Here is a 72,089-nt window from a genome sequence, read left to right as displayed (position 1 = left end):
TCATCTGCTAAGATTTTGGAACATATCCTGCTCGCCACATATCTATTTTCCTTGAAACAACTTTTTTTTTCTGTCGCGGCCAGCATAGGTTTTGGTGTGGGCGTTCTACAACTACCCAACCAATTGAAACGACGCATGACGTCGCTAAAGTTCTGGACCGACAGGTTATATTCATCAATTACCCAAAAGCGTCCGATCGCGATTTTCATCCCAAGCTATTGTTAAAACTTGCACGTCGAAACGTAACGTCTTGGCTTGAAGATTACTTAGCTGTTCCTCATTCCTTTGTTTCGCTTCTATTTCAGCTGACGTTTTGTCGAGTTTCCCCCAGGGCTCTTCCTTGGGACCGCAGTTATTTCTTTTAATTAGAATGCAATTAAATGCAAAGGTGCAAGCGAGCTGGCAGCTGATAAAACCCGTTTGCTCTACTGATGTCTAACCCCTGGTTAGCTCAATTGGTAGAGCGCTCCACCTGTAATGGAGAGGTCCCGGGTTCGATACCCGGACCAGGCGGATTTTTTCGGTCGCGCACCAGTCACCTAGCTGTGTCTGGAGATTTGTGTTTGTCCTTTGTCCCTCTTGTTCCCCTTCTCCAGGGTTTATTTTCATCATTCTTGTCCAGCTCGCTTGCACCTTTGCATTTAATTGCATTCTAATTATAACCTTAAATTGCAAGCTTCACCCTTGTTGGTGTTAGACTGGTGGCAGCTGATAAAACCCGTTTGCTCTACTGATGTCTAACCCCTGGTTAGCTCAATTGGTAGAGCGCTCCACCTGTAATGGAGAGGTCCCGGGTTCGATACCCGGACCAGGCGGATTTTTTCGGTCGCGCACCAGTCACCTAGCTGTGTTTGGAGATTTGTGTTTGTCCTTTGTCCCTCAAGTTCCCCTTCTCCAGGGTTTATTTTCATCTTCATCGTTATTTCTTGTTTATCAACGATGTTCAGAATTTTCTTGGCGTAGATATAGACGCTTTACAGCAGCTGTGCATGGGCGCCGCCATAAATGACCTTCAGTTTTTGTTCCCTCTTATTCCGTTCGCTTCACTTCATCATTGCTACAGCAGGAAAGGTTATTGCCATTTTAGATGCTACTGTGTACTTGTGCCCAGCATAGGCCCTTGTGAAGACCCGTCAACGCTTGCTTCAGTGGCTCGGCATCTCGGTAAGACAAGAGAAGGGCGGCTATGGCGGCTCAATCTGGCGCGTGTGTAAAGCGTCTATAAAATTTTATGCTGATTACTGTCTCTTATTCAGGGAGATGAAAAATATTAAGGATCAACGGTTACTTAACCTTTCTCTAGAAAGGTTGTGCAAGTGGTGTAAAATTTGGCCACTGCCCTTTAATATAGGGAAATGTGCGCAGATGACGTTTTCCAGGAAACGTTCCCCATTTAGTTTCCAGTACCATGTTAATAACAACCCTCTACAAATTGTTTCAACGTACAAATATCTTGGTATGTACTTTTCGCCTAATCAGATGTTGGCTGTGCGCGTTTATTTTGTTGTTTGGAAAGCTCACGGTAAACTTTGGTATCTGAAACGCAATCTTCAGCATGCTTCGTTTGACACAAATATCACTGCTTATAGGCCGTAAATATTGACAAGTTAGAAAGAGTACAGAGAAATGCATTGCGATTCATTTACAATACTCAAACAAACGAGTTTGAAACGCACGAGAAAGCCCAACTAGAGTTCGTTTCCTCAAGGCGCCGTACAGCGAGGCTAAAGTTATTATATACGCTACTGAATGGCGATTTTAACATTGGTGCTTCAGAGATATTTAACGCCACCACTGGTTCACTCTAGGCGAAGCTTGACCAATAGGGTGCTGGTTTCGTATCTTCGTCGTACTGACTTTTTAAAATTTACGTCTTTCCCTCGAGCAATCGGAGAGTGGAACAGTTTTTCCGAAGTACAGGAGAAACTCGTCATCCGTCAAAATGTATTTAAAAACATTAGAAGGCTGTCCCTGAAAAGATTACGGTCTTGTTTTGTTTTGCTGTTAATTCGTTATTAATATTGTGTATATAACTTCTTGTGCAGTAAAACGTACTGACCCCTGCTGCCACACCCTCCAGAGGGAGGTTAGGGGCATTTATAAATAAATAAATAATTAATAAAAGCACCCCCCCCCCCCCCGACAAAGTCTACGTGCTTTTTTTTGTATAAAGTATTAGCAGCATGAACGCGGCTCAAGGTTCTACTTACCAGGAGTCGAAGAAGACGCTACATTGAACCGAACCAATACAAGAATGGTAAATACGAGGGCAACTGCCATCATTTTCTTTGCAGTCGGAATCTCTCTGCACTTTTATATAGTTTCTGAGCACGGAATAAACGTTACGTTTTTTCGAGCTTGGCTGGGGGAGACCGGCAACGCAGTGATGAAAATAGTGCGCAACCTACTTGGGTTAAGTATGAAGTGCAGGTGGGAAATTCGTCATGTACGCCCACGGCGCACCCTATTGCAATATAGCCCGTTCCAGAGGACTTTTTTTCTTTTTTGATCGAGTGGTTTTGCTGGAGCCAACAGGTGTTGGCAGTTGTTGTCGCTGTTCTGGTAAACAACCCAGCAAGCGGAAACCAGTATCAGCCGGAGCCTGTTGACGACTCCAGCGAAGTATTCGCGTTCCCAGCTCGTTGCTCGCCCTCCAGCGGCGGAAACGGGAAGTGCTCTAGTGAGGATCTCCCGGTTCTCCTGCACAGGAGGCACGGCGGAACTGCTCGCGATCATGGCTCACGAACAGTTATTTCATAATTTAGGCAGCAGTCTTATTCACGGTCCCAATGTAGTGAGTGCTGCAGCCGGTATGGTATTGTACCGTATTAGAGAGTTTTAGTATTGCGTGTAAAAGCAAGCGCTGTGCGTTTGCGTTAGAGTGGTGTGCCCCCAACTGCGCCTGAGCGTCGACGTGATGTTCCAACCTAAGACTGCAATTTTGGGATCCGCGCACGCGCAGTGCGGTACACACAGCGTTAATGCAAAGACACTGAACTCTTCAAAAAAAATTTGAAGTGCCTGGATCTAAGACCTATGTCACAAACAGGTTTTTTTAGAACAACTGTCTTAGCGCAATAATTACGCTGTGGGTCACATCTTGAGTTTGAAACAATACGAAATTAAAACTTAAAACCGAGAAATTAAACCTAAAACAGAGTAACCGTAATAATTCCCGGAGGAGGTGAGCAAGGGGGACAGAGGAAAAACACAAATCTCCAAATACAGCTATGTGACTAGCGCGATACTGAAAACAATCCGCCTGGTCCTGGTGTCGAATTAGGGACCTCTTCATTTTCAGTGGAGCGCTCTACCAACTCCTAGTTAGCTTAGTTAGGAGAGCGCTCCACTCGAAACGGAGAGGTCCCTCGTTCGATACCAGAACCTGGCGGATTTTTTTCAGTCGCCTACCAGCCAGATAGCTGTGTTTAGAGATTTATGGCTGCCCTCTGTTCACCTCCTTCCCCTTCTTCGGGGATTATTTCCGCCATTTTTGTCCAGCTTGCCTACACCTTTGCAATATTTGCCTTATCACCAAAATAGTGCTTAGTTTCGGTTTCGTTTCAAAATTAGAACGTGCCTCCTGGTGTAACTATTATGCTTAAACACAGTTTTTGTTTTCAGGAAAAAAAAACTTTCTGATATAAGCAGGAATAATTTGTGTCGCTCACTGAAACTGGCACACTAGACAGGCTCAGCAACTCGTATACCGGCGCACCATATCCGACCCTCACTACATACATTTGCAAAAATCGCCTTCTGCGCGCTGTCATCTTCGTCTGCTGGGCAGTGGAAGGCGTTCTGAGCATGCGCTGCTGATCTGTTATGCGGAATATTAGACGCTGCGCGTGCGTTCACCGCCGAGTGACTCAGCATTTTTGGCCCGGGTGATAACTGATGCAAAGGTCTATAACAGCCATTTGGGAAAACGAGTGGCGCCACTTATAAAGATTGGGAGTCGTGAATAATGGTCGCACTAATCAGGCAACATAGCGAACTAAAAAAAAAAAAAAAATTGGCTTCATTGTTTAGTGGTGGTGGTGGCTCTGGTGGTGCCTCTCTGCGGTTTTACGCTTGCGGTTTTCAGCACGCCGTCGTTGCGTCGTTGCGGTTTTCAGCATGCAGAGCGCTATATATATATATATATATATATATATATATATATATATATATATATATATATATATATATATATATATATATATATATATATATATATATATATATATATATATATATATATATATATATGTATTGCGTTGCATTCTAGAGTCAGTGGTACATATGAAAGCACACTACTTTTCGAACGGACAGCAATGGGCAAAATAATTTAAAAAGTGTATCAAAATACAAATACAAAATCCTTTGACAAAAGTATACTTAATTACGAATACAATTCCACTTTTCTAAAAAAATATTTAAATGCACGATACAAACAAAACGAGAGTATTTGATCATCTTCAAATAATTTTTCCAAATACAATTTTTTTCAGTAGCTTGACATCTTAAATTCAAATGCCCCCCCCCCCCCCCCTTCCTCCGAAAAAAAAAGTCTGCCCAAATAAAAAAGTGAACTCTATACACACCAAGAATCAAGCGCTTAAAAGAAACTTTCAGCTCTAAAACAAAAATGCTTGTCAAAAGATAGGCGGTTATAACACCAGGAAACACATTGTATTGATCACGAGTTAAATTTGAAATACCCAGTTAAGGCAATAAAGCCTTTTTTTTTTCAAAAAACAAATTATTAATGTGGCGTCAAAAAAAAAAAAAAGAACAAAAACAAACAAAGTTAGCCCCAATGTCAAATGATTGTATCCACCCAGTTCAATCCTTGTCCCCTTTTACTTTTTTTTTTCTTTTACATTTGTTATGGGTAAAGCGCGGCAACTTTATTGCTCTCTGCATATGACTCCCATCGCGAAGAGTGCGAAATATCGCATTTATTTGCGAAAATCCTGTGCCCAAATATTTGGCCAGTATTTAAAATACAAATATATTGTCACGGGTGGTGACCAAAAAGAACAGGAAATAAACAGGAAGAAATAAACGTTTAATGTGGCGAACTTGTGCCAAAAATAAAAGAGTACAAGAGATAATAACAAAGCGTCGCGGGCGTCGAAGTCGGCGAAACCGCAAGATCGAGCGCTGGGGCGAGACTGACTCGACAAGGTCGCGAGCGGCGTCTTATCTAGAGTAGGTCACTATCTCGAAGATTCGGCGGAGAAGGTTCGAGCGTAGCGCGCTCGGGGCGAGAATGAACACGCACTTTCTAGAACAACATAAGCGGGGATAAACGATAGAAGTTATGTCCGGAGCAAGAATAAACGAGAAAGTTCTAGAAGTCCGTGACCCCTGCGCGCGGCATTACTCCCCCCTTTAAAAGTGCATCGCCCCGATGCAACACAAAACAAAACAAAGCACATAAAAAGAACGGCAAACTGAAGAGTCATTTGAAACACATAAGATCCACAGTCCTATCGAGCGTAGTACGGCTTCAGGCGCACGACGTGGACGACCTCAGGTCGTGGTGGGCGGCGTGACGATGTTCGTGTTCCGTCGGGCATCTCCTCGTAGTTCAGATCCCCGAGTCGACGAAGCACTTTGTAGGGTCCAAAGTAGCGCTTCAGGAGTTTTTCACTGAGACCACGGCGGCGGATCGGTGTCCACACCCACACCCTGTCTCCAGGCTGGAAGTGGACGTCCCGGCGACGAAGGTTGTAGCGGCCAGTGTCGATACGTTGTTGGGCTTGAATCCGGAGTCTGGCGAGCTGACGGACTTCTTCTGCCCGTTGGGCAACCACCTGGGCGTCGTCGCTTCCGTCGACAGCCGGTTCGTGGGGTAACATTGCGTCCAGCATTGTCGTCACTTTGCGACCATGAACCAGTTGAAAGGGTGTAACCCCGGTGGTTTCTTGCACGGCCGTATTGTAGGCAAAGGTGACGTACGGCAACACCTCGTCCCACGTCGACGTGCATGGAAATCATGTCGGCGATGGTCTTGTTGAGTCTTTCCGTCAGCCTGTTGGTCTGAGGGTGGTACGCCGTGGTGCGACGGTGGCTGGTGTGGCTGAGACGAAGGACTTCTTGTGTTAGCTGGGCCATGAACGAGGATCCACGGTCGGAGATCAGGATTTCGGGAGCGCCGTGCCGGAGGACGATGGATTCAATGAAAAACTTGGCAACTTCCACAGCAGTTCCGGAAGGAAGGGCTTTCGTTTCGGCGTACCGCGTGAGATAATCTGTGGCGACGATGATCCAGCGATTTCCCGACGTTGACGGCGGAAAAGGGCCAAGTAGATCCATTCCGATCTGCTGGAAAGGTGCCATTGGCGGAGGAATTGACTGCAAGAGTCCGGCCGGCCTCGTTGGAGGTTTCTTTCGTCGCTGGCATTCATGGCATGATCGTGTGTATAGGTGGACGGTTTTGGGGAGCTTGGGCCAGTAATACTTTTCACGAATACGGGCTAGTGTCCGGCTGTAACCAACGTGTCCGGACGTCGGGTCGTCGTGGCAGGCTTGGAAGATCTCCTCTCGAAGGTCGGTCGGGATTACCAGCAGCCACGTCGAGTTGTTGTTGCCGAAGTTCTCTTTGTAGAGAACTCCTTGTCTAATGGCGAAGGTCGGCAGGGCTCGTGAAAAAACACGTGGTATGGCACTCCCACGCCCTTCCAGGTGCTCTTTTAGTGCGCGCAGCTCAGGATCGTCTCGTTGACGTCGGGCCATGTCGTCGGTGTTCACTGCGCCCAGGAAACACTCGTCGTCATCGCCGTCGCTGCTGTCGGAAGGTGTTTCGATGGGAGCTCTGGACAGGCAGTCGGCGTCGCTGTGCTTGCGGCCTGACTTGTAGACTACGGTCATGTTGAACTCTTGTAGTCGGAGACTCCATCGCGCAAGGCGTCCTGACGGGTCCTTGATGTTCGCAAGCCAGCAGAGCGAATGGTGGTCCGTGACTACGCGGAACGGGCTTCCGTATAAGTACGGACGAAACTTCGTGATCGCCCAGACGACCGCAAGGCATTCTTTTTCAGTCGTGGAGTAATTTCGTTCCGCCTTGGACAATGTCCGACTTGCGTAGGCGATGACTCGCTCGGCGCCTTCTTGTACTTGAACCAGTACCGCGCCAAGTCCTGCGTTACTTGCGTCCGTGTGAATCTCGGTTTCCGCATCCTGGTCGAAATGTCCAAGAACAGGAGGCGCCTGCAGTCGTCGCTTCAGCTCGTCGAATGACCTCTGGTGTTCTTCTGTCCACTCGAACTTTACGGCGTCCTTCGTGAGGTGTGTTAGCGGTGCCGAAAGCTTGGCGAAGTCTCGAACAAAGCGCCTGTAGTAGCCACAGAGTCCGAGAAATCTTCTCACGGCTTTCTTGTCAGACGGCGGCGTAAATGCAGCTACGGCGCGGGTCTTCTCGGGGTCAGGTAGAACACCCTTGTTGTTCACGACGTGGCCAAGGAACTTCAGTTCGTCATAGGCAAACCGACACTTTGACGGCTTGAGGGTGAGTCCGGCGGTCCGTATGGCTTGGAGAACAGCTCGGAGTCGTCGCAAGTGCTCGTCGAAGTCGCCGGAAAACACTACGACGTCGTCGAGGTAGACGAGACAGCTCTGCCACTTCAGTCCTGCCAGTACGGTGTCCATGACACGCTGGAAAGTTGCTGGCGCCGTGCATAGTCCGAAGGGCATCACCTTAAACTCGTACAGTCCATCCGGTGTGACGAAGGCTGTCTTCTCTCGGTCCCGTTCGTCGACTTCGATCTGCCAGTAGCCGCTCTTCAGGTCCATCGATGAAAAATATCGAGAATGGCGCAACCGGTCTAGAGTGTCGTCGATGCGGGGAAGCGGGTAGACGTCTTTCTTCGTCACGACGTTCAGCTGCCGGTAGTCCACACAGAACCTAAGCGTTCCGTCCTTCTTCTTAACCAGCACGACTGGAGAGGCCCACGGACTATTTGAAGGTTGGATTATGTCGTCTCTCAGCATCTCTTGAACTTGCTCCTGGATTACCTCCCTTTCTTTAACGGAGACTCTGTACGGCGATCGATGCACAGGGCGCGCGTCGTCCTCGGTAACGATGCGGTGCTTCGCAACGGCGGTTTGGCGTACCTTCGACGATGTCGCAAAGCAGTCACGGTATTCGGCGAGGAGGTTAATCAACTGACGTCGTTTCGGGCCCGGAAGCTTAGGGTCAATGTCGAGCTGTGCTGGCGACGTACTGTCTTGCTGAGGTGGCGAGGATTCGTCAGCAATGGCAGCAATTTCCGCGGAGTTTCGGAGTTCCTCGACGTGGCCAACGGCTGCCCCTTTCGTGAGGTGTTGCGCTTCGTTTCGGAAGTTCGTCATGAGGACCACAGTGCGGCCACCCTGAAGTTCAGCTACCCCTCTTGCGACGCCTATTCCTTTTCCCAGAAGCAACTGGAGGCTCCCCTCGAGCAGAACTTCGCCGCATAAAGCTTCGGTGATCCCGACAGGTACGAAAACACTCGACCGCGGCGGTAAGTTTACGTGATTTGCGAGGACTCGGACCGCGGATGACGTCGCTTCGGGTTCCTCCGGTGGTAAAACAGGTTTTCGCAGAGTTAGCCGGTTCGCTCTGAGGTCGATGACGGCGCCATATTCGCAGAGGAAGTCCATTCCGAGGATAACGTCCCTCGAACAGTCTTGCAGAACGACGAACTTCACAGGGCACGTCTCACCGTGGATCTCGACGCGAGCAGTGCATCGCCCGACTGGTGTGATGAGGTGCCCACCGGCGGTTTGTATTTGAGGGCCTTCCCACGGCGTTGTCACTTTTCGCAGGCGACGAGAGAGCCTCCCACTCAAAACTGAGTAGTCTGCTCCGGTGTCCACAAGTGCCGATAAGTCGTGGCCGTCGATTATAACGTTTAGGTTGTTGGACACCGATGCAGGGACGTCGTTGTGATCCGTAGCGTCGAGAGAGTGGGAGCGCTCCGTCGTTCTTGGAGGCTCTTTACTACGGTCGTCTTCGGCAACGCCACCTCCAGGCGTTGCCGCACTTAGTTTTCCCGGCGACGCAAGGGCGACAGGCTCTCTCGGCGGGGTCGTGACGCTGGAGACGCTGAACGTCTGGGCGACGGTGAGCGGGACTCACGACGGAGCGGCGTTGCAGATGGCGAACGTCGGAGATACTCCTCGATGTCACGAGGACGTTCGTCGTACCTTGGGCGCGGGTCGTTCGGGTGGAACCCGCGCAGCCCCAGTTGTCGGTAGGGGCGTCGACGGTAAATGTGGCCGGCTTCACCGCAGTGGTAACACAGCGGGCGTCGATCGGCCGTCCTCCACACGTCGGTCTTTCGCGGCGCAGCTTGTTCTGGGCGGACGTACGCCCGATCTTCATGGCGTCGGGAATACTGCGGCGCTGGAGGTTCACGTCGAGGTGGCGCCGCATACGGGTGAGCAGGGGGTGGTCGTCGGGTAGCTGCGGCGTAGCTCAGCTTTGGTGGTTCAGGAGCGGCGCTGGCGAAAACTTCTGGCTGTAGCGCCTGCTGCAGTTCTTCCCGGACAATCTCGGCGACTGAGGGCGTAGCCGGGCTTGTGGCAGCAGGTAGCAGCTTCCTGATTTCCTCCCGCACGACGTCCCGGATTATCTCGCGGATGTCCGTGGGGTTGAAGCCGGAAGATGAGAAGTCAGCGACGCCGGGAACTCGGTGATAGGGGGCGGCGCGTGCTTGGAGGGCACGTTCGATGTTGGTGGCCTCTGTGATGAAACCTTCGACGGTGGTAGGCGGGCTCCGAACAAGGCCTCCGAAAATGTTTTCCTTGACGCCGCGCATCAAGACCCGGAGCTTTTTCTCTTCGGGAGCGTTTGGGTCGGCCCGATTCATGATGTGGAGAACGTCTTCGACGAAGCTCGTGACGCTTTCGGTCGGCCCTTGGGTCCTCGCTCGCAGGAGTTCTTCGGCACGCTGTCGTCGGTGCTGGTTGGCAAAGGTGCGTCGCAGCTCGGCCTGGAATTCTTCCCACGACGAAATCGACGCTTCGTGGTTCTCCAACCAGGTGCGTGCCGTGCCTTCCAGAGCGAAGTAGACGTTCTGAAGGCACTGCTCCGGAGTCCATGTGTTATGGCGAGCAACTCGTTTGTAATGTTGCAGCCAATCTTCAACGTGCTCGTGGACCTCCCCGTGGAATGGCGTCGGAGTCCGAGGTGCGACGGGAAGGTATACGACGGCGGCGGCGGACGGGTTCTGCGACGACTGGTTGTCCATCGTCGGCCTCGTTGGCTGCCTGGTCCGGGGTGGCAGAAGTCCGTATTCCGGGTGTAGACCTTGGGTGCGGCAACTGGTCCGAGTTTCAGGTTCCGCGTTGAGTGGTCTTCTCACCGGGCTTGGAATCGGGCTTGCACTGCGGACCCTGGGTGGGGAACGCTGCACGGGCATGCGCTACCCAGCACCTCCACCAAAATGTCACGGGTGGTGACCAAAAAGAACAGGAAATAAACAGGAAGAAATAAGCGTTTAATGTGGCGAACTTGTGCCAAAAATAAAAGAGTACAAGAGATAATAACAAAGCGTCGCGGGCGTCGAAGTCGGCGAAACCGCAAGATCGAGTGCTGGGCATACATGGGTAAATTACTTTCAATATGTAATTTAATTACAATTACAATTACTTAGCTCCCAAAGTAGTTTAACTACAATTACAATTACTACTACGCGAAAGTAGTTCATTGCAATTACAAATTACTTTTTAAGAGTAATGCAATTACTTTACAATTACTTATTTCTGAGAGTTACCCACTTTGGGCCATATAACTGTAAACGAGTTATATGGCCGCTGTATAAATGCCATGCATTGTACTTTCCTTTTATGAAATTTGTTAAATGGATTATAGAACTTAATAGTTTGGAGTAATGAACTCCTGCATTCTTATATTCTCAAAAACTAAAAATAAATGGCGACAAAATTCACAGGTGCGGTGTGAATCTCCTTAGAGCTTATGCAAACGATATCCAAGTCAAACCAACAAAAAATAAACTTAAAAATAATACAAGAAAACAAATATGCGGCAGTACGGTATCATAAAACTCACGTAAAAATAGCTAATAAGAGAAACTTGTAAACGAAGTCAAACATTTAAAGAATACGACAACTTACGAAAACATTTCAGCCACGATGATTCGCTGCCTCTCCCTGTCTTTGGACTTGTAACATGCCGGATGTGGGTAACCGTAGCACGCGAACTGTGGTCGCTTTCACAAAATTAGTGTCACAATAGCAGCAACTCTATTGCCAGGGATTCTGGGTTAATTCACTGCACGCTAACACCCAAAAAGCTCCTGATATAGATAATAAATTAGGATTGTCATACAGCTAATCAATAGGATAGCAATGATTGTATCGATGTCATGCGTCTCATAAAGAAGACCGATTTGAATTTAGCATAGCAAGAACAACCTCGAAAATTCATAATGCACTGTAAACGACTTTATTTGTGCGAATTTCGCGATTCGCCTACAATTCGCGAAAAATAAGTCCCGCGAGCAATTCCGGAAAATGTAAACACATTTGAATCTATAGTGCTACCCCACCGCGTCGCGAAAATTAGAATCCGCGAATTATTCCAGAACTGCGGCCTCTTGGACGCCTCAATTTCATGATATACTTGAGCGTGTCTCAGCTGGAAGATATAGACGAGCCATTATTATTACTTTTTTTATAACTAAGTATTATTGAAAGTGACAAAAAAGTTGCTAACCTGCAAATGTTTCCGCAAATTGGAGGTCGCCTTTCGGTTTGTTGAATTTGTTTTCAGAGACGGTGCGGAGAGTTTTGCACCTCACAATTATATTTTTTACACTGCTGCTAATCTGTTTAAAGAATTCTTCGTAACAAGGCCCCGGCAGCCTTTCCTTTCCCATTGTAGACAAGACTGTTGCAGGTTCTCAATGCAAAGCAGCACTGCGCGCCTCGGAACGGCTCCACAGGCCAGGACGAGAGGACAACGCGTGGAGGGTCATGATAGAGGTGTAAAAACAAAGTGCAAGTCAAGCCCTCTATAAAAAAAAAAAAGCCTTCAACGAACAACAAATGTAAAAACAAGCTCCCTACAGTCTAAAGCCGCAGTTTGTAAGTTTTGGAATCTCGTATAATCAGGCTGACGAACGGTTGAAAGGGTTAGGTAGAGCGAACACTAAATAATGAAGATTTATACAAAAAGGCAGACGAGGATTGGGAGAAGGAAGAGCAGTGTAGCAACAACAGTTGGAAGTAAGGCAGGGTGCGTCGTGTTAATGAGACCTGCTGCTTCTTTGCTTCTTCGCCTCGATGTTAGAGTAGCACAACTTACTGTTAGTGGTACCAGCATACGAGATAGAAGAGAAGGACGTAAAAAACTCATAAAGAAAAGAGAATAATTTCATGAACAAAAAAGTCCCCAAACTTGACTGAAATATGCAAGTGAATATGCTAGCGGCGAAGACGCGTAAGGAGAGCCTCGAACCTCCCCGCCTCGACCGGATGATGTGATCGGAGCCAACCAGCTCGACTTCGACCCCCGATGCCCCCGTGTGGGAATGAGAAATAAGAAAGACCATTAGAAACAGGAGCAACAGGAAGCGAACGAGACGAAGTGTCAGATTGAACTACGACAGGAACAAAAACGGACGCGAATGTCGCCCTCATTTATCAAATTATTTCTCAAATTCTTCATTAAATCGTTTTAAAGTCTACAAAATCCTTCATTCCGTTCTATCCCAGCCTCCCTTTCCCATCCCTCTTTTTTTCTTTTTTGAGCAGGTTGGGAGACACTCTATCCCCTGTCGCTTTGGCAGTGCTGTCGTCTCCGTGGCCAGGGGGGAAAAGCGCCGCCGCCGCAAAATCTTGCGAAAGTAATTGTAATTGTGCCTGAAATTTAGCAATTACTGACGCTAGAAAGTAACTAAATTACAATTACAATTCCTTTTAGCCAAAAGTAATTATAACAATTACAAATTACCAGGAAAAGTAATTAAATTACAGTAATTTAATTACTGTAATTGAATTACTACCCAAGTATGGCGCTGGGGCGAGACTGACTCGACAAGGTCGCGAGCGGCGTCTTATCTAGAGTAGGTCACTATCTCGAAGATTCGGCGGAGAAGGTTCGAGCGTAGCGCGCTCGGGGCGAGAATGAACACGCACTTTCTAGAACAACATAAGCGGGGATAAACGATAGAAGTTATGTCCGGAGCAAGAATAAACGAGAAAGTTCTAGAAGTCCGTGACCCCTGCGCGCGGCAATATGAAATGCCAATTCTTTAGTATTTAAATGCAGTTGACAAAATCATTCAACAGTATGTAATTAAATCTGACATGCAAAGTACTCGAGGCATTTTAAACACGTATCTCAAATACTTGTAAATTAAATACTTCCCATCTCTGGACGATAATAACTTTTCTCGAGTCAGTGCCTCAGAGTGACGCGGTGTAAGCATACCACCAATACGGAGTTTTAGAATAAGCTATACGCAATTTTATCTCACACTAGCCCTAAACTTAGCACTACCGTTAGCGCCCGTTACGCATTGAGTTTGAGAATAGCCTTCCTCAGCCCCGACGCAAAAACCCAAGCATCTCGCGTTTGCAATGCCGCCAAAATACAGAAACAATGTTTATTTCGCAAACGAAAAGCTGTAACTTCAGCACAAAAAAAAAAATATTTTTTTGGTTTAGGGTAATATTTTAGATTCGTTTTATTCTGAGGACACGACACGAGCGGTCTTCGACAGGTCGTATCCGCTTGCCTCGCCTCGGCAAGAGATGTCTCGTGCACTGACCTTTGCCGAGAAATGGTCACGCGTTGCAAGCAGCAAGTTGCCGGCGATCGTTGCGCACCTTGCTGGGGCCTTCCGTCTGTTATGTGCACCTCCCGTTAGTGTGCAATGTCTTCATGCGTTGAAAATCGCCGTTGCGTTATTTTAATGCATGGACGACATTGCACTTCTACTGAAAATCGCAGTCGCGTCCACGCTGAGCACTGGCGGTTCGGGAGTGCAAGTATGGGGAACTTTCAGCAAAACGTTACCTTGTTCCGCGTACCACACTTTCGGGGCCTCTGAAGCTTGCTATAGACCCTTTCCGAAATTCAGTCTGGCCACTTTCATCACTATCATCATCTATGGAACGGCATCTGTGCCATATACCAATGGCGGCCTTCTCGTGACTGATAAAGGAAGACGTTGAAGATGTTCCTAAGTGGATGATGCGAGGCCTGTACATTCGGGGGTCAGTACGTCGCGACGTAGGAATGGAACACAAGAGCTGCGTAAGCGTTTATTTCTAATAATTCAGATTCAGTCAATCTGTGGGCAGCACACAATCGGCTTTAAAGCACTTTGGCGTATAGAATTTTCTTGAAGCATCTGAGTGGGTTGGAGCTTTGTTCTGAATGCGGGTTCGTGGTCACCATCGAATAGACCGATCTCACCAGTCAGTTTGACTACGCCACCGCTGCCGCAATGCATCGAGGGAACTTTATTCTTTTTGCACGTGCGATAACCTCGCTGAGGGCACTGCGTGTGTAAAGCACGGGAAGGCACGAGCCCTCGCGTGCACGGCTGTTTGCCTCCTGAGAACTAAAGTTATGTCGGCGTCACGCATGCGCCGAACGTTTAGTGAAATCGGTCTATAAGGAGTATTCTTTGGGCGCCATATTTGTGGGTGCTGTCTAGAGCGCATGCTCGAAACGAGCCCACATTAATAAGCTCCTAAGACCGGCAATTTTGAGGGTGCGGAATGCCCGTTGCAAAAGAACTGTGGAAGCTCGCTATCAGCACGCGCTCAGCAGTCGCGCACACAGCTATGGCCGCCAGTGAATACTTCCTGTTGAAAGTGATCGAGGAAGAACTCACACCGAACAATTCCTCGCGTGCCGTTGACTTGCAAAAGTGACGGTGCCGATACAAGTTCATTTCCGCCACTGATATGGCAAAACCTTAACTGCTTTACGAACCACCAGATGGCACTGAATTTCGGAAAGTGTCTATTAAAGGTGCTGTGCAACTATATTCAATTAGAATGTTTTTCACTTTACACGAGCTTACTGGCACTAGTGGGACTCAAGGATACTCGCACGCAACGCCACTGGCCAAAAAACTCCTTTGTTGCGGTGTAATTTCAAGGACAAATGCGGTAATTTTTATTCAATCTCTCCTTTGCAAAATTTGATGACGTAACGTGGGGATCGCAGTACACCCAAGTGACGATATTTGAATGCGGTTCATAGATTGGACCCGAGCATTGCGTGGACACTCGATTTGGGTAGGTGATAATTACCAGCTCGAGAAGCATTCGGGTAGTGGCCCGTGTCCAATCGCTGCAACGACGACAATAGCCGAGCCATAACATTGTCTGGAACTCAGCGCGTATCCTGTACTTTGCCAACCCCAGCGCGTGGCTATGATCAGCATTGGCGGCATATAATCGGCTCCAGATCACGTGGCCACTTGTTCTGGCTGCGAGATGAAAGGGTGAACGCTGCTCGTTTTTCTTTTAATTTTTTAGAGCGCAGCTCTTAGGGGCCCGTTTCCGGCTTGAGCGGCGTCAGCGTCGCCGTCGCCGTCGGCGTCGGCGTCGGCGTAACCGCGCGGTGCATCATGGGAAATGTCCCATAATGCACCGCGCGAGCCCCCACCGGGGTCACGTGACCTCGTGGGGGGCACGTGACCCCCCCGAGGTCACGTGACCCCGGTGCATCATGGGAAATGTCCCATAATGCACCGCGCGAGCCCCCCACCGGGGTCACGTGACCTCGTGGGGGGCACGTGACCCCCCCGAGGTCACGTGACCCCCCGAAGTCACGTGACTCCCCTGAGGTCACGTGACCCCCGCCGATGTCGCGTGACCCCCAATGAGGTCATCGTCACTGATGACGTCACCGGCATCCACATCGTCATCGTCATCATCACTGATGACGTCATCATCACTAATGACGTCACCGGCATCCACATCGTCATCATCACTGATGACGTCACCGGCATCCACATCGTCATCGTCATCATCACTGATGTCACCGGCATCCACATCGTCATCGTCATCATCACTGATGACGTTACCGACATCCGCATCGTCATCGTCATCATCACTGATGACGTCATCAGTGACGTCACTGATGTCGTCACCGGCATCCACATCGTCATCGTCAACGTCACTGATGACGTCACCGGCATCCGCATCGTCATCGTCATCATCACTGATGACGTCACCGGCATCCGCATCGTCATCGTCATCATCACTGATGACGTTACCCACATCCGAATCGTCATCGTCATCATCACTGATGACGTCATCAGTGACGTCACTGATGACGTCACATACATTCGCATCGTCATCGTCATCATCACTGGTGAAGTCATCAGTGACGTCACTAATGACGTCATCGGTACCCGCATCGTCATCGTCACTGATGACGTCATCAGTGACGTCAGTGATGACGTCATCGGCATTGGGGGTCACGTGACCCTCAAGGTCACGTGACCCCCCCTGGTTAGTTTAACCCCCCCCAGTGCCCTTCCCTCCTCCTCCTCAACAGCTGCGCTCTAATTCGGCGTTACAGGGAGTTGTAAGCAGCTTTTTGTTCTGGCACTTTTATTGCGTGGGGTGAAAAACGAACGCGTGTTTCATAGGTCATTAACGTCAGGGATCCGTTCTAGACGGTATTTGCGCAAACTTACAAAAATGTTGCATCGCCCATTTAAGCTTGCGCCTGAGTGTATTGTGAACGGGGCGCCCGCTTAAAAGCATGCTTCATTTTGGTTTTCTCGCTATATTTAGCGGGTAAACTGAGTTACATTTGTTGTCACGTGCCGTCAACGCTTCCGCTAAATATAGCGGGGAAACTGAATTTGTTTGTAGGTCACACGACATAAAGTTTTTTTTTTTTTTTTAGGAAGAAAAAAGGAAGCCAGAGAAATTAGCCTGGAGATACTCTCCTGACTGGCTACTCTGGTGGGGATGGGGTAGGGGTATGACAGACATAGAAGAAGAAAAAAAGAGTAAGAACAATAAAACAAATCACACTTGCAAATTAAACATACATATAAAATAGACGCATGATAGAGTTCAGTGCCACATGTTAGAGTCTCTTGTCGAGGTCTGTTGCTCTAAGGAAGCCTAGGAGGGCGTTCGTTGTTGTCATGGCACAGGCTTCACTATCCCAGGGGCCCAGGAGAAGCTGAACTTTCTGAACTTTCCAAGAGAAACAGACTTTCCAAGGAATAAGGACACATTAAATCACAGGCTCCGGCTGAATATCGCATTTACGGAGAAAACATGATTGCGCTTTGAAGACAGGGACACAAGAAAAACAGACACCACAGAGCGCTTGCGCTCTGTGGTGTTTGTTCTTTTTATGTCCCTGTCTTCAAAGCGCAATCATGTTTTCTAACGTACCATACCAACTTGCCCAACAATCAGCACTTTTCAATATAATTACGGAGACGTTTCTTTTGAAGATACATCGAGCACCATCATCAGACTGCGCCTGCGGTCTCGCAGTCAAAGATGTCGAATATCTTACACTTGACTGTGGACGTTTATCAAGGAAGCGCTGTTTTCACAGTACCGTCTACTCTGTACCGATTGTAAAAAAAAAAACAAAAAAACATGTATGTAATTTTAGCGTAGAGCATGGAATGATAATGTACGGATATGCCACGCAGATAAGGCACTTAGACAAACCGATACACAATCATGGATATACGTACTCCTTTTCAATTATCTAAACAGTTCTTGTCGCCTAAAAATAGTTTTGTGCGATGTCAGTTTTGGTGAGAAAGTCTCGAACAGCATGCGCTGCAGCCGCTTTTCTGTATTGCCGGAGACGACCATGGTCCCAGCACCTTTGAAAGTGTGACCGGTCGATTTTGTGTTACTCGAAGCCGCTGCTGCAGGCGTATAGTCGCTCGCTTCCTTGATAAACGTCCACAGTCAAGTGTAAGATATTCGACATCTTTGACTGCGAGACCGCAGGCGCAGCCTGATGATGGTGCTCGACGTATCTTTAAAAGAAACTCCTCCGTAATTAGATTGACAAGTGCTGATTGTTGGGCAAGTTGGTAGGGTACGTTATAAAACATGATTGCGCTTTGAAGACAGGGACATAGGAAGAACAGACACCACAGAGCGTGCTTCAAAGCGCAATCATGTTTTCTCCGTAAATGCGACATTCAGCCGGAGCCTGTGATTTAATGGGCCCTTATTCCTTGGCAAGTCTGTTTCGCTTGGAAAGTTCGATGAGGACGTATGGCGTAAAAAAGAGACATTTGGGCATGCTCGTTGAGCCAGGCGACATTGCATAAGCGCCCGTGTAGGTCTTTGATTATAAAGCGCATATCACACCGTGAAATTGAAACCACTTGTAACTCCACGCTGTTATGTCCTAGCGTAACAAGTTTTTCAGCTGTTTCATTTCCGTGAATGCAGCAGTTCCCGGGAATCTATTGACATACGATGTTGTGTCCCTCCTCTGTCCAGGTGTGTTCACGACTTGTAAGTAGACAAGGGCAGCTTTGGAGTCTGTACAGACCACACATACTTGAGCACAATTCATTTGCCTAATAAAAAAAGCAGAAAGAATGCATGCATACCTAACGTAGTTGACAAAGTTTGGTGAGAGAGGCGGTATGACTCGCGTACGTTTAGGTCAGGCATGTAGAAGACAAACGCACAACCCTTTTCCGTAACGAATCCGTCTGTACGCATAAACGTGCCATTTTTTTACATTTCCTCTTTAGATGACCCAGAGTCATTTGCATTGCGTCTAAAGGTGGCACAGTTGATTTTTTCTTCGGGTTTTGAATATTCGTTTGGATTCGGGTTTTGTGATCGTTCAGGGTGCACAAGTATCATCGTACTTCCAAAAATAATATTGGGTACAGGTGTCTTGGTTGGACATATGTGTAGCACGCATTCGTGCAGCGGTTCTTTCCCTTAGATAGTTTACAAGCGGATGGTACTCCCAAGCATATCCTTAAGCCACGAGCTTAGTCGTGTTTGTAGAGTCCTGGAAATTTCATGTAAAATAGGTATTGGAAGTCCATGGAAAATAGGTATTAATGAGATGTATGGGAAAAGCGACGCAGAAGCTTGTGAGCGAGCGGCTACACTGGCGGCTTGAGGTCGGCAACATTCTTCCTCAAAATATTGCCGCCCGCAAAGGCGATCAAACAACGCTCGGTCACGCATTTTCAGAATATTCGTGCTTGTTCTTGCTTGAAGCGTAACTTTTATAATTTCGTCCTTGTTTCCTGCTCTCGAAAATGCATGTTCATTCTCGCCCCGAGCCCGCGACGCTCGAAGCTTCTTTTCCTAACATTCCAGATGCCGACACACTTCAGATAAGGAACGGCCCGCGACATTGTCGAGTCAGTCTCGCTCTCGCTTGCTGTTACGCCGCCAAATCGCCTCGCGCGTTTCTGCTGCTTCAACGCTGGCCTTTTATTTTGTTTAGCACAAGTTCGCCGATTAAACTTTTATTTTGAGTTCACTGTTCGTCCCCTCGTCACCTTCATTCGTGACAATGGGAGTTTTAGCAGGTCGTTTCCACACGAACGGTTCGCCTTCGAACGTATCCGCGACGCCACTGCGCATGCGCGCGCGAGTCGTTCGGGAAGTCGGGAGGCTCTTCTCGTTCGTTTCTCCGATTCTGGCCGCTGCAGTCGTCACCGCAACGCAGCCAGCACCGTTCACGACTCGGTTAAAAAAAGAGATGGCGGTCGGTTCGGCGACCACCTACGCCGACCCAGCCAAACGTTAGGCTTAGGACAGCGGGAGGCGATTTGCCGTCCTGTTTAAGTCTGCTTCATTTGAGAGGTTGAACCAAATCATTTCGAGGACTGCTCACAGTGGTAAGCGATCGTGAATGCTGAAAACTGCGCATGCTAGTAAATTTTTGCGATCTGCGGGCAGACTAGCTGCCGTGGCGACCGCGAGCAGACGAAATTATTTGGTTCGACGGCACACAACGTGAACGATCGTTCAAGTTGAAGATGACGGAGACACACCACATACCTTTACGGTTGTTCGGACACTTTTTACTCTATCTAGCTTCGCAGTTCTTGAAATTCCGACCTGCAAATGTTGCGTCGGCCGTCTTGTTTACATCAGTCGTACACCAGAAACACGAACCGCCACCACGGTGTCCGCCACCGTCGCCACTGATTTACACGTTGCAGAATGTTTCACATGTTTACTAGAAGATGGCGCCACCATTAAGCACGATCATCATCATCGTTTGCACGGTCGCGCCACTTTCACGATTCGCTAAAGTGTGTCAAATTTGACGTACGGTTTCACGGAACGGACCAGCTGTACCGTTCGTGATTTCGGAACCGTGTGCTTGAAAAACGACTCGCTAAAACTCCCTAACAGGACCGGATTTGGGCGTTTTCGGTGCACAAGGAATCGCATTCATGTGACGTCATTTTCCCCCGCTAAATTTTGTGGTGCAACTGAATTGGTGTTCAGGTCACCTGACTTTACTTTTCCCGCTAAATCTAGCGGGAAACTGAATTTGTGTAGGGGTCACGTGATATCAAGAAGCGGCATCGTTTTCTCCGCTAAATTTAGCGGGAAAAATAAACGGCCAGAAACATACCTCTAAGCGGCCTGAAGGTCCTAAGAAAGCTACATCGTTTGAAAGGGGCCGTGAAAGTATTTTGCAACTTGTGCTTCCTTAGCTTTTCCTCCTCAACTCAAAAGCGAAATGAGAAATCATGTGGTCAGGATGTGCTTGGGTACCCTTGCGATGACTCCTAGCTTCCGGTGTGCTCTTTAAGCCCGCCGTGGAACGTGTCATTCGCAAGCGATGGTAAGTTCCAAAACGTGTCCTGTCGGCACTTACGATCCCACGAACGCGAATCCAAATATTCGTCCATGGATTGGTTGTTGACGAGCGCATACGTCCGAGTGACGCGATGGTGCTCGTGTCCAATGCGTGAGCCGTAGTCGTCTGATGTGCTTTGGGTACCGCGGATATATTACAGTGAAAAGGCAGAGAGCCTTCGAAGGAAACAAGGCACGAAATAGTCCGCTATATTTTAAAATCTTCGTTCAGAAAAGCAGGTTTTTGACTTTGTAACCTCCCTGTTTTGGCCAACTAAACAATATGCGATTAGTAAAACCCCAATTAGATATCACCTATCCCATCGCAAAATGTATTTCATGTCACCTTTAAAATTCTAATACAAAGTACACCTTGACAGATGCCTGCCGTATTGGCTCACAAGGAAGCTTTTATAATGCATAAATCATCATTAACTTTCTCTGTCATTTTAAGACGTATCGTGATAATAACTATTCAGAAAAAAAAGTGTATGTTTCGCACTCCGCATCACGCGAACTTTAAACTTATATACATGTATAGCTCGCAAACTAAACCCCCTCCCTGCCCCCTCATAATTTATCGCAGTTTAAAATTCATTTCACGGTTCGTTTGATATTGCAAAGTGTCAAGGTAATTACATACTATCTATTCACGGTTGAGACTTCGATGATGAGGGTCCGGGGTCGCTTTCGCGGTAGTAAACATTCGTAGGGGTTTGCTGGAGGGAAAGCAGACCCCCCCCCCCCCCCCCCCCCCAAAGTTCGCTATTCAGGATCTCTGTGAGGCAGACATTAAAGTATTAGGGCATGGCGTTTTTTTTTTTCAGTTATTTAAACTTTACACATTTTCGAAATGTCCAGGTTTTACTCTTCCAGGCGCGATATTTACTACCTCTAAACTCAATACATGTACTGATAAACCGTAAAAAAAAGTTTGTCAAAAGTACGATTGAGTCGTTTTTTTTTCGCGCTTTCAAGTAGGTTTAGAAGACGGAACCTAAACGTTTACCCCCCCCCCCCCCCCCCCAAAACGTCCCGCCATTATTGGAAGGATTGATTGATGAATGGATGAGGTTGAACCCTTTGAATCGGGCGGTGGCTTGCGACACCTAGCCAGTGTGTGTCTGAGTGTTTTCACTGATGATGATGATGATACTGCGGTAGATTTACGCAGCGCCATCTAGTGTGCGTAGCATCACCAAAAGCGCGCCTTGCAGCGTCTCTCGGCGAGCGCGACGCTAGCGCACGCGCTGACACCGAGACAGAAGCGCCTGCCGCTTGGCGGCAACTCGCGTCGAGAGTCCAGAGAGTTTTTCGCGGCGTGTCGGGGACCCGTGAACAATGACGTCAGCGGATCTTATATCTTCTAGGCTCTACTGCCATCCGCGGTATATGCCGTGCTGCAAACACAAATAAAAAATAACAATAAAACGATATGTACACGGGTTTGACCTCCAAGTTGCTGTTTTTATTGACGAGAAGGAAAAAGGGCGCGAGCGCAGCTCATATCCGCGCATTCATGGAGTCTCTCCAGCGATGCTTTCGATCCAGTCCAGTTGCGTCGAAGTTCTGGCGAAGACGGACGGCTGATATTTAGCGGCGCATACGACGGTCCACGAGACGGTTCCGGCCAGCACGTAGAGGCCGTCGTCCCTCGGGCACATCAAGGGTCCTCCGGAATCGCCCTAGGAAGAAAAAAAAATCAAGATTCGCACGTTTATACTACGTTTCACATTAAGGCCGAACCGCGGCACAACGCCACTATCTGTCAGAGAACCGACCAGGTGGGCGCTAAGAGAGTTTCTGTCACCCGTTAAACCAATGGCGCACCAAGAAGGCATCGTGATCGTGCAGTTTTTTCTTTACAGCGGAGTTGTTAAGGGCTAGTTTCCCCTGGATCGTGTCCGGTACCAAACAAATGTCGGCACCCGTGGTCGACACAACACTGGTTGTGTCGACCACGTCCGGGGGGTCCGGCAGGCCGCAGGAGTGCTGAATGGATGCGAGTGCCGTGTCAGTGTTCGCGCGTGGGGCTCGTTTCCTGTCACACGCGAACGCTGACACGGCACTCGCATACAATTCGTGCCCGTGCGGGACCCCCAAACGTGACGTCATGTGACGTAACGCGCGCGCTTTAAAGCTGTCTAGGAGGTGTTGGCCTTGCGTGCCTTCGATTGATGTGCGGATACCCTGGGAAACAAAAATACCTTGGTGCAGCGCCGCGAAGTCATAGCGTGACGAAACGCTGCGGCCGCGACCTGTACTACAAAGTCCGCGCTGACACACTCTTCTGTGGGCAGGTCAGGGTTGCAGCAGGTCGTAGTGGTGCGCGCAGAAAGATTGCGGCTTCCACGATTGATACCGGCAGCGGCGGTGGGAGGAAACTGACTGGTGAGATGGGTCCGTTGGCGCAGTGCAATAAAGGTCGAAAACTAATTAGCGCAGTGGTAGAACGTCGAACTAAGAATCACACGGTCGTTAATTCGATTCCCAGTTAGGAGCACATTTGAAATTTCGTCTGTTATTGTAGATTCCCCACCCTTTCGTAGAGACTAGTCCTCTAAAGTATACGCGTTACACATTTCGTAACCGTTTCGGTGGCGTTCCGTCACCATTTCATTATTTGTTCCTAAACACAAAAATACAAAAATACTTGCATTGCACATGGATTTTCCTCCTTCCTCGTAACCGGCACAGATCATGGTTTCCTCGATCACCGGATTGGAGTTGGCGTAGTTCTGCTTGCAGATGTCGTGAGGCACAGTAGGCAAGTCTACCTTCTGAAGAATCGTAGAATCAGGACCGTTTTGAACTGCGTAGGGAGAGAGAGAGAAAGAAAAAAAATTGTTTAAACAAAGGCAGGAACACGTTTATCGTCTTGATCGGTGGTCATCTTGACGAAAGGTAAGCACACACATGCCGAGGGCTATCGTCGTCGCCCCGAGTAGCCGGAGGGAACTAGACATGCGCGTCAGGACCGCCGCCTCGAGGAAGAAAAGGAAACTAGGCACATAACCGCTTTGAACGACAACAAAGAGAGGGCGGTGCGAGCCCTCTCTGAGTTTTTGTTGACGCACACGAAAAGTTCATGAAACCCTAGCCATAAACAGCTTCGCTGTAAAAAAAAGGAAGAAAAACGGCCCTTTGTCATGTAACTGCGGTGACCACCGAGACGCTGGACATTACTGCACACAGCTACACTGCCGTGTTTAAATTAAACATACTTTAAGCTGAATTTAAGAGAAGGTGCTCATGGGGCACTACGGCGTCACAAGGCGTCATGACGTCACGTGACACTAAACTCCCGCTAGATTTGGCAAATCAATTTTTCTCTAAATTTACCGTAGTTATGTTCCCGCTATATTTAGCCAGAAAAGTGTTCCGCTGAATTTAGCGGGGACCGCGCCGTTTTTTGCGACGTAATATCACGTAACACTTCATGTCGCTTGACACCGTGACTTCCCCGCCAAACTTTGGGGGTATCCGAGTGGCACATGATATGACGTCACAGTTTGTTGTGAAGTCGTGCCACGTGACGTATATTTTGCGGGAAAAGTTTTTTTTGCTAAATTTAGCGGCAAATGTTTGCCACTGAATTTAGCGGGATAATTGCAATGTGACGTGACATCAGGTGACACTATGGCGTTATGTCGTGTGAGCCGCAATTTCTCGCTAAAGGCCGCAGGGAATCACAGTGTCACATGGGTGACGTGATGTATATTTCACGGAGAAATCTTCCTGCTGAACGACCTACACACATGCACACGCCCCTTAAGTTCTCTAAAAAAAACCTCGCCAAATAAAATAAAAATGATGGCCTGAAATCTCCACTGCCGCAACCCTGATTCTCGAATAAAGGGTTTAGTGTTTTTCGCAGCGGTTATATCTAACAAAGCTTCGTGAATATACAGCCTCTTTGCACTTTTCCGGGGAGTGAACATTCCCGAAACCCCTATTTTCCGTGGTGCAAGCAGATCAGTTCATTTAAAAAGAAGCTGAGGCGGTTCTGTATTTGAGCAAAAACACTTAAATAATATTCATTGGCCTCCAGAATCACGAATATCGAGGTTTTTTTTTTTTAATTTGGTGCCTTTAGGCAGCAGAAAATCATTTTCAAAGTGCAACTCAAGCCCTTTCTTCCCGGAGCGTTACGTCATGAAAAGAGTTTTCGGGAGCTCCGCTCTCGCGCATCCTCAGTGCCTATCAAGGCCGTGCACGCGCACTTTTGCTATTTTCATAAAGGTCGGAAAAAGACGTCACGAGTGGTATTTGCGGCTTGCGCGTTCGAAAGCGTCGCTGTGGTCGGCCCTCCGCGATGGGCCCAGTGCTGACTATGACGTCAGCAAAGGATTTCTCTCGACGAAAATAAGAGGAATGTAAGAACTTCAATGTTGGCGGTGTGGGCAACTTTGGTTTCAGAGCGCCATGAATACAAGCTTCCACCATGCTCATTACAACCACCATCGAACTTCTTGTTCGCGAGGTAATGACGTCACGAGAGGAAACCATAGGAGGGCGCCACCAAAACATCTCGCCGCTATACTTCGTTTCACTTTATGTTGTACCGCAAAGAAGACTAGAAGCACGAGCCCATATCGTTGGCGGTAGAGTCACTAAATGAGCTGCGCTTAGAGTATCGGCAATCCGTTCCCCGGCATTGTTGTGGGCGCCGCCATTTTGGCTCGTATGCAGAGCAGACGCAACTGCTGATCGTCATGATTCAAAAGTGCGACTTCCTCAGATTTAGATTCGTTGTTAAGAAGGTCACGCAATATTGCTTTGCTCTGTTACGAATTGTTTAAACATTTGTGGAGGGCGGAAAGGCGTTTCCTGTGGTTTCAGATAAAGCTTCAGATAACTGGCAACCATGCTTTTAAGACACAATATGGCCAAGTGTCGTTACTCTGAAGCGTAGCTTATTTAGTGGCACTAGTTGGCGGCTGCCCTTGGTGCACGAGAGCTTGTGCTGCCGAGATGGGCCCTAGAGCAAGGAGCTCGCAATTGTAGCTGTTCTTGAGGTAAACAATGTATAGGAAGTATTCACTGGACGCCATATTTGTGGGTGCTGTTTAGAGCGCATGCTCAGAACGAGCTCACATTAATAGCCTGCGAAACCGGCAACCTTGATGGTGCTAAATGCACGTTCCAAAAGGACTGCGGAAGCTTGCCGTCAGCACGCGCTCTGCAGCAGCGCACACGGATATGGCCGCCAGTGAATACTCTCTATAATACCGGACAAGTTTGCATTTGCACGCGCTTGGCGCGTCGCTTGCACACAAGCGACACGCGCTTGGCGACCAAAATATCCTTTTATGACGTAGTGACTGGTCAGAGGTTTATCGTATTTTATCGCAATTAGTTACATCTTCAGGAAAAACGAGCCTAACACTTAGATTCACGGGATAGAAATACTGTAAAGTTCACCTATAACTCGTTTTTTTTTTCATGAACTTCTTCAGCTTCCCTTTAACGTGTGAGTGAAGGACGTATACGCGCGATGCGCCTGAAACGACAGATGCATTTCGTTGGCCGTTTTCATCCACATCAAACGTGCGTTCAATCCTTCGGCGGATAGATCATGCACATGAGCGGCCTTTGCAACGTGAAGTACGCCACATGTGCCGACGTGGTAAGAGGACTGCGCGTCAAGAACGGCGTGGCAGGCGCGGCAGGTCGGAGAACGGAACCGCAGCCCATGTGCGTCCACAGGTCTCCAAAGCCGGCGACAGGGGCCTCCGAGGGCGTACAAAGCGCGCACCCGCAGAGCGCCCGCCATCTGTCGGCGCTTGCGGAATGTGTTTCCTACCCAGTTATCACAGCCAGTAAGGCTGTGGCGCCATCCCGTGACGACGTTGCAAACTTTGGTTGGTCCGAACCAGACTAAGTTCTGCGCATGTCCTAGGTTATTAATGCTAATGGCCTGTTCACATATGCGGCGGAGCGCTACAAGCATATGACTGACCTCGAGTTAAGCGCGTGCTGACGGGAGCGCTCACCAGCTTCGTATCGCACCGTCAAAACTGTAGCTCATGGCAGACGATAAGTAGCCGACGACACGTGAGCAGCGGTACATCAGCGCTTCGCTGGACATGAGAACCGGCCTTAACGCAAACGCATAAACACAATAGGCGCATCTCACCAAGCGTTCCGCGCATGGGTGACGCCGCCATAACTTTAGTTCACAGGAGGCAAACGGCAGTGCACGAGACGGCTCGTGCCGTCTCGTGCTCCACTCGCACAGTACTCCAGCACGGTTGTCGCACGTGCAGAAAGACTAAAGTTCCCTCGATGCATTGCGGCAGCAGTGGTGTAGTTAAACTGGCCGTGAATGTGATTGGACAGCGAACGTATGGTATCACGTGCAACAATTGATTGCCCACTGCACTATAGACCATATTTTTGGCAAACACCGCCAGGTGGAGCCCCAGTTTTTGACGTCCTAGAGGACTTCCGATTCATAAAAAATAACGAACAAAGATCACCCTAACACCGCTGCTTGAAATGTTGATGAAACGCTTAACCACCAATTCTCCAGGTTAACGCCACAAGAACGAAGGCGTGCGAGATCTGTTAAAATGCTTAGGGTATTTTTGAAAAACAACTTGACTCCTTCAAAATGTACTATTGTGCAGCCGAAGGCCCTCGTTAAATCTCCAACTTTGTTGTCCGTGTGGAACTCACGTTTTCTAGCACTGGTGACATAAGCAAGCTCAACAGGCTTGCAATGAGGGTGCGAACGGAATTCGATTGGGACGCGAGCGGCACTTCATGTTCGTAAACATCAAAACGATCTATACCAAATGATTGACGAAAGAAAAGTAAATGCACTGTAGTCAAACTTTTTTATATATGAAATACTTCGTACGGCTGCCGTTACCGCCGCAGCTTATGCAACCGCAATATTTACCGAGAAACGCATGCGGGGAGCGCTACGTGCTTATCATTTATCACGTGGTTTTAAGCCAAATTTGGGAGATTTTACGGACCAACCCAACGACCGGCATCTCGCACAACCCAGCAGAGGACTGAGGATTAATTTTGACTACCAGGGGATCTTTTGACGCGGAACCGAAAGCTCCGTTGCACGGCGCCTTCTCTGCATTAAGCCTCTGTCAGATTGTTGGCACCTTGGCCAGGACTCTAACCCGCGACCTGCGGGTCTGTAGGCCGGTGCTTTGGCTCGGAGCGCCCGAGACGGCTTATGACATGGTTTCGACACTTTTTTCGTTGTTTTCTTATTGAAATACGTGTCAAAACGATTTGATCAGAGATAAGGCGCGCGCGAACGGTGATAAGGCGCGCGTGAATTTTTCTGTCGAATACTGTTCTGTCGACGAAGACGTAAAAACCCGACCAATGAGTCATATACTCCTTTTCCGAAAGGACGCAGCCATCTTGAACGTCGTCACTTCCGATATGTGGTAAAACATCGTTTTTATCTTTCTACGGCGCTGGAAGGTGTTTACGAGAAATGCGTGATTGTCAAACTTTCTAGTTTTGCCTCACCTATTTTTTCTCGCATATTTCAGGTTGAAATATTTTATTATATTTTTCGTCCCGCGTACCAAATACAGAACACACTTGACTGAGAACGACAGGAAACAGAAAACGACTATACAGCTTCGCTGCAAAACAACGAAAGACCAGACTGACCCAGCGATCCCCATCCGCTTCCGACGCATGTGAGGTTGGGAAACTGCTGGTCCTTCGTGGGAAGACAGATGGGCATCACGTCGCTGTCGGCACCGCCGAAGTCCAGTGGAGTCTCCAACTTCACGAGCGCATAGTCGTAGTTAATGGTCTTCGGGTTCCAATCCGGGTGGAGTTCGATCTGCGTTTGGGAGAGTAAAGCTTAGGCCACACTGCTTATATATCATACACGAGAGCAGTGCTAGATTAAGGCATTTGGGGACCCTGGGCTGAGGCTGTTATGAGGCCTCTACCTATGATAATGGTGGTGGTGATGATGGTGGTGGTGGAGGTAACGATGACGATGGAAATATGTATATTTTTGAACTTGCTAAATCCAGATATATTTCATCGTATGATTATTGTCGAGCCTTGTTTAGATCTGTAGATTCAATGGAATTCAAGTTTTTCTTGCTGGCATCAAGGCGGATGCGATTGTTTAGAAGCTACTTCGCAAATAATCAACCGCTCTATCAATTTACAATATTGTAATTTTGAGGTACAAAAATGAAATCAAATGGACATTGCGGAAAATATTAGGATTTGTCGTTCACATGACTAGAATTACAGCTAGATTCATGGAGTACATGCATGGGCCAGTTTATACAAATTGGTCACGATGTCGGCTTGTAGCACAGGTGACCCCCTTACTAACATGTCGAGTGACATCATTAATCACACATGAATTGAGTTATGCAGCAACCGAAAAGGTACCTGCAAAATTCCCATTCTAATTTCGATTCCCCTAAATGGCATGCCTCGCAAATCGACAACTGCCACGAAAATGTAGAGCCCATATTCTTGTAATTGTTCCAAATTATTGATTAATTACTGGTGTGAACAGTGAAGGAAGTGACATAGGCAAGAAAGAAATTTTGTTGGTTGAAGCAGTCTTTATCGAGATCAAACTACTTCGTAAACGCTCCTTTAATAACTGAACCCTCGTTTTGCAAACAAACGCAGACTTCCACATTAAAAGCATAGGAGAAACTGCGTGCGTTTCTAAGACATCGATCGCTGTCTTTCGGGCGCATTTGCATTTAAAGAATTTATCATAAGAATCGAGATGTTTTCTTTTTGTATCTACACGCTGTCTATTTGAATAGGGAAAATGTTTCGCATCAGATTTAGTACTAATCTTGTTATTTTTAAATGCAGTAATTTAGACCTCGGCGGCCATTTTGTTCTGTAACTCAACGTTAAAAAAATAAGAGGTTATACCTCAGAGGTTGGTGAAACCATTGCAGGGTAGCTAAACTCGTCGAGTACAACTTTGTGTCCGAAAGTTGCGGAACGCACTAATTGAACTCTCGCAACGCTGACGTCAAGCCGAGCGAGGTATCAATCATCCAAGCTCTCTAGGTGCTCAAATTCCAGCGAGAATGTAAAACACAAAGTCGTAGCGAGCTCCATCGAAGCGCGTGCGAGCAACACCGTGGTGCCAGCCGATTGAACGGCTGCACTGATGACGTCTCGCCCGAGTGTCCCTACATCCCTACGCCGCGTTAGAGTCAATGATGCGTAGATTGTACCTAGGCGGCTGGTAAATACTCTGAACTTTCTTGTCGCAAGATCGTCGTTTGTGGAAGTTATTGGTGACGACAAAGTGACGTTTCACAACTTTGGGAAGGAGTTATTTGAGGCCAAAATCTTCGCTTCGGAATCGAGGCGAAGATTGAACTTTGTGATGTTGTGGAGCCGTGCGCGGTGTACGCGGGCGGCTTTATAGAGCTCATCTTCCGCCACTGTCAACAATGCCACCGGAGTCACCCACAGGCGGTTTGTGTAGAGACGTCGGTAATGTCTGAGAGATGAAAGGAAACGGGGAATAACAAAAAAAAAAAAAAAAAGAAAAGCCGAAGAAAGGGAAATAAAAACAATTAAAGACGTTTACAAATCTTTGTAATGCGAAATTAGAGCTCAACTCTTGAGGAGGAATAAGGGAGGGTACGGAGAGGAGGGTATGCCCCTCCTCCTCCTCCCCTCTTCCTCTCCTCCCCTCCTCCTCCCATTCAGGTTTCCCCGCTAAATTTAGCAGGGAAAAGGACATCACATGACAATCTAGCGGAGAAGTGCATTGGCGTTGAAGTCACGTAGCTGGGAATTGAATTGGTGTTGAGGTCATGTGACGTCAATTTCGCGCTAAATTCAGCGGGCTGGTTACGCCGACGGCGACGCCCACGCCGCGAAACCCGGATACGGGCGCCGAAGAGCGGCGCTCTAAAGAAAGAATTAAGGTACGACCAACACACACACACCCACGCACGCACAAACAAACAGGAGTCTCAAGAAGGGCCGTAGAAATTGTTCGGGAGAGAGAGAGAGGGAGGTGATGGTGGTGAAGAAGGGATATTCCTTTCCCCTAATATTTTATTATAACTCTCTAAAATGCTATGGTGGTTCGGGGCTGGAGCGATACCCGCCCCCCTCCACCCTTATGCCCCTTGCCCCCTCTTTCGACGCAACTGGGGGAGGGGGGGCTAAATCCCCTCCTCCCCATCCTCCTGTTTCGACGACCCTGCTTAGAGGGGTTCCAATGAGCAATGACGAGGAACAGCACAGCCTGCAATTTTCGAAATAACGGTTCAAGAGATTCTGGAATTAAAACGGCTCGCATTCCATAGACTCAAGAGTGGCCATGACAGACTTTCAAGCGAAAGACTTGTGCCAGGGCACGTATATAGTGTGCGGGCGCGTTCAGTGACGTCATTTTATAGCTGATACCTTTGACGATAAAGTCAGGTTTATCAGTTGTGAACGACAAATTTGATGGTGCGTGTTCAAATCGACGACGTCAAGTTTAGTGTCCTTGCGTTCTTGAAGCATCACCGCCAATATTGACAACCTGACATTACTTTTATTTTCTTATTTCCGTTTATAAACATACTTAATCCCAAACTGACTGATCTTCGAATGTCTGATTTTATCCCGCCGATGAAGGGACAACTGCCCGGAGGCGAAATTCGCCCGAAAGTGGACAACGGTAGTCGGCTGGTTGTGACCTAGCCACGTCGGGCTACACTTTGGCCAGATTCGAAAGGCCGATATAAATCAAAAGAACGGCAGGGACGCTTTTTAGTAAATTCTGCTTTATCGGCGGAAATAGGAACGATACCAGACTATCAACTTGGATGGTGTTGATTTTGAAATGCAATTCCCAAGCATCCATCGTGATTTTTAGAGACCATTAAACATGACGGTCGCAGCTGATAATCTTTGTTGTGACGTCACACGTATGAGCCACGGTCGTCTCCGCGCGCTCTCTAGTGCTGGTCTTGTTCGGTGCCTAGGGAGGCGTAGGGATTTTTCGTCCCCTCAACGAAAAACGTCACGAAGACAGACGGATCTGCGGGTTTGTGAGAAAAGAAAACTTCGCAGCAATCTTTCGGCTCCTCCCCCCACTATGTCATAACACAAAGAATATTTTTGTTGACGAGTTTAGCGACCCAGTATTCGTATCAGTCGCTGGAAGGAAGAGTGTTCAGTTGCACTGGCAGACCAGATATCGACTCTAGAGCACTTCCTTGCAGTCAGTACAATCGAAAACTGTTGAGGGCCGTCTTAAGAGGCGGCTCCTTGAAACGCCTCTTTGTTGGTGGTGTCCGGAAGATTTACGACGGTGTCCGGAAGACGGTGTCCGGAAGATTTACGGGCACCTTTTCGCTTGTCCTAAACGTATTGTTCTGGAATAAACTCCATACGGAGTTTCGCGAGAAGGTTTTAAACAACATGTGTGAACCATCTGCGTTGCTTGCTTAGCGCTTGCTTAACTTCCTGCCCACAATTGTCCGTAAAACACGCTAAGGGGTCCCCAGTACAAAAGAAAGCTCCATAACCGTCCTTCCATCAAGCTTCAAGTAAAAAAAAATCTAACAAGGGCCATGGGAGGCCGTGTTAAATTTTGTTGTTCTGGCACGCTCTTGCACAACGAGCTCACAAACGCCAGCTGATCTAGAGACGGGAACTTTATGACATCCTTGTTTCCTTGTTAAGGAAAATAGAACGAAAAGGCCGTTGCGCCAGAGGCCCTTCGGAAGGTTTCTTCAGCTTTCTGCCTAAACTTCCATAAATAAAAAAGAAACAAAAAAAAAGGCTAACATTTTTAAATTTTCAGGGGCCAGCATGGGGCCCCCTGACAGCCTGGGGCCCAGGGCTGCAGCCCCCACAGCCCGTACCTTAATCCGGCCCTGCACGAGACACGGAGTTTCTCTGCAGACACGATGGCAGAATTAACCGTGTACACGCTTCAAGCATGTTCGAATTAAGCGGGTTTGCTTCCTACGTTCGAATTAAGAGGGTTTGCTTCGTACGTACGTTCGAATTCAGCGAGTTCGCTTTGTACGTTCTAATAAGCGGGTTTGCTTCGTACTGTTGGCAATCAGGTCAGCTGAACACGGAAAAAAACAAGAACACGAAGGAAAGGACTGGACAATCACACCGCTGACTAACAACTAACTTTTACTTTTTCCTCATCCCAGCCTAGGCCTTTTCTTCTTTGTCCTATGGCTCATTAAACACGTTTAAAAACACCTTTTTGCCTACCAGTCAATAGGGTGTGGCAAACCGCAAATATTGGCGTTTTTTGTCGTGAACGTTAATCGACGAGGTGCTCATGCAATCTTCTCCTTGTTCTTCAATGGCTAAGGCCTCCAGTACTTCACGCGCGAAGGAGTTCTTGTTTCTATGAAGGACGGTTATGCTGGTGAGCTCTGCGTCACATCCACATGTCCGGAAATGCGCTGACAAGTGTCCCGCTGATGTAGTTTTCACCAACGCTGCGTGCTCTCTTGCTCTATCGTTTATACATCGGCCAGTTTGGCCGATGTAGCTCTTTCCGCAAGAGAGGGGAATACGATAGACGACCCCGGTGTCGCATTGGGCATACCGTGTTCTATGGGCTGTGTCAGATATCGGCTGGTGATCACGTCCCTTGTTGACCCTGCGGCACATTGCGTACGCTGTGTTTGGTGCCGAACATACAACCTGAATGTCTTGCCTGCCTGCGATCTTTTTTAGTCCGTGGGTCACTTCATGGATGTAGGGCACAACCGCGATTTTGCATCGCGTTGGTGAATTCGCCACTTTCTCGCCGCTTGCTGCTCTCTGCTTGAGTTTCTTGCAGAGGCTCTCACATCCGCTAACAGAGCGCTCGGGTAACCCGAGTCGCGTAGGCGAGCAATCTGTTTTTTAAAGCTTGTCTCACCTTGATGATGGCAGGACTTGCTTAGCGCAGAGAAAAGAGCAGTACTGGCTACACTTCTTTTGATGGTCTTCGAATGGCCTGACTCGTAGAAAGAAACCCTTGCACGAGCGGGGTTCGTAGCGCCAACAGACGTGACTTGCTTTGAACTCCAAAAGAAGGTCCAGGAACTTGATAGACTTTTCAAAAGGTAGTTCGTAAGTAAACACCAATTCCGGGCAACTTTTCTGGAAACAGGTCAATACCCTTTCTTTACATGCGTTCCCCGGATCTTCCACCTCAGTGTTGCATAGCACCAAATTTAGTCATTAACATACCTAAAGATGACTTTTACTCGCGCGCCATTCAGGTTCTCTTGACTGTTCCCGCCGGATACTGCAAGGGACAAATCGCAAAGATAAGGAGCGACCCGAGAGCCAATACAAACGCCGCTTTTTTGTACGAAGTATTGTCCTTGATGGGCTACCACTGTCGCTGCCAAGTACACACTGAGTAGTTCCAGGAAGGTGTCGACGGTGATTCCAGCCGAGTTTTGGAATGTTGTCGTTCCTTGCTCTTCAATGGCTGCTCGAAGAATCAACAAAGGGCCTGTGTTTGGTATTGAGTAATAGATATCCTGGATGTCAACTGCCAGGAAGGACGACAGGTGGGCTTGCCATGTTGCCCTTTCCGATACAATGGCCCTAAAAGGTGCGCCATCCTTGTGCGTCTTCACTGAGAAAAACACCTCAAGGTGTCCCATCTTCGTCTTCTTGATCTTTGTACAAAGACTGTTCAGGTGGTCTCTTTCAAGTTGCTGCACAATGGCCTGTTTACATCCTTTGCTTCGTCTTTCTTCGACACTACTGAAGTTTTTGCCATGGCTGCGGCAGCCTTGTCTCCATAGCTCCCAGGACCCAGGACAACAAAACCACCCTATTTGTCCGACACGCAGAGCCTGAGATCTTTGCTTCGAAGCTCACTTACCGCGGAGCCAAAATTAATACCTGGAGATATTGCACTCCTTTGGCCAAAGGAGTCCAATATCTCCAGGTACTAATTTTGGCTCCGCGGTAAATCGTAGATCGTTCAGTCACTCTCGCTACGCTATCCGCAATCCGCTACCACTTCCACTATAGGTAGTGTAGCGGAACCACCATTTTACGTTTTAGTAAAACGTCCGCAACCCAGCGTTAAAAAAACTAACGCAACGCCACTAGCGATTCTTTCAGACGCTAAGGCTCGCGTAAGACAAAAAAAAAAGTTGTAAAGAAATTTTTTGAAATAATTTTTAATAACATTGTTATTTATTTGGATGTTCTTTCTTTATTGAATAAAGCACTGATCTTTGCTTTTTTTAAAGTAAATGAATACTTTGTTTGTAATTGAATACAACTGACGGCCAAGCTGTCCAAGCCAATACGATATGACTCAAGTGCCAAAGCCATCGAGAGAAATCTTCACAAATAAATGAAAACCACCTTGCCTCTTCTGTTGTGTCGTTTTTCACCGAAACTGAAAAGCCACAGAAAGTCCTCAGATCCGCCTGCTCGCTCGCTTCCTTGGTGGGTTCTGTCCTCACGACAAAGTGGCCGAACAGGTGGCCGCACCCTTTACTCACAGTACCATTGATTTCGAAGCTTTTTGTTTTGTTTTTTCTATTTGCGGCTGTATTTAGTATTTCCGCTATAAATCGCTACCTGGAATGGCTTTGTCGCGGCTGCTTCTCGCAGCAGCGAGATATAATCCGCACCTCAGAGCCACGATCGCGAAGCGGATCGACCGGACTGGTGCGAACGTGGCGGACATCTTGAAATTGCGTCTCCCGCTGGCTTTCCCTTATCTCGTCAAGTCTCGTTCTCGCGAGACCGACACAGGCACGCCTCGCTACGCCCCTCGCAATTTTGGTCAGATGTTATGTTAATGTTATTCGTTATGTTAATGTTATGTTTAATGTTAATGTACGCTTCCGATGCTCCGCAATCTTTTCGCCAGAAGCGCGCGTGCCCAGTAGCGTCGTCGCTCTAGCGTATAGCGTAGCGTGAGAACCAAAACAATCTACCTAGACCCTCTATGTTCCCCCAATTTTAGCGGGAAATCGAGATCACGTGAAAGCATGTCTCGTGACGTATGGTCACGCTACCACGTTGTGTGACGCCGGTCACGTGACATCCGTTGTTGGTGTTATGTTTTTGTTTTATTTACCTTTTTTATTGCGTTGACCGGTTTTCTGTTTTCCCGCATAGTGTGTTGATACGACGCTTACCTCTGAAATAGTCACTCTCCTTTCACCAGGATCCCGCTTCTCAGTATTATACTCTCCGATCACGATGGTGTAACTGGACGGGTCCTGATCGCTAAAAAAAAAACAACAAAACACGCGCTTGTTTAGACGTATTTTTATATATCTTTTTAAAAGCGTGCGCTAGGCGTTGGCGAAAACAAGCGAAAACAACCTACGTTTAATAAAAAAAAAGAAAGAAAAAACGTGGTGCCGTTATTAATAAAAAGCAACGCACGTCACTTCTGCGTTTCATTTTATTCACAAATTAAAACGCTTTACTGCTTTAATGTTAATGTACGCAGAAGCGCAGTATTGCACGAAGACACTTAACATAATTACCCTATCTTTTTTTACGGTTCCACCTAAATACTCACACGTTCCTCAAGAAGAGGAACAAAAGCTCGTTCCTCGTTCTTTCTGATTTTTGGAACGCGTTCCTGCTAAAAGTTTCATCTGTGAGAAAGGAACTTGTTCCCGCTACCGTTAAAGAATGGAACATATCATTACATATACATTACTTTTGTCTTTTGCTAATTACCATAATTAGATGAAACGAAGTTTAATCTAAGTATGGTAATTAAACGGCAACATGCGAATTTGAGTGCCGTGATGGAAGGACACCAGGACAAGAGAACAACCACAAGCGCGGTTCCATTTCTCGATTTAGTCACCTTTAAAAATATCAGCTTTTTACCCTATTCCTGCTTGTGGTTGCGATTCAGACGAGCCAAATGCACTGTGATCCGGGACAAAGGAGCGGGGTTAATTCTATTATTCAATTTTAAAGGGTTATTCTACATTGCACGAGCGTTTCACAACCTCACACGTTTCAATCTAACAAAGTCCGTTGTTTGAACTTTACAACAGTTGATTCTCGAGTTTACTGTCCACAAGACGAGCAAGTAGAGAAGAGGGTGGGGCTTTTGGACGGTCACTCTTGAAAACTACCACTCCTTTGTGAAAGTTGGGTTCATTGTTCAGTGTGAAGGTGGGGGAGAAGGGGAGAGGGATAGAGGTTAATTTTTGAGTATCTTTTAAGTGACCAATGTTCGAGCTACAAAGGTGCGTTCGATGTCTGGTGATCTGGTCTTTTGTTCTAACTGTAGGTCTCTTCGTGGAAGTTCGGTGCTGGCTATAGTCGGCTTTAGATTTCTGGGTGTATGAGGATTCGTGTATGAGGATTTGAGACGGCCCTCTTTTAGTGTCTTTTCCTTCGAATAAAAGCTTTGTTTTTTGTGCTGCAGTATCGGGCACTGAAAAAGACAATCAATGTCCTCCAGCTCAACTGCACCCAACTGCTACCCAGAGAGGACCCCCCAAAATAAACATTGAAATAAGTAACAACAAAGTTAACAAGCTCTTCGTAAAAAGAAAGAAATATGTATATTTTTTCTATATTTTTGAGTGTTTATTATTATATATAAATTTAAAAAAAAATTACCTCACTCAAAAAAAAAAAAAAAAAAAAAAGGAACGCCGTTCCTTTGTCCCTTCTTGTAAAAATGTAACGCGTTTCCGTTCCAGTTTACCGATCCACAATGGAAGGGCGGCGTCGCTTCGTTTTTCCTAAAAGGAACGTGTTGCAGAAACGCCGTTTCGTACAACACTGCGCGTGCGCAAGGCGAGCTGCGAGGAGGTGACGAACGCGTCGATTGCCTGCAAGCTGTTCCGGCCTCTCCGCCTGCATCCCTCCTTGCCACGTGACGACTCAACGCATGCGTACTTGCGACTAATCTGCTCCAAAGGCGTCAGCCATTATATTGCGAACGCTGTCCATGGTTTGAATTTTCTGCACTCACTCGAAGAGACAGTGCGCTGCAGTGGCAACCCACTGGTTGTTGATGAGGGAGGAACCACACCATTGTTGCCAACCGTCTCCGTTTTTTTTCTGGAGAGCTACGAGCCAGGGGAACTCGTGGGGAACGCCGTCTTCGCCGTTGATGATCTGGGCCTGGGGACCCTGGGCCCTGGCTTCGACGTCGTTACTCGGACCACGAACACCGCATTCTTAATGTCGCGGGATCAAAAGAAAGAAAAAAAAAATCACGCAGTTTTTAAGCCATGAAACATGCAGACTTTTGGCATTCATATATGGGGTGGTACATGCGCATCTGACGCTGTAAAACGAGCTGTAGTACTCGGCGACTCCCCATAGAAAGCTCGAACTTTCATTGAATGTGCCGTGAGCAGGTCAGTTTTACCATGTCATATTTCAAGGCGTAGTTCTATCCTTGTAAAGAAACGAGAGCGTCAAACTTGCCAAAGTGAACACCGGGCGCGTTTGCAGACGACCGATTTTGCGGCGCAATTAACTTGTGGCGCCACCTCCCGATGGACACAGCGAGCAGATGACGCACTCTGTTGTGTCCTCGCTGCGCCTATCGGGAGATGGCGCCACAAGTGATAGCGTCGCCAACTCGGTCGTCTGCGAACGCGCCCGACCTTCACTCTGGCAAGTTCTTTTGCTCTCATTTTTTTTTTACAGAAAGAGAACAGTACCTTGAAACTTCACACGGTAAAACTGACCTGCTCAGTGCACATTCGGTGAATGTTGAAACTTTCTATGTGCACACGCCAATATTTCCGGCTTGTTTTACGGCGTCAGATCCGCTTGTGCCTCCCCTATATAGGTCAACGGGCTGTTCCCAAGCAAGCTCGGGTTTGCTCACACCAACTGTGGTCACTGCGCGTGCGCGGAAACCAGAGTCAGGTGAGGTGAGGCGTCTGCGCATGCGCCACATCGACAGCAGCGCCGCCAAATGGCGTGACGTCAGACCCCCTCACCTCGCAAAAGAAAAGGGAGAGGTGTGGAAAGTTTGCGAGTGTGGTGAGATCGTGAAGATTAAAAAAATCTATAAACCGGCGTGTCTCAAATAAAAACAAAAAGAGTTATGCCAATGGGTTGTAAAGTTGAATGTATCGTAAAAAGCTCTGTTATTAGAGAGTTTTAGTAGATCGTTCCCATGACTCCGATAACGATATTCCGATACTCCGCCACCGCCTCCCTTGCGCATGCATAGTATCGTTATCGGGGCTATCGGAGGTATCGGAACGATCTACTAAAACTCTCTAGTGTAAAACGGCAGGATTGTAACAGTACCATTGATGTGAGAGCAAAAATTTACTGCTGGCCATCGCTCAGTTCGTGGCTGCTGAGGGCGTGTTGACGGCCAGCTTCCAGAGTAATTAAAAAAAAATGTCTTTCCTACACCATCAAGGCTGCATTCTAAGCATGCGCAGTGAAGAGCGCACTCAAATACCGCGTCCAGTGAAGATGTTTCTATGTTGCCCTCGTATACGGTCCTTGTTCGTGACGTCACGACCAGGATTCGCCTCACTGAGACGTGACGAGCTGTGACCCTGGCTACTTACCATCAGTTGCAACGATGAGCTCAATAATGTACTTCAAGATAAAAAAAAAAAAAAAGACAGCGGAAACGAGGTGTCGTCGCGTTCTTACTGACCGACGACCAGTTCGCGCTTTCCCCTTTCCCATCGCTTCCTCCTCTCCCTCCTTCTACCCGGTCTGGCGTTGCCTGTTTCCTCCTTCCTCATGGTAGGAGGATCTTCTGCCTTTTAGAATCTCGAGTCCGGTCGTCGGCCTTTACACCAACACCGTGGAGGTTACCACTGACAGTGCTGTCATGTCCGTTGTTTGACAGATTTTGGAAGGCCGACCACAGCTACGCTTTTGGTTGTCCTAGGGTGCCTCAATGTCCTTCTGTTTAGGGTGATGCCACCCTTTGTAGTACCCGATGCCGACAGCACGCGCTCACGGGGAAAATACAAAGAAATCGACGAAAACAAAATGTCGCCGTAGCACAGTCAGCGCCACGAGCGCGTGCAGGGACACGTTCTTTCACGCGCTTCTGAACAAAAAATAAAAATAAAAGTGCGAGACAAAATGGCCAGATGTCTCCACCCTAAGCAAAGCGCACATGAAGGCACCCTAGGTTGTCCACGTCGCTGATAGTCATCTACAGAATGAAAATGGCAGAGCGCTTCTTACTAACGCCTCTTCCCGTACGTGCACGACGCCTTCCGCCGTTCTTCGGCGGGTGTATCTCAAAACGTTCCACTCTCATTTCGCCCGTTCTCGTTTCGCCCCATTCTCGTTTAGACCTTCTCGTTTGGACGTTCTCAAAACATCCAAACCGGCCTTTTCGCACTTGGGCCTAATCGCATTTGGTCCCGTTCCCACTAGGACCAAATAGCGCGTGGTACGTTTTCAGCCTTGGATCGGCCCGATAGTTCGTGGAGTATGCTGCAGTCCACTTTAAGGAAAAATAGAGTACAAAGGGGGGAGGGGGAGGGACCACTCCGAGTGCACCTTCCCGCGACCCGAGAAAAGAGAGACCTATCAAAGCCGTGCTTTGACACAAAAGAGCAGTACGGTGCTTTATTGCCCAGCGCCTGCCACTTCCGCAGAACCTAACGAGCGGGTCATGACCTTTACTGCATGTTTCAAGAGCAGAAGAGACGTATTCCAGGAACTAGGTGCCAAACCGCGGGACTAATTAGCACGTGTGCGTGCGTATAAGCGAGTTGGGAAGAGGAAGGGGCGGACTTGAAGAAGCTTCTTCGGTGATATGCAGTGACCCAGTCACAACACCACAACACCGACACCTCGAAGTACCCCTATTTGATATTTTTTCTTGGAGGATGAAACGCGAAGGATGTAACAAGAACGCATCAAAAGCGGCGGGCCCAACCGAGAAGGACGTTTTGAGAATGGTCCTTTTGAGAAAGTCCAAACGAGAAGGTCGAAAGGAGAACTGGCCCAAATGATAACCACCCTCTTCCACCGCGTGAGCACGCTCGAACGCTCACGAGATGTCGAAGCGGTGTCGAAGGCATACGAAACTCGCGCTCGAGGCGAGACGACTGGAAGACCTCCACACCGTTCTCATGCTGTCAGTGAATATCACTGATTTAGTAAAAAGACTAAAATAAAAACGTTTATATACAGTGAAATTGATAAATCGGTTTCAAGGTGAAAAGAAACAGCCTAAAGATACTTGCAACCAACCCTTCGCAAAAGGACGTCGAACAAATTGATGGTCACCGTTTTTTGGGCGCGAAGCTCGTGACTGGATCCGAGTCTTCGCCGAACACTGACGTCACACTCGCGTGCAATGCACGCTCAGAGAGCGTGCCCGAACAGTGCGTCGCGGGCAGGTGATGATATGGACTTCGAAAAGGGTCAATTAGCTAATAATACCACCTTATCCGACAGATGTAGTAATGGCATTGAAAAAATATACCGTTCCCAGTTTTATTACCTACGATGCTCATATCAATAGCCACCTATTACGGCAAGGTGTTTTTTTTTTTTCAGTTGATATAGGTACTTTTATTGAAAGCAGAAATTTTCTATTTAATGTTCGACACATCCCCCCCCCCCCCCCCCCCCCCCGGTTTCCCCTAATGCCCCTAATCAATGTCAATGAAGTTGATCAATGAAGTTTTATATTTCGAATCTACTCACCAGCAGCGGAAGACACTCGAGATGTAGCAACCAGCATAGAAATTACAGCCGCAATGATAGCAGCCATTATGAATTTTACAAGCGGGTGACTTTTTATGCGCTTCGTAAAAAACAGTTTTAAGGACTCGATTTAGTTTATCTTTGGGAACTCTAAATCGTGATGACTCACTCAAAATGACACTCGTTGAGATGCCGCATCAAGTGCATTCTGAGTGTACAGTAACTCGGTTTTTATACACGCTGCTGTACACCTGACGAGTTCTAAATTCGATCAACATTATGTTATCAAGTATGACGCATTAGGTGCCTCGTAGCCCAGCTGCGCCTGTGCCGGCGAGTTGTTTTTGAAACAGTGCAGCCCCGGTGAAACAAACGGAGCGTTAGTCGTTTGATGGATCATTCCAAGTCGCAGCCTAGCATGCGAATATTACGGACCTCTCTGGTGTTCCACTTTAGCAGGTGCACATAAAGTATGTGCTATGGTGTGCCCGGAATTCTAGAGTGTCTTCAACTGGCGTGTGTAGCGTCCCATTTCGCCCAATGCATCGAAATTGATCCCGAAGCAGCAACGATTGACGTCACGAAATGCGGGGTGTCATCAAACATAAAACCGACAAACAATTTTTTTTTGTGTGTGTATGTGTGTGTGTTTTGAAGCGGTAAGCACACCAGTTTGGAGACGGCCTTTTTACGGCACCATAGCGAGGGGGAAGTGTAGGGAGTGTGAATTGTCTGCGAGCGTCTCCAAACTTTGCTCAACTCCTCCACCCAATACCCCCTAAAAGTAAAGGCTCATTTATGACGTCATCGCTCGTGGATCTCCGACACGCCCCTAGCGGCAAACCGGCTAAACTTCGAGGGGGCCTCAAGCCTTAAGGCTCGTTCACGCTCTTGCGACCGAATAGGGAATTGTAGTAGACCGTTTTTCTCCTCCGCTACGGTATCCCCGAAGAAAACGACGCAGCTGCGCATGCGCGCCCCCAGCCTTGTCTGCATAGTTCAAGGTCTTGTGGCGGATTACGGAGCGCTATCCGGGTGCTTAACGGGCTGCGGGAACGGTCTACTACAATTCCCCATAAGACCGAGAGAGATAGAACCGGTTTTTAAGCCTCTTGCGACGTCTTAGGACCGAGCGCGTTGCTGCGGAGCTGGTCCTAAGACGTCGTAAGAGGATTAAAAATCGGTCTTGTCTCTCTCGGTCGTACTCGGTTGCAAGAGTGTGAACGAGCCTTTATCTTCTTGGTGGTATATTGCTCTACTCCAGCTAAGCTCCTCGCCAATCGACGTCGCTCGCAAGCGCACATGCGCTCATTCTGCGCAGCTAGAGGAGGCGTCCGCCATTAAACTGCGAACGCTGTCCGTAATTTGAGCTACTCTTAAATGTAGGCTCTCGGGTACATGCTAGACAAGCCACATACGACGGTAAAAACTGTAATCATATTTATGTTCGTTGAAAGCGAGTTGTTTTCGAATGTTCGCGGCCTCGGTGAAGGAAACAGGTGGCAACATTTTGATAAATAGCTCCCAAGCCACAGCACCGCTTGTGTAGGCTCTCCATTTCGACGAGCGAAAACGGGTCATGTCAAGTGCATCGCGTGCAAAGGTAGCGATCATCAGCGAGTTGTTTTTGCAAAGTGAGCTACATTCGGGCCGAGGTTGAGCAGTTTCGCGTGGCTCCTGGAAAGCCGTGCTGCGCATGCGCGAGGAGCATTGACGTCACGCGGCGCACAGCTGGCGCGCCGGAGCCGCCGCCGCTGCGCGCTCCGCCGCCGCCGCGCGCGCCTTGCCGGTGTGCGCATTCTAGAGGAGTGACGCCATAGCCGCGGCAGACGCACTGGCGCCGCCGCGTGCTCAGCTGTGCGCCTCCGTTGCGCAGTAGCCAAGCCGGAGCCTCTTGATAGCGCCTCTCATTTTTTTGCAAGCGTGCAGCTCTGGTGAAAGGAACTTGTGTCATCATGTTGATTAATGATTCGAAATCGCAACACTCATTAAGAAAAAAGAAATCAAGAAAAATAAACACCCCATTTGTCATTGAGTATTTTCTCTGTTGAATACAATACAGTACAATAAAACAAATACAAAATAATCTTTATTTGCTTCTTGGAACCCACTTCAAATGTAAATCCCAGATAAGACAATATTGGCTTGTGCGTGGGACGCGACAGATACCTCTGCATTTTTTTATGAGAGAATTATAAAACTTCCATTAGTGGGCGCCGTTGCGAAATGAATGAAGCTCTACGAAAATATAGTTACAGTCTATTCCAGTAATTCCCTAAACAGCAGTACTGTACAAGATATGTTGGATTTTGTCATTACTTAGGTCACGTCTTAACCGCAATTCAACTTATTGATGCGAGCCAATTCTCTATGGCCCTCTTTTCTTACTCCGTTCAAATATCCACGGTCTTGACAGCATTTTTTTTTTATTTTGTGCGATTTTATTTCTTTTCACGTAATTCCGTAAAACTCTTGTGTTCATAATAATTTCTTGTGGCCTCTTTAATTTCGTATAAAGAAATGGTTCAATAAATTTTCTATTTGGTCTAAATGTGCTTCCTTTGGCATTTTCCCACTTTATGTTTGTTGTCGAAGCAATGTTCTATAATAATATCATACTTTAGCTGGCGTCTAAACGCAGCATTCATAGTTCTTTATGCATCGAGTTTTGCAGATCTGTTTCTTCACTTAGGTAACCCATATTTCTGACCATCAGTTTCTGAATCGATGCTATATTTAGTTGTAGATATTTGGCAGTCTCTGTAGACTGTTATCATATATTTAAGTGTGTACTTGCCAAGCGAATTGTATATCATACTTAGTATGGATCGACGGTCCAGATCCTGTATTTGATATATCTGCGCCATTAATGTCCCTTGTTTCTTACAACGTTTTACAACGTTACAATGTTGTTCTTTACGTGTCTCCGATCGTTGCATTATGAAATTTTCTGGTCCCGCTGACGCCGACGATTATATATAAGTTATTGCATTTACAATTTTGGTCCTTACCGTGTTTTTCAAACTGAAAATGTCTACGAGGAACAACGAAAAAGCGACGCCAACGGCAGACAGGGGTTCACTATTTGAACTGTAGATATTGTTCTTAACTGATTCCAAGCAGATTCATGGTGTGAAATGAATGCTTTGGGAGCTCCCTCCAGCCCCCTCGCAGCAGCTCGAAACCAATGTTCAGCATAGTAATATTATTAGACTGCCTGCTTGACTGTCAAGATGGAGAGCGTACGCAAAAGTAACCTTATTACTTTTAAAAGTACTCAAATTACTTGTAAGCGTTAGGATTTTCTTCTTCCCTTTCTACTGGCGGCCTTTGTTTCTAAAAAAAGTTTCCTCTCAAGATATCCTCAAAACAAGCCTTCGATGGGAGAAGAGTTTATTAATATTAGTAAATTACGAATATAAATAGCTTATAACTTATTCGCTATAATTCAGTGATGAAAAGCAAGGAAGAACCATTTTCTAAAAGGCAGAAAAATGAGTAGTTTTTGAAAATTTGAATTGTAAAGGAAAAGTAACGGTAACGTTTTTGAGTAATGATAAATTACTTGTCTACTAAAAAAAACAAGTTAGTCTGATCGGGTACGTTTTAAACTAAGTGTAATTGAAGTTGTAACCGATTAACTTTGTTGTTTTTTTTTGCTACGTACAAAACTGGACGACAACCACCTTTCTTGAACGGAAAAGTAAACGAACTATTCGGAAACGTATAAAAACACGAGCAGAAACACGAGCATCAACAGGAAACATCGGACCGCCGCAAATGAACGAGCAGACGCAAAGAAAGTAAGACTAGAAATGGATGTTTCGCCGACGCACTACACCATACGTGTCAACGTCACCCGCTGGTAGAAAATAAAAGAGAAAAAGAAACGGTTTCTTGTATAAAAACAAAAGAATCAACATAGAAACGGACAAAGCAGCACCGAACAGAAGTGCTGTTCTGTCCGTCCCTATGTTGATTCTTTCTGTTATTTTTTAACTTCACCAACGCGCTCATGCCGAACTAAGGTTTCTTGAAATATTGATGTTCCTAAACCACATCGCGAAGCCCCATGAACGCTGCTCACACGTAACAAAAGGCACGTTATTTGCTGAGGACATGATGGCAAGATTACCTGTGGTCAAGCATGTTTTTAGCATGTTTGCTTGATTCACCTGTAGACTCCAACCATGTCCGCATACAGTTCTTGTACGACCAATATGCGACCGTCATACAAGGAACAAACGCGCTTCAGCCACTGTCCGCCATCTGTCATTTCTATAGACCCTTTCCTCACCGGCTACCGCCATCTTGAATTGTTGTCACTTCCGGTATGAGCGAAAACATTGCTTTGCCGTCGCCACGCCACTAGAAGACACTTAGGCTATAAGCGTAACCGTCACACGTTATCGTTTTGCCTCCCCCTTATGTTTTTTTCTAGTTACAGGTTGAAACGTCTTAGTATTTTTCGTCGCCCATACCGGATACGTCTATCAGGTGGCTGGGGACGTGAGTACGCAGAAAAGGTCTATACCATAATAGCACCGTGACCGCGGCTTCAAGAAAAAAAAAATGGTTCCTCTCTTCTATGGAAAAAATAAAGTTTATGGGGCAATGCACTTTCATCTAATGACGTGATGAGTCCTTGAAAGTGTAACCCCAACGGGACGTTCAAAAACGAAAAAAAAAAGCAGTCGAAATTTTTAAGGCACTTTAATTTCCGGTTATTATTCCAGGTGTTTTCAGGTGAGACACTGTTTTTTTAACAGTCAGTTTTGTTTCGCTGTAGCGAGTGTATAATTAGGAGCCATCGCGTGAGCACAATGACCCATAGGCACACACACACACGCACGCGCACAAAGACGCGCACGTACGTGGACAGGTTGCCAAAGGTCTGACGGCAAAAGTGTAATTTTGGCGCTTACCTCGCCTCTGAGAATTATTCATTACATAGCTACATCTCGCGGCATGAAAAAACAAAAACCGTGTAATTTTATGCAAAGTGGAGGTTCGATTTGGACGCTGATTCTACTGGTACTGAGCGTGGGGAGGACAGCGGATTTTGTTAAACCTCTCAGCGGGGCAATGGCCGGTTACAGGAATTATCGGCGAATATCACTACTCATGCTCGTACAATTACTGGCAAATCACCACACACACAAAATAATTGTTTTGCAGGGTGCTAGTCTTTTCTAGTGCCAGACCATTGATACGACTAAAACGCAAAAAACATACTTAACCTTAAAAAAAAAACGACTTTTATTTTTAATATTCTATATTGCGTGGAATGTATGGCCAATGTGAGAGGTCCGTCCGTTATACAGGGGGGAAATACGCCTAGGGTAGGACAGTGTCTGCAAACTGTCTTTTGTAAAATGTATTAAAAGTGCTACCGGGGCTCTACGTGAAAGCCCCAAATATCAAACCAGTAGTTTCAATGATAACCTTACTTATTCTTAAATAATAATCAATCAATCAATCAATCAATGTTTATTAAAGTGTCCAGGAACAACCAATCGGTCTTAGTGCTGGCACACTAAAAAAAAAATGAGCAAAAACACACACGTACAAACACGCATACACACGAGTGCAGAAAGAGAACGTAGTTCTCCAGTCTGAGAATAAAAATATTAACAACTATGAAAAACACTCAAATCAACAAGGGAAATCAAAAGCACAAAACAGAGACATCACCAGGTGTGAGAGCAAAAAGCAAATACTACATCAACGCTTCAACTGATCAGCCCTTTTCCTGCAAGAGGAAGATTCGAACACTATTTCCGAACTTGCTCCCGCATGAGTTAAAAATATCAATTGTGTCAGAGTAGCGATTATAACACTCAGCCGATCTTTGGATCGGGTTTAAGTGGCTAAAGTGTCGAGCTATATAAAAAGATGTTTGTAGCCGTGTAGGCACACGTGGAACTCTGAGGCTCACTTCGGACAGAAGGCTGGGAGAGTTAATCGAGCCGTGCAGGGTCTTAAACAAAAACAACAAATCTGCCTTCACCCGACGCTGCTGGAGGCTCAACATGTTGACAAATTGCGAGTTACACACACCGTTCAGACAAAGATCACCTTTCTCAGGGTAACGATATTTAAAGATAGAAATAAATTTGTTTTGGACTCGCTCGACCGATAAACTGTTAGTTTTGGAAATGCCATTCCAAACAACCGAGGCGTACTCTAGCTGGGATCTAAATAAGGAACAATACAGCGTAAAAAAAGTGGACGGGCTTTTGAATTCCTTCGTGATGCGAGACACGGCACGTAACGTGCGCAAGGCCGATTGAACCACTTTGATAACGTGAGTGTCAAATCGCAGGGTTGAATCAAAGACAACTCCAAGGTCCCTTCGTTCACTTACACGTGACAGCAGTTCGCCATGATAACTATATGGAAAGAATATATCATGGGTCTTGCGAGAATATGTCATTACTTTTGTTTTAGAATAATTCAACCGGAGGTCATTGTCTAAACACCAACGACCGAAGGAATATGCTTCATTCTGAAGCGCGATGCAATCCTCTAAGGTCGATATTTTTTTTGTAAAGTTTTATATCATCAGCGTACTGCAGAAATGAAGAATTTAATATAACTCGAGAGACATCATTTACAAATATATTAAAAAGGAGGGGGCGCAAGACAGATCCCTGAGGCACTCCAGAGCTTGCCTTGTACAAGGACGAGGTAGTATTGTTGATGCGGACGTAGGCTTGCCTATCGGACCAATAGCTTTTTAACAAATTGTAATAATAATAATAATAATAATAATAATAATAATAAAAGTGTCTATTTTTCGTTTGCGGATAACCGTGTCGCGCAGTATAGGTTCTCCAAGTCGTAATTTTTGCGGAAGTTACTGAATCCTTTCCGGCTGGAATTTATTCACATTTTTTTAAAATTTTTATTTCGATATTTTAAGAGCCGGAATTTCAACGAAGTATGATATGATGAGGAGTTTCTGAGGAAGTTCGAGAGATGTCAGTGTAATTAATCTCATACCCATAAGAGTTGTTGGTTTTATGTTAATAACCCGGTATACATACTTTGCTCTAACACGAGCTGAAACACGAATTCGTTACACGTGCAACCAACGCTGGACGGAAAGAGACAACCATGCGCGTACGACGAAGTATTATCAAAGGCAGGAAGTCGCACTCAAGGCGGATGGTTAGACGCCTCAATAATATATCATAACACGAATGCATACTGCTCGTGCATTTAGGTCAATTGAATTTCTGATGAGCTAGGCAGGCGGCTTGAGGCTCATATTTTGTTAGATCTGAGATTCGGTGGGCTCTGGTTCCGCCACAACGTGGTCTCAAGCAACAGGGCCAACGTATAAATGAATTTAATTTTTCATTAATAGCAACTTTTTTCTTTTCCTTTTTTTACAAGTGCATATTTTACAGTTTTGCAAAGTATGCGAAAACGCCTGTAAACACTAGCAGGCGTTTGAAAGACGTCCAAAAGGGGACTCAATGACTATCGAAACATATTTGCAGGTTTAATTGTTTTTTTTTTTTTTTTCACCCGACAGGCAGCAGTTTCTACGTGTGAACGTCGGCTCCTGGTGGCTCTCGTTGTCTTTATGGGTTAGCTATCATCGACTCAATCAATCACGCACTGACAAAAGTTTGGGATCGGGCAAATTCACTGTGAGTAATTGGTCTCTATATCCGGTAATAGCGACCGGACGAAGACTACGAGTGCTTCTACGATGGACACTCGGCGCTACTTTATTCGAAGTGTAAGTTCGTCTGCTTCCTTCCCAGGGGCTGCGATGATGTCAGAACGCCGAGCTCTTATTGGCTGATTGAAACACACGAGTGGATAGATTTCGAGGCATCCAGCTTTTATGTCAACCTAATATCCTTCCAATCAAAGCCAATCACAACTCGACGTCAGAATCACGTCACCGCAACGTCTAGTTAAGAAGCAGACGACTTGCTCCCCGCATTGGTTCCAAACGCTCTTAGCGTCAGCTGCCGTCGGAATTTAGAGAGAAATGGAGTATAAAAAGACATTGCGAAAGAAAGAAAAACAACTGTTACCACATTAAAAGAAAAAAATATGGATAACGCGACACTGTTGGTTGGGTCAGGTCGCATGAGAAGCAGTGGCAAAGGCAGATCAATCAAGCCGAAACGAAAAAGAGTGACAGGCACTTTCATTTCGCGCTAGCTTCCTCTCATTTTTGAAAACAAAAACACAACCATCAATTATGGTTCTATTTCGTTTCACGTCAACAGATAATTAACGTCCCACGCACACGCGGCGAAACATTCATGCACAAAAACAGAAACATCTGCATAGTTACTACATCTAAAATGTATACTTTTGTTTATTTCTCTTTTTACCTCACATTTGTCATCTCCAAATTACTGGACTAAACTGTTCAGATTACTGAGTTTCGTATTCAACATGCAGTTTGAGTAGAGTAAAAGTTACGGGGTCGAGATGGTGATTGAAAAAAAGCTTTAGCCGAAAAATGTACTTTTTTGTTTTTGTTTTATCAACTAAGCTTCCGCGCATACCTACACGGCCTTGCTTCCTGCCGTCGTCATTCTTGTAGAGCTCGGTCCTGCACGGCCAGCATATTCAGCACTTATCTTTGCGCGTACTTCGTTTTTGTATTTCTTTTAATTGGTAGTCTGTTGCATAAAAAGTACTAAAAATTTATACGACGGCACTATATGCCAATGTGCTCTGACGGGGAGAGGCATTTTGTGTTGCCCTCCATTTTTACTTCACATGGAACTACCAAGATGGCGGTCATTACTGGAGGAATTAAAGTATCTTGCAAAACACCATGAGAATCTCAAGGCATCAATACAGATAAAGCCAAGCATGCCACGTCGAGGAAGTCTTTGGAGCTACCACAGTTATGTAATGACTCGAAAGCTTTGAAAAGCGGTCGGTGTACCAGGATTTACTTTCGTCAATTGTCTTACCTGTGCACCCAACGAGATCAGGGAATACCTTAAACGCCGACAAAAAGATATCGGACACCATGCAGGGCTGTCAGTCAACTTGTTTAAGGAAATCTCGGATGGTTTTCTTTCGAGGCTCATGAAGCCAGCAACAAACTTGAGTATTATGCCCGACTTCGACATATGAACGGTGACTGCTGGGCGAGGAAGTTTTTTATAAACCTTCGTCTAAAAAGCGGACACACAACGTGAAGGCGTCAAATCATTCGGCCTGGGACAAAGTACGGTGCCTTCTCAATGACCGACGAGTCGTCCACAAAGAAAGAATGCGTTATTAAAGTTAGAGGGTACATAAAGACTGCCGAGACAAACCGGTGGAGGGTAGACATGCAAGAACATTCAAGTATGGAGATGTGAGCGTCTTACAACAACAACATTGGCCCTATCCAATGGTATGGACATACGCTGGGCAGTCGACTCCTCGCCTAGGTCCCGCAGCGGTGCTTTGCGTACCCGTTTATAGAAGAGGAAGTATGACACCAACGTAACAGACACTCTATGCAGTGCATGCGGTAATGCAGACGAAACTGTGCATCATTTGCTCCTTGAGTGTTCAGCGCTGGAACCTGCAGCAGACGTCGGTACTCGCATCGAGCAAGCTCTTGAATTTATAGAAAAGAACAAATTTGCGGTGTGCACAAAGCGAAGGCTCGAGGCCTGGTGGCTGGTCCACCTGTGAAACCCAAGGAGGGACTATATATAATATAATAATATGATAATCTTCGTTTGGACTCTTTGAGTCGCGGGGGAAGGGGCAAACGGTAAACAAATTTTACCTGACAAGGCCCCACCACCCTGTACATAGATCAGCAGCATACAGCAGTAAACGCAAAGAAAACCATGGAGTCAATATGGTGCCCACAAAACAATATTCTTATACAAAAGAAAATAGAAAAAACAGTAATAATAAAATTACACAGATGTAAATAATAATATACATGATAAGGCACTTCATAGAAGAAAATAATAAATTGACAGTAATAAATCGCTAGGAATGTGTCGCTTACAAAGCAATGTATCCGTTAACAAGGATAAATACAGAAAAAAAAACTGGTAATCAGCCCCATACATCGGCAGAAAATGATTAAATAATCAGTTTCACAGCACTATTAATAAATTGGCAGGATATAAAGTTTCATATTTTTCTTGAAGGTGAAAAGTCAAGTAGAACTTTTTATTTACTCAATCATATCGGGGTGGTTGTTTAGGAGCTCGGGTATTTTATAAGTTAATGCTTGGGAGCCGTAATTTGTTCGTAATTTTGGTTTCATGTAGATTTCGTTTCTCAGATTATATGGCGTTGTCTTCGGGTAGTAGGTCTCACTAAATGTATTTTCATCTATGTTGTAGTCACTATATATATATACATTGCAAGTCAAGTTTAAGGATAAAGAGGCTTTCAATGTTCAAAAGTCGGTGCTTTGCAAAATATGGAGTTGTGTGATGAGTATAACACAAGTTCTCAATACAACGACCTGCTTTGTTTTGTAGACCAAGTACCCTAGTCAAATTAGATTTTGCAGTGGTTCCCCAGACCAATAGACAATAATGAAGATGGGATTGCACTAGAGTGTAGTGTAACTGACGCTTAAGCCAACAAAAAAGTTTTCTTTTTTTAGTTTGTATAAGACGCCAAAAGATCGAGACATTTTCGAGCGAACATAATCCCCAGCTTAGCGTTTCTTCAAACGAGGCAACAATAATTTAAGGGAGGACACTCGTTCCAATTTCAAGTTTTTAAGCGTTTTTGTTTTTTAGATTAAGAGAACTACAAAGTTGCTTATAACCCGGTTTAAAAATAATGTATTTCGTTTTGTTGACATTCATTTCTATTTGATTGGAGTCTAGCCAGAGCGCTAGTTCATGAAGCCACACATTTGAAAAATCTTCTATCACACTTAGATCCTTATCAGCAAAAATACATTGGTATCATCTGCATATAGGATTATGTCGGGAGTGCCGGGTATGTTCACTATACCATTTATATATAGTAGAAAAAGCAATGGTCCGAGGATTGACCCCTGGGTACATCATAATTGTTTTCTTGGTTTATTCGAATCCATTGGTTTTTACGTATTGCGATCTATTCGATAAATAGCTGCGAAGTAAATCCAAAGCTGTGCCACTTTACCATAATGCATCAGGTTTTTTTTAGAAGGATGTCGTGTTCAATCGAGTCGAACGCCTTGCGGACGTCTCAGAAAATTCCCACGGTGTATAGCTGACTTTCAATACTATTGACCAGTTTATCTATAATATGTAATAGAGCCTTTTCTGAAGATTTATTTTTCTGAAAACCATATTGGGGGGGGGGGGGGGGGGGGTACCTTCTCTATTATTTGCCTTTCTTCGAGATATATAGAAAGCCTAACATTAATTACTTGTTCCAGGATTCTAGAAAATAGAAGGAGTATTAAAATTGGCCTGTAGTTGTTTATATTGTTGCGCGGGCCACTTTTATGTATAACACACACTTTCGAAAGTTTTATTTTTTGTGGAAATGTACCAGTTGTAAAGTAGCATTGCAAATATCCCCCCCTATGTAATACCCTCTCACGAGGGCCTTTAGGGGTAATATGAATAAAATAAATAAATATGTGTCAGTGGAAGACTGATAAGATGAGAAACCGATTTTATCGGTACTGCCTTGATATCGTCTACCCCAGATGCTGTGTTATTTTTTAAATTCAAAATAATCTGTATTATCTCTGCTTCTGTCGTAGGGCAAAGAAACACTGAGTTCGCATTTTGAACTGGTGACAGGTATAGATCAGAATTACTGCTCAATGTACAGGATGAGGCACCAGCATCTAAGAAATGTATGTTAAATTTGTTGGCCAAGGAGATGCATGCTTGAATATAAATCACCATCAATTATTAGTTCATTAGGTAACGCATCGAAGGTCCGAAAAATAAGACTTTTTAGGTTGTTCTATTTTTGTTGTGGGTCGTTATAAATTGACGCAAATTTATTCTCATGGTACTGCTTGCGTGCTTTTGTAATATCTGCATTCAGCTTATTTCTAGTCTTTTTATATTCCCGTAATATCGTTTCATCTCTCGTTTTGATAAAAGTATCATAAAGTTTATTTCGATAGTTCATTTTTTTTGTACATATCTTTGTTTATCCGTGGTTTTCTTATTTTCTTGTGTTTTCTCACATTTCTGATAGGAAACGCTTCATCCTAGCATCGTTTGATTTTTGTCATAAATATGACATAACATACACTTGGATGCTGTTCACTGCATACATCATGCCAATTAATACTCGATATCATGGCATAAAAAGTGTTTATATTGTCACGATTGATGCATCTTGAGGCTATCACAGGTGAAGAATAGTATGAGGCTCTCGTTTTTCGCGAAGATGAAAGAATACAGAACATCGGTAGGTGATCGATTATAGGACTGGAAAGTATTCCGGGGATTGCTTGATTCGGTAAATGACAGATCAATTACAGTTGCGCTGTCGAGGGTTATTTTTGTTGGGGCGGTGATAACATTACTGCACCCGAAAGATTCAATTATGTCAAGAAACTGTCTGCAAGAACGATCCGAGCCAAGTACATTAATATTAAAGTCGCCTATTAGTGTGACCGGTAAATTTAAGGCAGTAATATAACCTAAAAGTTCAGTGATGTAATTATTAAATTCACATACTGTTCCTGACGGCGGGCGATACAGCGCAGCGACTAAGGAACCGTCGCATATTACAACGATCGATTCGCGGTGACTGGTAACACCGGAATAATCGGGCACAACACGATAACTAGCGCTATCACGGAAGTACAGGGAAACGCCTCCTCCTTTTTTGTCTGTTCTAAACACACCTTCCCTCTTGTATTCCTGAAAATTAACTTCGTCACTGGTTCTGTAAAAGTCAAAACGTCGAAGCTAGAAATAAGAGAGCCCAAAAAGATAGTGATTTCGTCATGTTTATTAGCAATGCTCCTAGCATTCAAGTGGAAAATCGAGACATGTTGCTGTAGGTACAGCGAATCTTGCTGGATAAGTTGGCTCAAAGTAGTCGGATTATAATACAATGAAACAGGAGTTGTATCAGCCATTCTTAGATTATTTTGCCGAGATCAACTTCAGATCCGATTTTGATAGCGTGTTGGCCTTTTGCCTTGCGTACGAAGATGTTTCCATTTTTTTGCCAAACAAACTTGTAGCTTTTTTCTTGAGCTTTCACTTTCGTCATACACAAGAGTTTCTTGTTGTGTGCGGTTAGGTTGTCAAAGGAGCGCACGTTCAGATCAGTGTCTCTTAGATAAGTTCTTTTAGCCAGCCATTGGTCACGTGTTACTCGCGATACAAAGCGCAAGGCAAAGCGTGCCAAGACGACCGTAATCTTACCGGGTTTAGGCGGCAGTCTGTGCAGGTCTTCTAGATAATTTGCTGTCAGTTCAACGAGTTCGAGCTTTGGTGCAATATCATTTACTACAGAGAAGATCTTTATTTTCACTTTGAGGCAGTCTATGTATTTCTAAGTTAGTTCTGTGACTGTACTGTTCCAGTTTATTTACCTCTTGCCTTAGCTTTTCAGCTGCAGTGTTGTTTTGCATCTCGACATCCGATAGTCGTTTCTTTAGGCCTGAGATTTCTTTGAATTGCTCTGTCATTTCTGACAGTTCATGGTCATACTTGTCAGACAATTCCTGTACTTTCGTTTCGATGTTGATTACAGCTTCCTTTATCATCATCAAGGAGTCCACCCTCTCCCGGATGGCCACGAGGTCTGCTTCTTGCACAGGGGTTGTGATGATGTCAGAACACTGAACACTTATTGACTGATTGAAAACAAAATAGTGGGTAGACCTCAAAGCACCTAGCATTGAGGTCTAACCTCTATCTTTTAGATCAAAGTCAGTCAGTGTTCGTGGTCGTTCTGACCTCACCGCAACTCCTGCGGAAAAAGCAGACGACTTGAGCTCCACATGAAAGCATGTCTCGATGCATAAATATTTACTAGGCCCAATTCGTTTGCTATGACCGGACACCTTTCTTGTCTCCCTTCAATACCGGCTAAATGACAAGGGCTTTTTTCCTCTAACACCGTCACTCTTCTTTACTCGGAAAAAATCCGCAGCGCATCTTGGGAATTATGGCAGGGGGCACAATGTATTATAAGATAGGTATATCAAATCCTCGAGGCACACCACTTCCGCTGTAACCAATTCCAGTCTGATATGGCACTCACAAAATATTAATATTCAATAAGTTTTGTCCTGGCGGCATACGGTCGAACTTGACAAGAAGGATCTGTTCGTGGCAAGATATAGTTTGACTGTTGTACATATATGATGAATGATAAATTTCCGCCATTCACGGTGAAAATTAATCATTCTCTCCATTACGTCTCCCATGCAACTCGATAAAGCTATTGGCTAGTGAGAAGCAATGTTGTAGGGAGTGTTTTCTGGTTTTAAAATGACTAATATCCAGCCATCCTTCCAGAATATGGATATTTGGCCCGCCTTCCAGGAATCGTTGAAAAAATTTAGTAGTAGTTTTTGACCACGGGGGCCCAGAGTGGCGAGGGTCATTTTGAGCCTGATGTTGAATATCGGGGGCAACATGGTGGGCTAACTGTTCAGCTGGGGCTTTGTCCACCCTGGATGCTTTTGTGACCTTATCGTTAGCGCCATTATAACTTTTGTTTATGCTTGCATGAAGATGGGCTCGCATACTTAGCGGAAAAAAGTGCCCGCTAGACAGGCCTTGATCGGGGTATTGTTGGCTGTTCATCGGGCTGTTCTGTAGTCCAACTTGTCTTCCTTTCGTAGTCAACGTATTTCCAGTTCACATTTACCTTTCGCGCACTGTTGTGATGTCGTTTCGTGTTCCTTGCCACGATTATAGCAGCGGACAGTTGTTGCCTGGGCATCACAGTTAGCTCGCTGGTGTTGTCCAGAACAACGCCAGCATACTGGAGAATTTCGTCAGGTAGATTTGATATTCCCGAAACGGCAACACATATGACATTGAATTGGCGTTTCGGCGAATGATTCTACTTTGTGCCGTCTAAACAAAGAAAAACACACTGAAGAAGTCTTGATGAGAGTGCAACATGCAGTAGCACTTATGGCTAATGCATGTTGTGGACAGTGTTGCCAGGTTGGGCTTTATATAGCCAAGTGGGGCTACACGTTCTTTCTAGTTGGCGTCAAAAGTTTGTGGTTGGCTATGTGTCTATTTCGGGGTATTTCTAAGAATGCGGCGAACTATTGTTGAGCCTCAGGTTCGACGCCAAACTTTGAGGTTCGCCGGCACTGCGGCTACAAGCCCGGTATAACACCTTCAACCCGGACGCATATGGCTCTGCCCGGACGTAGACTGAACTCTCCAGATGCTGTTTTGGTGCCCATTGTAAAAATCCTTAGGCACCCAAGTTTGTAAAAATGAGAAGTCCCCAATTTCACCGCTAAACACACGACTACCTTCCAGTCGTTCTTCACCCCAAGAAAGGACAACAGAATCAGAAATAACGTGAACATGAACGGGTGACACTAATATTTTTCGCAAAGAAAAAGAGACGGGTGGGATATTGGTAAGGACCTGAGATATTGGGGTTCTGATTTGAAACACCCAGGGTTCTGACTTTTCTGCTTCTGTTTTTTGTTCTTTTCTGTATGATCATATCTCCCGGGCTTCACAATAAAGCGGTCTTCGTGTGTTTTGTAATTCTGAAAATCGAAGGAAGGGTCAGTTTTGTACGAATTTTCATCCTTCCGAAGCATTTTTTTAAAAATTCACAATAACCGAATGTAACTAAACGTTGGTGCATCTGAGGGTTGAAACAGAGTTTGTAACGTGTATTGTATGAGTGTGAGAAATTGTGAATATCAGGCTTAAAAATCATTGCTTTTAAACTTGGCTATTTGGCTATATTTGTGCTATACCTCCCAGTCAATTGGCGGTTTTTGGTGGGACCATCTGGCAACACTGGTTGTGGATGTACCCATCTGACGAACAGATGTAATTGTTGTGTTGTTATTTGTTTTAACTCTTCGTGTATCTCGGAAGAGTTGATGTTAGTATAAACTCCTCTCATGACTCCGGTTGCCTGGGCTTGGGAACGGGGCTCAAAGGATTTAACAGCAGTTCTTAGCAAAGATGTCAGCTTCGGAAGAGAAGCAAGTCCTTCAGCATTTCGTGCATCGACATAAATCAGGTTATTCTGCAGTTCGTGCGAATTCGAACAATAGAGGCAGGTGCTTTTGATTGGAGTAGCTCTGTCAGTTTTAGTTGGCTTAATTTGGAAATCAGTTTCGTCTCATCTGCTGGCTTGAAGATGACAGTCGGAGTTGAAGGTCGGGCCTAAACAGACATTTTCGTATTGTTCGAAGACGAACTCTTAGGTTGACGACATCGTTTCTTTGCTTTTTTGATAGCTTCAAAGTGTAGCCCTCGTCGTCCGTTGTAGCGGCATTATCAATGTCCATAAAGCTATAAAGATGCTGCGCAGCGGTCAGAAATTCGATGCACATGTTTGTTTCAGTCGTTAAAGAGTCATCCACGGTTGTGCAATCGCCGTTCGGCAGTGCAGGTCGTTGGGCTAGTCCTTGGAATGCTGCTGCTGAGTGGGTCGGTTCATTGGTGGATACCGTCTGGAGTTGGGGGGGGGGGGGGGGGGGGGGCGATGGGCGCCCCGGATCCAGAGGCCATACCGGGGTCGAGGTAGATGAACGGTGACTGTGGTAGCGGAGGGTTCAATTTCAGGGTATTATTTACGACAATATTAATTAGAGGGGTGAAATGGCGCTTCAGCGTAGAAACACTTGGTCTTCATCTTTTTCTAAAAACCCATATTTTTTTTTTAATCTACACGCAACGTGCTGAAAGTGAAAATACCAAGTATATCTTTTTAAACGAATCGCCGCGACACCATACTCTAAAAGCAACCTGCGAGTCCACTTTTTCGTAAAACAAACAAAAAACAGCAAATCACCTCGAATATTTGAAGGATCTCAGCCAAAGAAAAAGCTCAAAATACATTATCAGGTTTGTAAAATAGTATGGGCACAGAGACAATGTTCAACTAAAACGTTATGCTTGTTGTTTCTGTACGCAACGCAAGTTTCTTTCTTTTTTTTTTGTCCATTTCTATTTTGAGAGGAGGACATGAGAGCGCGCGGTGATGTTAGAGGGCCGGGCTCTGATTGGAAGGATTAGTGGCTAAACACGAAGGCTAGCTCTTTGTTCTCCGCCCACTCTCTACGTCGAGACAAAGCAAACAAGTCCGTCGTCTGTTCCTCGTACAGTGCCTCGCGTTCGAACGGCGACAATGGCGGCCTTTTTATCTACCCACTAATCATACCAATAAGAGCTCGGCGTTCGGATATCCAGGAGCTCATTCATCTCGGTATCTCTCTCCCTCTCTCTCAGTTTATCCTCGTACTGTACAACGTGACTGGAAGCCCCAATGTACTGCAGAAACGCAACCTCACGAATTATGTTTTTATTTTTTTTTTTATAGTAGCGGCGCTGATCTTTGATTTCAGGGCGTTTCTCCGGCGATGCTTTCGATCCAATCGAGCCGTGTTGAGATCCTCGAGAATACAGGCGGGTAACCGGGCTCCGCGCACTCTGTACCAAACGATGTGCTTCCCGCCAACACGTAGCGGCCGTCCTCCCGTGGACACACCAGGGGTCCTCCGGAGTCACCCTGGGTAGAAGATTTACATAACTAACTTCATCCACCGACACGTCCTGAAATTGAAGTTGCACTTAAAAAAGACACTTAATGGCAAGAATGTCTGCGAGCTTCTGAACTTGACAGAAACCCTGAGTCGCAAATGTCTAAGTCTAAATCTGCGGTCACACAGCAAATGAATCATACAGAAGACAGATTGCAGACAGGGTGGGCGTGTTTCTTTTAGACTAGGCTAGGTGGCGCAAGCTACCGCCCATTAAAAAGGTTATAATCATTAGTATCCATGGAACCATCCATCCATCCTTCCGACGGTGCTGTCAGATTGGCCGTACGAAAACTGCGTGGAGACATTTTCGAAGTCGTTAAATGTATGGAGCGGAAATTCTTTGAACATGCTTCAGGTGCGTGTCTGAAAATAATTGTCATCGCGTTTGAAGTGAACTCGGTAACTTTGGTACAATGTATAATCAGTGAGCCAGCTTGGTCAAGTTGACAAAGACCGTGGAAAAAAAATATCCTTAGCACAATCTTATCACCTAGCGAAGATTGACGCCGCGTGACTTGAGGTCGTGGTTGCGTCACATCAAGTTCACTCCTAAATTTAGCGGGGACAGTGATATCACCTGACTTGGGGTTGCATGACGTGACCAGGTGACGCCGATTTCCTGGCTAAATTTAACGTGAAAATAGACGTCAAGTGACCATGATTTCGCCGCTAAATTTAGCGGAAAAAACTGACCGTACGGTCCTTCCCGATGGTGTTTCTCGAGAAACTCGATTGATTAAACACATCATGTGTTGGTATTGGTTTACCTCGCACGGCGCTTTCCCGCCCTCCTCGTAGCCAGCGCAGACCATGGTGTTCTCGTCCACCTCGGCGAGCCCCTCGTAGTCCTCCTTGCACTCCTCGAAAGGTACGATGGGCAAGTCCACTTTCTTAAGGATCTTCGAGACCTTGCCACCATCTGCGCATGCCCAAACAATCGGCGTTATGGTGTCGATCCGGATCTACAATCTTCGACAATATGAACGACTCATGCACTTAACGGGGAAGTTTTAGCCAGAATTTCACGGACCTTATTACACAATTACTTTTGAAAGTAATTGCGAAATTATTTCAATACATTTATTACCAAGTAATTAGACGGGTTATTTGATTACTTGTGGGAGTACTAATATTACTAATACCCATTAATATTTTTGCCTCCTGTTCCCAAAGGCGCGCTTTGTTTCTTCAAGTTACCCACCAAGAAATCCTCGAAATAAATCTCCTACAAAAAGATAGTTTAACGAAAAGTGTGAATTAAACAGATAAGTAGTCATTAATTCGGTGATTCTAATGTAATAAATGAACAGTAAAAACATTGGTTTTAAACCGACAAACACGTTTGACGTGTTGAAAATTTGAAGTGATCGAAAAGGTAACGATACAATTTCAAGTAACAGCAAATTACACTTTTCTTTTCAAGTGGACGACTGATCTTATTTAATTATTTTTAACCAATAAAACTTGTAAATGTGATCGATGTTTTTTTTTTTTTTTTTTTTTTTTTTATTAGTAACGTGTTTAAAACTGCTTTCAGTTGGTAATGCTCTGTATTAGCTTTGGCTAGGTTCATATTGCTCGGGGAGAGGAAATAAAGAAAAGTTTGTCCTATTCGCTCTCTTTTAGAACAAAGCGTCTCCGCCTTAATAAGTGTGCTTAGCATCACCGCATCAATTGCCACCGCGAATGGGAGTTGGATAATGTGTGAAAACCGCATATTGTTTCCTATTTTTGATGACCGCTGAATCTCCGGTGAAATGAATGCATTGTACGAATATATTGAAAAGAAAAATAAACCAAATAATAGTTCTTTAAAGACGGGATGCGTTTTTAGCAGAATTTAACAAAACCGACTACTAGAATGTTATCAGTCACTCCGGGCCTCTCTCCCTGCGTTTCCATGGTAACTTTCATCGCCAGAAGTTTGTGACATCGTATGCTCGCGCCATCTCTTAGAGGGTTACGGAAGTGCTCCAATCGAAGCTCATGCTGTTAATATACAAATATGACCATAACATCAAAACGTTACGCTTTGAACAATTTTCTTTGCTATAACTCCATTTTATCATATACCGCTATTCTTGTGTTAAAATTTCAAGATGACGGCGTGTAAACTGCGGGTTCCTCCGTCCAGTCGAATAAACTTTTTGATGTATAGCCACTATGGACAGTATCCAAGTTAATCAAGGTATTTAATTTATTCTTAGGTATCCAAAAATAACAAAAAAAACTCGCTATGATTGCATAAGTTAAATGCAATCCCTTCCCAACGTTCTGACAAATTTTACAGTGTCTTAGATATTATTATTATATTAAAATATATATTTCGGAGGCACCTCGCGCAAATTTTCGTGCAACAGCGAAGATCAAACGAGTACAATTTTAAAATACAGCGAAGTACAGGGTTTGACATATGACTGATTACCTCATCCTTCTTTTATTTTTAAAGTGACTTAGTTTTTTTCCTTTTTTTTTCACTTGTCACACACGCCGTTTAGGCGGTAATTTGCACACGGCGTTAAAGTTAAGAGTGAATACGCCGCGTGGAGATAGATAAGTGAACTGGAAGCGACTGTCGCAAATTTCTGACCATGAGTGTCAAAATTGACGTAACTTCGTAACCTGACTTCACCTGACACATACCGACTGACTTTTTAGATATAAACATACATTTATCTTTAAGCAAACATACATTTTTTAATATTTTTAGAACGCAGTCAGTTTTATGCTATATCACTATATTTGATTTGTGACCCATTATATAGGACAACTAGATATAAAAAATATGCTCAAACGTACAATATTGAAAAAGAAAACTTCATTACTAAGTTACCTGTAACGCCGAATTACAGCGCAGCGCTTGATGAGGAGGGGAAGGTTCGAAAAGGAAGCTATGCTCCTTCTCCTCTCCTGCTCGCCCCCCATTTAGGGCAAAAATTTCCCCGCTAAATATAGCGGAAAACATTCCCCGCTAAATTTAGCGGGGACATCTTTCCGCTAGATTTAGCGGGGAAATTTTTCCGCTAGATTTAGCGGGGAAATTTTTTCCGCTAAAATTGGCGGGTAAAAATTTTCCGCTAAATATAGCGGTGAAATTTTTCCGCTAAATATAGCAGGGAATCTTTTCCGCTAAATTTAGCAGGGAAATTTTTAGGCTAGATTTAAAAGGGATTCCGCTAAATTTAGGTGGGAAGTTTTTCCGCTAAATTTAGCGGGGAAAATGTTCTGCTAAATTTAGCTGGGAAAATTTTCCGCGAAATTTAGCAAGATTTTTTTTCCGCTAAATTTAGCGGGGACAGTTTTTTGCTAAATTTAGCGGGGAAAATTTTTTCCTAGATTTAGACGGGAAATTTACCTATCCTGCACCACGCGGCTACGCCGACGCCGACGCCGACGCCGCTCAAGCTGGAAACGGGCGCCTAAGAGTTGAGCTCTAAATGCTGTGGCCAGACGAAATACTCTGGCCGTAGATACTGATATGGTGCCTGGATGGCGTCTTCCACTGGTGTGTTTAGCGTCCTATCCCGCGCATACATCAAAAATGGTCCCAAAGTGGCAACAAATGACGTCACAGAAGCCAAAGTGTCATGCTGTTGCATGCCGCGATCCTGGCGGCTGGTTGTTGAAATGCTAACGAGAAGGCTGCGAGTAGCACAACCGAACACGAGTGTCGCAGTCATCATGGCGTCCCAACTTCTGGCTGCCGAAACTTCCGTGGACCGTCACACTTGAGAGCGACTTGGAGCAGATCAGGCATCTGCTACAAACACCACCGCTGTTGGGACGCCGCCAGGATCGCGACCGGCGACAGCATGACACTTGTATGACGTCATCAGGCGGAAATCGAGGGACCACTTTTTTGGGCGCGCTAAACACACCAGTCGGAGACGCGTTCCAGGCACCATAATACTGATACAAAATTGCCAGAAGGAGAATATGTTTGCGTGCCTAAATCTCGGTGCAATCTTTTGTGTAGAGACTCGCGTGTTACGACTTGCGAACAAGAGCGCCATTTGTTGCCGCTACGGTCACATGGTCGCCTACGCTAGCCAATAGGAGTGAGACACCATCCGCGAGTGAGCCCTGTTGCAGTGGTGACACTAGTGCACTCTAAAAAAAAAAAAATCTTTGCTATCTACGTTTACTCCAAGCACACGAAAGAGCCAATCACTGTAAGCTATGCAAGGATCTCGGCGATCGAAGAGGATAAAAACAAATTTAAACCTAAAAAAGACAGCTTGCACTGTCATAAAGTCTTGACTCTTGGCTCTTCGAAATGCTGTGCTAGAAATTTGACGCTCTTGATTTCTTGGAGTATGTACTGTCCTCTTGGTCCAATTGCTACTATACCTTGCCTTCACGTTTTAGGATTTCACCAAAATATCTTCTATAGGTTAAAAAAAAAAAGACCAACCTTTAGTGAATCCCCATCCGGTTGCGGTGCAGATCTCGCCATCGAATTCCTGGTTCTTTGTTGGAAGACAGATGGGCATCACAGCGCTGTCGGCACCGCTGAAGTCCAGTGGCGTCTTCAGCTTCAGAAGCGCGTAGTCGTAGGTCGTGGCCTTCGTGTCCCATTTGGGATGAATGCTCACCTGCTTTTTCAAAATAATACTTTTTTAAAAACGTGCTTTTGGAAGGCAGTCATTGAACATAGCAACGCTATATATACTCTAAAAAGTCTGCAGTGTCCACTTTCCCACAATGCAGCGGACAAGTAATCGAGCCTTGAAATAAGGACGGTCCACACCAGCCCGCAAAACGTCGCCCGTAATAATGCGGAGAACAAAACCAGTTTTTTAATATATATATATATATATAACCTCCGCAGGCCGGATTTGGGGAAATCTGTGCGGGACAGTCTGAGCAAGGAGAGAGCAAGCTAGCGCTCCGGCGACGGGCGGGTTAAGCGGGAAAGGGGAAAACGCACGTTAGTCTTCACTAAAGTCACTGGACCCTGGGAAAGTAGGGCCATTGCCTTCGCTACCTGCTAGCCGGACACAAACAGATACTAACATACAGACGACCCAAACCTAGCAAGGCGATTGGCTAATCGGTCTGCGTTGCCATGGAACTCGCCATCTTGGTCCATTTAAATCTTCGAAGCTTCCTGAGGGTCGTTCTAAACCAGTCGCGCCAAGATAACCATGGAGCATCATCGTACTGGAGGCGTTTCTCGCCAATATAAGTGTCTTTGGCACTCTGTATGCAATCAACTTATTATTCATGCCCATCTCCATGGATCTCTTACAATTATATTGTTCTTCTTGCGTATTTCAATACAGTAAACATATTTTTCAGTGCCTCCAAGCACCGGCACAGCGTCTGGTGGTGGTACGAAGGTGTACGCTTGTTTCGCCGGTGTGTGGTTAGCAAAATCTCGGTATACAAAAAACCACTCCATAAAGCTACCCGTCACCAGCGAATCTAGATCGGCTCACCAAGAACAGAGGGGTCAAGGAGAAATTGCTCATTTCACGGACCAAGATGGCGACCACGCGGGGAGTTTGGCGCTACTTTCCCAGGATCCAGTGACTTTAGTCTCCACGGGCGGAAGAGGGAGAAAAATAACTCTTTTTTGGGCAGGTCGGCGGATGGACCGAAAAGGACACTTCGCGCCACCGGAGCCAATGTATGGCTCAAAGGGCGTCACACGCTCTTCCGGTTAGGCGGAGTGACCCGGGGAGAGCTAAGTCACGAGACAAGCTACGAACTACGGATTGGCTCATGTAGCTCATAGCGTCCATCTAGGCGCATTGTAAGGTGAATCAGAGAATCGGAGTGGTATCTGACCGTGCCGAGAAGGTAAAGAGCTATGATTTGTGTGTGTATCCGTGTGCGTGTCTGTGTTTCTTTCCCTTTCTTACTACTGAGAAATATTCCTTAAGGAAGGAGAAAGCCAACATAAACATCAAAGGAAAAACAATAAGTTGACGGCTGTCGGCGCATTTGTTCCGCGGGGGTGAAATCTGGAGTCAACAAGAGGCGAAGCCGCGACAAACGCGACACTGTGGCGTCGGTCGCCGGGATGAAGGTCGCCCAAAACCGACGCTGCTTGAAGAAAAACTGTTTGTGTGTGTGTGTGCGTTTTCTAGAAAAAGCAAGTCGCCTGTTGTCTCTTTTATGTCCTCTTTTGTTTTAATTATCGTTCGACCGAACGTCGCTGTCTTTCTCCTTTTCAACTCAGTCGTTCCAGCAAGTCGTTCGTGCGATAATCCACGCTAGGTACGCTGCCGGAGTCAAGGTCAGGGACAACATTCCAAATCAAGGACGGAGACCGCACTGACTGGCCCAGTCAGGCATCGTCTTCGTCGTCTGTTTATTTACCACCGCGGTGGCGCCCTCGTGTGTACAACGCAAGATATCACACCCCTCCCACCCCTAATAATGACAGTTAGTGGAAACTAAGAGATATAAAAAAAGGTTTGTAAAAATGAATCAGGGTGATTACGGAGAGTAGCGCTGCACAGGCCGACGCACCCTGGTGCCCCGACGGGGAGGTGTGGTGATAGTCGTTTGACGAGGAGACGCTGTGCTTTCTGCAGCCCTTGGCTGCTGTTGTTCATCAGCTGGAACCTCTGGGCAGGTGACTTCAGGCGTATGACAGGGGAGGTCAGGTGCCAGAACAAGCTCTGCTGTTTTGGACATGTCAGGACCAGTGCCTGGAATGTCAGGGTCCTTCTCAATGTCCGCAGCTGTTCCAGCATGTCTACTGTGGTCAACTTGCGGCAACCGGTTCGCCTGCCGGAGATGATCATGGTGGCGCGTCCACTGTCGCCCGTCAGCCAGCTGGAGGTCCGATGAATATGTTCCGTGGGCGGTGACTACAGCCGGCATCCATGCAGGGCCTGGACGAAAGTTCTTGGCGAATACTTGATCACCAGGCTGTGCTTGAATCCGAGGTTTTGTTCTTTTGTCACATCTAATTTTCTGCTAAAGCTGCTTCTGCTGCACCGTGATCCTCATGTCAGGTCGAAGCAGGTCCATCGCAGTCTTCATTTTTCGTCCCAGCAGTAATTCGGCGGGGCTGCAACCGGTCACCTCATGTGGCGTCGATCTGTAAGTGATCAACATGCGCGCAATTTGTGTACGAAGGTCCCCCGGTCCAGCCTTCTGCAACTTCCTTTTTACAGTCTGAACTGCACGCTCTGCAGCACCATTAGACGCTGGGTGGTACGGTGGTACCAGTATTCGTCTCACCCCATTCTTCTTCAAAAGTGTGGCACACATGTCGCTCACAAACGCTGGACCATTGCCTGACACCACAATGTCCGGCAAACCCTGGTTGGCATACATGGCTCGCAGACACGTGACGGTGGCCTCCGCAGATGGAGTTGAAACCGGAAACACCTCAATCCACTTGGAAAAGGCATCAACTGCAATAAAAAAATAAGTGTTGCGGTAAGGCCCTGCGTAGTCGACATGAAGTCTCGACCAGGGTTTGTCTGGGAACGGCCATGGCATGACGGGTATTGGCCGTGATGCTCGCTGCTGCTCCTGACAGGTGGGGCACTCTTGCACAGCCGCAACAATATCATCGTCTATTTTAGGCCACCACACGTGGCTCCGCGCTATAGCCTTCATCTTGGATATCCCTGGATGGCTTTCGTGAAGAAGCCTCAGGACGTCGCGTTAGAGAGATGCAGGAACCAACACGCGGTTGCCCCAGAGCACACAGTTGCCTTGTACACTCATCTCTGTGAACCGCGTCTCGTACGGTTTTTCCTCTGGTCCCAAATCCGACCGGCGGCCAGTCCACAAGGCCTCTCTCACTCGTGAAACCACTGGGTCCTGGGCGGTGGCCTCAGCGACAGCTGCTGACGACAGCACACGTGGGTACAACCCTGCCAGCATGAAGACTTCAGCAGGGCAGTCCACGGGAAAATCTGTTGTTGGCAGTGGCAGACGACTCAGTCCGTCCGCATGTCCGATATGGCTACCAGGCCGGTAGCTCAGTTTATAGCGGTACCCAGACAACAGCACGGCCCATCGCAGCACCCTTGGAGAGCACGACTCTGGAACAGGCTTGTCCGACGCGAGCAGGCCCAGTAGCGGCTTGTGATCTGTGATTGCTTCAAATGGTCGGCCCCACAGGTACTGCCTAAATTTCGTTACTCCGAATACGAGGCTCAACGCTTCTTTGTCCAGCTGGCTGTAGTTTTTTTCCGCAGCTGCAAGGCTTCGAGATGCAAAAGCAATGGGACGCTCCTCCCCCGACGCTTCTCGCTGTGCCAAGACGGCTCCGAGTCCACACGGTGAGGCATCCGTGATCAGCACCGTCGGCCTTGCAGGGTCGAAATGTGCTAACACTCCAGCGGAGGCCAGCAGCTTTTTACTTCTCTGGAATGCTTGCTCTTCTTCAGATGTCCAACGCCAGCGGGCTCCTTCCCCCAGCAAGTAGTTCAAAGGATACAACGCATCTGACGAATTTGGCATGAACCTTCTATAAAAGTTGATCAAGCCCAAGTAGTTTTGCAGATCCTTCACATTCCGAGGCACTGGTGCCTCCAGCACGGCTTCTGTCTTGGTTGGATTTGGCTGAAGACCTGCGGAGCTGATGATGTGCCCCAGATACTCCACCTTGTCCGCCATGAACTCGCATTTGGACAGCTTTAGCCGCAGTCCAGCTTTCTTCAGTCGCTCCAGGACCTGGCACACATTTGCCCAATGGTTGCTGTCGTTGGTGCCGGTCACGAGTATATCGTCAAAGTATACTGTGACATGATCAAGGTCGTGTAGGAGGTTCTCCATCGCGCGTTGAAACAAAGCTGGAGCTGACGAGACCCCAAACGGAAGTCTGGTAAATTGATACAAACCCTTCGGGGTGTTAATGGTAACAAACTTTTGCGAGTCTTCGTGCAACTTGACCTGCTGGTATGCATCTTTCAGATCGAGCTTCGTAAACTTGACTCCCCCCGTGAGCCTTGCGAACAGCTCCTCGATGCGAGGGATCGGGTACGACTCGAGCACCGTCACAGGGTTGACTGTTATCTTGATGTCGCCACACAAGCGAACACGGCCATCCCGCTTCACTACGGGAACGATGGGCGCCGCCCACTCGGACGTCTTCGCTGGTCGAATGACGCCCCCGCGCTCCATCCTCTGTAACTCCTCAGTAACTCTGTCTCGTAACGCGAACGGGACGACTCGCGGCTTGAAAAATCTTGGTTTAGCACCCACCTGCACGGTAATCTGGGCGGCCACGCCATCAAAGGACCCAGTCCTTCTGAAAATACTTCATGGAACTGACTCACCGCTTCCTCCACAGACGTCACAGCGTTGACGACTTCTGGCTTGACGATTCCTAGCTTGAATTCCTTCATCCAGCTTCTTTCGAAAAGCGTAGGACACGGGCCCTTTACGACGAACAAGGGCAGAACGCGCTCGTTCTCGCCCAGCTTCAGTTGCCTCAAACTTGCCCGCCACAGGCTTCATGTCGCCAAAAAAACTTCTTAACTGGACGTCCGATGGCTCCAGTGTCGCCGAAGAAAACAGTTGCGTAAACTTCCTTTCGCTAATGGTTGACACGCTGGCACCGGTATCCCACTCCATGTTCAATGTCACTCCGTTGACGGCAACCCCAAAGGTCGTAAGGCTCCTGCGTTCCTGATTTGGATTCCGGCGCTGCCAGCTTGTCATCCACGTTGTGGACAGGTCTCGATCCACTCCTGGGTCTGGCCTTTTCCGTTTGACATGTATTGGATCGGCATACCCGGGCCAAATGCCCTCTCTGCTCACACTTGAAACAGGCGCTGCCTACGTGGCGACATTGGCGTGCTAGATGATTACCCCTACAGCGGAAGCAAGAACCACTTGCCTGCTGTTTGGTGGGCTTAGTCTTGACAACATTCGCAGACTCCCCGGCCTGCACAGGTGTCGTTTGAGCCAGCTGAAAACGTAATGCTCGGGAATCTTTCTTGGCAGCTTCCATGGCGATTACGGTGTTCCTCGCGGTCTCAAAGTCCAACTCGGCCATTTCCATCAGGCGAGTCTGCATTGCGACGTCGTTGATTCCGCTCACGATTTGGTCCCGTAGCATGCGCTCCCGAAACGATGCGAACTTGCAGTCTTCGGCAAGCTTCTTCAGCGATGCGATGTAATCGTTTACAGGCTCTTCGTCCCGCCGATACCGAGAAAAAAACTTGAAGCTGGCCACCACCTCCGATACCCTCGGCGAGTAGTGCTTGTTCAAAGCTTCGAAAATCGCAGCCAATGTTGCATCGGCAGGCTTCGTAGGGGCGAGCAGGCTCCGCAGCAGCGAATAAGTTTCTGACCCGCAGCACGTCAGAAACACGACAGTCCTCTTCGTTGCAGCGATGTCGATCACGGCGAAGTACAATTCTACCCGTTCGCGATACTCGGTCCAATCCGACGTAGCCGACTCGAACGGTTCGACCTTCCCGATGACAGGCATGGCTGCTGAAGTTGACGCAGGACGAACAGGTAAGACGTGCGCGACCGTTTTTTCTCGCTCGTCGCCAGTTGTGATAATCCACGCTAGGTACGCTGCCGGAGTCAAGGTCAGGGACAACATTCCAAATTAAGGACGTAGACCGCACTGACTGGCCCAGTCAGGCATCGTCTTCGTCGTCTGTTTATTTACCACCGCGGTGGTGCCCTCGTGTGTACAGCGCAAGATATCACAGTTCGGGCCTGTGGTGTGGGTATAGACAATAGACCCTTTCAGAAATTCAGTGCCATCTGGTGGTTCGTAAAGCAGTTTAGGTTTTGCCCTATCAATGGCGGAAATGAACTTGTATCGGCACCGTCACTTTCGCAAGTCGACGGCACGCGAGGAATTGTTCAGTGTGAGTTCTTTCTGGATCACTTTCAGGTCGATGGTGACCAAGAACGTGCATTCAGAACAAAGCTCCAACCCACTGAGATGCCTCGAGAAAATTCCAAAGTGCTTTAAAGCCGATTGTGTGCCACAACAGATTGACTGAATCTGAGCAATTAGAAATAAACGCTTACGTAGCTCTTGTGTTCCAGCCCTACTTCGCTTCGTACTGACCCCCGAACGTACAGGCCTCGCAATATCCGCTTAGGAGCATCTTCAACGTCTTCCTTTATCAGTCACTAGAAGGCCGCCATTCGTATGGCACAGATGCCGTTCCACAGATGATGATAGTGATCAAAGTGGCCAGACTGAATTTCGGAAAGGGTCTATTGCAAGCATGGCGCCACAAGTGGTGCCCCATGCGTGCAAGCGCGTGCAACGCGCGGGTGAACGTAGCTTTCGCAAGCTCGTAATCGCACGGGCGTGCCTGCTCGAGCAGAGACATGGCGGCGGCCAGTCGCCCAGCTTGCAATCGTCTATAGTTGGCCGTGAGCTCTGGATGGGCATGTACAGTGGGTACAACGCCGCCATACTCTGGCAGATGAAACTCCTATCTGAACAGCTGACGACTTAGATTGTGTAGTAGCATAGAAGACGAGAAAAGCTCGGGACATAGGAGCGCGCTGGGCTCACGTGAATCGAGAGATTCGGATCCTGACGTGTATGAAGAACGGTCTTCGCAGTGCAGTTCTGGGGTTCAAAGAAAAGTGCGTTTATCCTGCCTACGGGTCCGTGTCTACTCCGCTGCAAATTGGTGTCGAGGGTTCCTGGAGAATACCTGCAGAACGGCTCAAGATGATGAATGCATTGGGCGAGACGTTGCAGCGAGGAACATCGAACGTCTTCCGGCTCATGGGACAATGCAGGACCATTCGACACGAAAAAAGGGGACTGGATTTTTTATCATATAAGGTTTCAAGCATCTCTGGACATCGCCGGAACGAAAGATGATGCAAGAAAAAGGAACTTTCTGATTGCATCTCTGGGGTCCGAGACGTTCAGGCTGCTGCACTCTCTGGTTCAACCGAGGCAGTTCAGTGAAGTTCCGTATACGGAATTGACAAAAACACTGGACACTCATTTTTCGCCGAAGCATTTCAAGGAATTTGAACGAGCGAAATTGTTTTCAACACGCCAGGATGAACGTGATAAACCAACTGAATTCTTTGCACGACTACGAACAGTCATTTACAACTGCGAGAATGAGAACGAAGTCAATGCTTGCGCATGTTCGTTGCTCGTTGCTTTTATAATTGGACTTCGAGATCAACGCTTGAGAGCACGTCTCGTCCAAGAGAAAGTGCTATCGATCGACAGTGCACTCAGATTGTCGGAAAACTTTCTTTGAGCGGAAGAAGAGTCCCGTCAATTGAGAAGCGCCGCCGAATCACCCATCGCAGTCAGCCAGGTGAGAGATCTACAGAGGTCTGCTAGACAATGTTTTCGTTGCGGGAATGCAAACCCCGTGAAAGACAAGAGCCGGTTCAAGTCTGGAGATTGCAGAGCTTGCGGAACCAAGGGGCACATTACTAAGATGTTTAGGAAAGGCCACTCAGGCAAATCCCGATAAACAAGGAAAGGAACGATGCAAGTAATCACCAGGTACAAAACTTGAAAGTATAAAACAGCGAGGACGAGGACGGGAACAGGACATCTTTCATTTAGCAACAACATAGAATGGCACAACGGTAAAAAGGTAAAGGATTTCACTAAGCTGTGGCAGTCAGTACATTAGACGCACTGGGAGATGCGTCAACCATCGACTCAGAGAACACAACTTGGAAGCATCAAAGGCTTCAAATGAGTCGTATCACCCAATTGTCGTTCACAACGTTTGGGCAGTTGATCCGCCACAAGTAGAAGCAAATGCATCGGTCATGGCTCTGGAACAATAAGCTGATGCGTCCGAGTCCACTGCGGTTCGTCGGTATCGGACCAGACTACGCAAAGCACCTGGTGTCTTCACATTCACCTGAAGAGGAAGGAATGTAGTAGCGTAAAAGACGAGAAAGACTCGAGACATAGGGGCGTGATGGGCTCACGTGAATCGAGAGATTCACGTGAGCCCATCACGCCCCTGATTGATTCCATGCA

The 72,089-nt window shown here is 46.6% G+C and overlaps 1 protein-coding gene across 1 annotated transcript; it reads right to left on the bottom strand.

Moving 5' to 3' along the window:
- Positions 1 to 22,331: 22,331 nt before the first annotated feature.
- LOC121048479 (plasma kallikrein-like) lies at positions 22,332 to 68,478 on the bottom strand. Its single transcript, XM_042288984.1, has 6 exons — positions 68,410 to 68,478; positions 63,570 to 63,750; positions 59,923 to 60,074; positions 28,468 to 28,645; positions 23,472 to 23,626; positions 22,332 to 22,499 (listed from the first exon to the last, which is right to left on the bottom strand). Exons 1-6 carry the CDS (start codon positions 68,476 to 68,478, stop codon positions 22,332 to 22,334), a joined length of 903 nt encoding a protein of 300 aa, XP_042144918.1.
- Positions 68,479 to 72,089: the final 3,611 nt, after the last annotated feature.

The sequence above is a fragment of the Ixodes scapularis genome, unplaced genomic scaffold (genome assembly GCF_016920785.2).
Source record: "Ixodes scapularis isolate PalLabHiFi unplaced genomic scaffold, ASM1692078v2 PGA_scaffold11__112_contigs__length_91849675, whole genome shotgun sequence".
In the NCBI taxonomy this organism is placed as follows: domain Eukaryota; kingdom Metazoa; phylum Arthropoda; class Arachnida; order Ixodida; family Ixodidae; genus Ixodes; species Ixodes scapularis.
The sequence above is the reverse complement of the archived record's forward strand: the minus strand, read 5'-3'. Positions and strand labels throughout refer to the sequence as shown.

Bases quoted from the DNA above. Each gene is read 5' to 3' on its own strand.
- LOC121048479 (XM_042288984.1), bottom strand. From the start codon at position 68,478: ATGAAGGAATTCAAGCTAGGAATCGTCAAGCCAGAAGTCGTCAACGCT. The intron at 63,751-68,409 runs GTGAGTCAGTTC...TTGAAAAAGCAG, and splicing joins TGACGTCTGTGGAGGAAGCG to GTGAGCATTCATCCCAAATG. The intron at 28,646-59,922 runs GTAAACCAATAC...TCCCAAACGCAG, and splicing joins GCGGGAAAGCGCCGTGCGAG to ATCGAACTCCACCCGGATTG.